A 72,089-nucleotide genomic window follows, 5' to 3' on the forward strand; every position below is an offset into this window, starting at 1 on the left:
CATGAAGCCATTGTCTAGTTTGTTTTGTTCCTGTTCCATGCGTATAAATCTACGAGTTTTAAAAGCTAATTAAGTTAGGAGTGTTATCAGTTTGTTTCGTTCCTTTCCATGCGTATATGAAGTCATTGTCTACTTTGTTTCTTTCCTGTTCCATGCATACATGAAGCCATTGTCTAGTCTGTTTTGTTCCTGTTCCATGCGTATAAATGTACGAGTTTTAAAAGCTAATTAAGTTACGAATGTTACAGTTTGTTTCGTTCCTTTCCATGCGCATATGAAGTCATTGTCTACTTTTTTTCGTTCCTATTCCATGCATAGATGAAGCTATTGACTGGTTTGTTTTGTTCCTGTTCCATGCATATAAATGTACGATTTTTAAAAGCTAATTAAGTTACGAGTGTTGTCAGTTTGTTTCGTTCCTGTTCCATTCTTATATGAAGCCTTTGTCTACTTTGTTTCGTTCCTGTTCCATGCATTGATGAAGCCATTGACTAGTTTGTTTTGTTCCTGTTGCATGCGTATAAATGTACGAGTTTTAAAAGCTAATTAAGTTACGAGTGTTATCAGTTTGTTTCGTTCCTGTTCCATTCATATATGAAGCCTTTGTCTACTTTGTTTCGTTCCTGTTCCATGCATAGATGAAGCCATTGACTAGTTTGTTTTGTTCCTGTTGCATGCGTATAAATGTACGAGTTTTAAAAGCTAATTAAGTTACGAGTGTTATCAGTTTGTTTCGTTCCTGTTCCATTCTTATATGAAGCCTTTGTCTACTTTGTTTCGTTCCTGTTCCATGCTTATATGAAGCCATTAACTAGTTTGTTTTGTTCTTGTTCCATGCATATATAAAGCCATTGACTAGTTTGTTTCGTTCCTGTTCCATGCATATATGAAGCCATTAACTAGTTTGTTTTGTTCTTGTTCCATGCATATATAAAGCCATTGACTAGTTTGTTTCGTTCCTGTTCCATGCATATATGAAGCCATTGACTAGTTTTTTTTTTCTTGTTCCATGCGTATAAATGTACGAGTTTTAAGAGCTAATAAGTTACAAGTGTTATCAGTGCTTGCGCAGTTTTCCATAATGCCTCGACACGATGACACATTACCGCAAAAGATTTTTATGTACGAGACATATATGACAACAAACTCTTGTAGGGAAGTTAGAAGGCGATTTGAAACACAATTTCCCGGTTTACCCATCCCACACAGAGAAACCGTGCGAAGACTTGTGAACAAATTCAGAGAAATGGAGTCGATTCGCGATAGAAAGCGAAGAGTAACACGATCCCCTGATTTAACTGTATGAGATTTTTATTTTTGGAGGAACTTGAAAAATAAAGTGTATACCCATACATTGGAAGAACTAAAAGAAAAGATCAGGTAAGAAATTGACTTAATTTCGGATATTGAACTCTCAAGTGTGAATGAAAATTTCCTGAGAAGATGTCAGAAATGTTTGTATGGAGAACAACATTTCCAACATTTCTTATGATAAGGTATGTGCTTATTATCATTATAATTGTATCTGTAACTATGAGATCGTGAAGCACTAGCGGGGATATTATAACTGTTTCGGCGGAAGTCCGAGCTGCTGTGGCCGGCGTGCGAGCCGCCGGGCGCTGGCCGCAGTGTGAAAGAAAAGCAATGTACATAATATGCAGTGAGTAAAAATTTAGGAAATTTAGATATTCTGATGAGGAAATGTTTAATGTGACAGCCAAATGCTTCAAAACCAATGACTTTCAATTAAAAACTACCAAGAGTAATCATAGGCCTATATTACTAACATTAAAGCATATTTTTAAGTATAGTTTTTACATTCTAAATTGTTTCGGATGATCATATTAATTTCCTTTGAGCCACCGCCATAGCTCTGTCGGTTAACCCTTTGATGCACGCATTTGGGAAGAAAATAAAAAATTGTGTTTGCAATGAAATTAAACTTTTATTTATCTAAGAGAAGTGCCTCAAATTTTAAAAATTATAAAAACTTCCATTTTTTACACAGAAAGTGGGTGGTTTCATGGTAAAACCACTATGCAATACTGCAGAATACAATGTCTTCAGACTTATTGCGAATGATACAAAAGGAAACAGTTTCTGGTTTCATTAAGGCGAAGTGCCACTTCACATGTGTTGCGTGGTAATTAGGGTAGAAAGGAAAAGAATGGACCTTCTATCCTTCCACTTGAGCCAGGGCACTCCAGCATATGACGTACGGCTATCACTCTCACCACGTTTCATATCGCGGTCTCTTCTTTCGTCGTGTGGTAAACCAATACGCCCATGTCTAACTGTACCACATGCATAGATATTTTGCTCCCTTAGAGATCATCAGATTCAAACTTGTGAAAAAGTTGTCAAAAACACTTTGTGATTGTCACCAACCATCTCTTCCTTGTAGCCATGATGAATAAGCTGACACAAAAATGGAACATTTTGTTGGATATGGTAAGCATAACTACCCTATTTGCATGGTGATTACGTTTTGAAACCACCACATTATTTCTATATTGACGCCACATGTGTCGAAGAAATTACAATCTTGTTACTGAATATGTTCTAAAAGACCGAAAGACAAATAATACTAAATAGAAACTTACGCAACTGTGATATTTTTAACATACAACTGAAATAAAAACATGTAGCGAGTCTTCCACACCCCAACTAAACACAACAACATCCGCCTTCTTAGTGGAGCAACACAAATATAGGGAAAATAAAATTCTTCTACAGTTACTAGGGATCAGTGAACGCAGCGCAGTAGTTTTGAAATAAAAACCACTCTGTAAGTAGGCAGGAAACTCAAATTTAAAAGGTGGTTATGTATTGTAACCACTGCGCTTCAAACGGTTAAGGCGATTGCCTGCGGATTCGTAGTTGCGCTCAGGCGCTGATTCGATTCCTGCTTGGGCTGATTATTTGATTGGGTGTTTTACGAAATTTTCTCCAACCATACGACGAATGTAAACTATGGTAAAACCTCGTCCTCACCTCGCCAAATACCATTTCGCTATCGACGCTAAGTTGATAAATAACCAACTAAAAGAAATTCCTTTGTTTTAGATTTATATTTGCTAAGGAACTTAAAGAGTGAAGTGTACAAATTCATAAGCTTAATAAAATTAAACCAAAAGAAATTAAATCACTACCAAATAAATAACTTAAATTGCCTCAATAAAATAAGCCAGCTATAATAAATATAAATAAAAACATAAAAAATATTAATGAGATACATCAATTTATCACAACGAAAACGTGGTATTGTACCACGAACTCTAATATAAAAGAAATAAAAGAAAGTCTAAAATAGAAAAATACCTCCAAAATATTATCTTAAACAAGTTTATTATTCCTTTCCTCATAGCATTCTGTTGTATGATGTATTCATATGGACAATTGATATGGGCAATTGTTGTAGTGTAGCTATCAAAAATTGTATAGTACTTTTACGAAAGAAAGCTTACCTACACATTCTAACCAGTACTTACGATTCGCACTGCAAGCCTCTATTCATTAGGTAAATAATATTGTCATTAAAAATGTATAAATGTTAAGTTGCTTAATTATATTAAGAAGTGATTTGAATAGTCACCAATAGTAATTATCAAACAAGGCACATATTTACTCGTTACATTCAATATCAGGTTGCACAAATCTAACACTTGGTTTAATTTAAAAGCTGGGAGCATGTTTAACAAATTACCAGACGATGCCTGTATTGTTGATTACATTGTAATTAATATTGTGCTAAAAGTCTGGCTGAATGCAAAAACCTTTTGCTAATTTACTAGAAATGTTTAGTTGTGTAATTAATTTAGTATTTGAATAAGTTTTTTTCGTAAATTGTATTTGTGCATGTATTTAATTGACTTTGACCATAATAACTGTTCTATTCCATACTGATGACAAAAAATAAATAATTCAATTCAACAGCATCCCATGTTAAAGAATTAATTTTTCCGACTGTTATTTCTCGTCAAAATTCATATCATTATGAAGCTGGACTATGATTACGATAAGAATTAAAAAAAATCAGTGGTCTTTCTTGGATATTGTAGGTTTTCAGTTCTGTATATTTCTGGACCATATAGGATTGGAGTAATAGTTGTTAATAATTACATTGTTCTAGTACGATGTAGAGCTTTTACTGGTACTTTGTAATTTTTGTTCTCATAATATAATTACTTACTTACGGCTTGTAAGGATCCCGGAGGTTCATTGCCGCCCTCACATAAGTTCGCCATCGGTCCCTGTCCTGAGCAAGATTAATCCAGTCTCTATAATCATAGTCCACCTCCCTCAAATACATTTCAATATTATCCTCCCATCTACATCGCGGCCTCCCCCTAGGTCTTTTTCCCTCCGGCCTCCAACTAACACTCTATATGCATTTCTGGATTCACGTAGTTATTATTTAAATGGAGGATTTCATTCATGTTTATAGCATACAAATATCGGAATACAAAGTATATAATATGCTTTCACTTGTTAATTAACTAGGTTACCTTGTTGACTAGTTTCAGCCGGTGGGCTATCATCAGAATATTGCAACCTCATTCAGGAATTAAATTACCACATCACATACAGAACAAAAAACACTCTACAAAAGCATCTCAACACACAAACAACACAAATAAATACAACCACACTGGTGTATACAAACTCAAATGCAATACTTGCAACAACTTCTACATTGGACAGACAGGCAGATCATTTCAAACACGTTACAAAGAACACATCACAGCCATATCCAAATCATAAAACTTCCACATACGTAGAACACATAACAAATTCCAACAACGCCTACAATAGCATAAACACAGACTTGGGAATTCTACATCTCCAACCGAAAAACCAGGAGTCTAAATACTCTAGAACAATACGGAATATACAGGCACACAAAAACACAGTGGCATCAAATCCTCAACACACAATTGCATTTCAGAACACACTTTTTGGCTCCACATTACACTACACAAACACACCCCCACAGGAAACGCAATCAGAAGGCGCGAAGACCACCCAGTTCTGATGATAGTCCACCGGCTGAAATTATGTAGTCAACAAGGAAACCTAGTTAATTAACACGTGAAAGCATATACAGTATATACTTTATATTCCGAAGTGATATCACAGTCTAGTATATACAGTCACGAAGCTCAATACGTAGGGAATACAGTATGTATCCATGGATAGTTGCTAACCACTAGGATTGCTACTATCGCCTCATCACATACAATCTGAAACAGTACAGACACAGTCTATTGTATCTAGTACCCTCATCATCTCAAGCTTCGTGACTGTATATAGTAAATTGTGGTAATATAGTGTTAAAAGTTGTGTAATCAAGATGTATATAGGCCTACTACTGTATATACTACGAACATGTTCCCTCTTCTCCTTTCCTCTCCTCCCCCTCCTCTATAGCTCCCTCTCCTGCCCACTCCTACCTTCATGTCTTAAAAGCAGTTAACTACTCTTCGTAATGTGGATGTGGAAGAAAAAATGGAAACTTTCTTGCAACAGTACAGAAGTTGTTTACTATAATTAATAATACTTTCATCATTATTATCGCAGTCATAACTCTCTTCATGTAATCTACTCCTATTAGACGAAGTAGGATGTAACACAAAATAATAACATTATTATTATTATTATTATTATTATTATTATTATTATTATTATTATTACATATTTAGACTGCCTGACGAAATTCATCTACCTTGTAATCATTGATAGGTCTTAATGCGTACAAGTTACTGAAAGAGATAAATTAATTGGTTGATTTGTAATCTAAAGATATCACAGAAATAAAAACAGAGAATTTCCTAATTATTTCCGAATCTTACAAACGAATTCTGACATAAACAACGGTTCTAGTTCGTCATTAGTACGAAGATAAATCTGTGCATACGATTGACCAGCTTCCTCTGTTAAATGATAACTAGACTTCGAAGTTAAGGCACATTTACTCCGAAGTTAAGTACATATAGAATAATACAGTGTTTACAAAGCAGCTGACAAGGTAGACTCTCCCCTCACATACATATCATGTCAGTTAGATGGGACTTTTGCAATACAGCTGAGGAAGAAAAAAAAATAAACGTTCATCTCAAGGACAAACGTAAATATTACGTACGTCAGAATATATTGTATTACTGTCTCTGGGGTGTGCTATTTCTTTTTTGGCCTATAAACAGTTATATAGGGAAATACTATTTTCTGAAAGGTACTTTGTAACAATTTCATGAATACTAATACAAATAATGATAATAATAATAATAATAATAATAATAATAATAATACTTCATTATTAAAATGTCAGAACACACATCATTTGTAATAAATGAATATTAATACATGGGAAGTGATAGGACTTCTTTTTGGCGCTACGTGAACTTCATATATGTTGACCAAAACCATTCTCCTTTCTCTTAAATTTTCTAATGAGGACATTAACAAAATTTGTCTAATGGTATTGGGAGATTCATTATCCATTTTACACAATCACTTGTATAGCACTACGTAATATATATATATATATATATATATATATATATATATTTCACTTCATTTCATTATTCTTCATTGTACTTTCATCTCATGTTTTCCAAAATCATATTGTACTTTATTTTTAAATTTATCATTGTTCTGTATTCTCTCCGCAAATCATATTATATTTTATTTTTAATTTAACCTCTGCTTTGTATTCTGGACCCTAATGGTCAGCCGTAGATGTCGGCCAGATGTCCCAAATTGTGGAATTAGTAGTACATAAAGTACAATATAAGAAACGAAGCGAAATAATTACAGTAATAATTTCTGTAATTATTATAAAATAATTATTATAAAATAATTATTATAAAATAAGATCACAGGAATAGACTTCTCTGAGAATAAACTTACTGTAGAAGAAACAACATTTACATAAAACATTTAGAAATTAATATGTTCTGTTTAATATAAATCTAACCCCATTACGAGTAAAATTCGTGTTCGGGGAGACAACTGAGCATAGAGTATGAACAAACGAAGATAATATTATACTTAATGAAAATAACTCAAATACCATATTGTATTTAGTAAGAAGTTAGAATGGAAGTTTTGTAGGTTAACTTGATAACAAAATAGAGTTGGCCTAAACTGAGAATCAAATGAATTAAAATGAAGTACCGGTATCACAAATTCACAAGGTATGTTAAATATAATATATTAATGTTAATTTAAATTACGTATTCTAATTAATCATATTTCTAATTTGGATTTATGTCATAATTTTTAATGCAGATGCCGGTACTTCACAATAATTTGATTACTGTATAAATGCTTAGTCCATAATTCTGTATCTTTTCGCCAGCAGTTGTGATGTATTTTGCCTTATAATAAAATATAGCATACTTGTTTCTACTTGTGAGGTTTTTTTTCCTTGTAGAAGGTATTTAATAATTTATATTTTTTAATTTGTTCCAATTGAATTGCTGTAGACATCGCAATGGCTTCGCGTTTTCCAAGCAAAGTAACGTTACTATTATAATATAATAGTAACTTTATAGTTATATATTGCAATTGTAATCCGCGCAAGTACTGGTGTCACAAATTTTATCTCTAGAACTGAAAGGTTAATAATAAAATAACAATCACATATTCGTTGTATCATATTTGATCTCTGAAATATGTAAGCCAACTACAGGGATATTTGTTCGAACTTTCACCGTAGGATTTTAGTGAACATATTTCCTGGGGAGATACTATCATTATACAGCCATTTCTACTTTCTTCGTCTGCAGGTGATTGTCAATTTATGAACACAATATGGAGTTGTATGGAAAATGGAGTAATTCTAGAAAAAAATATTCTACACAGGTTTCTGGAAATTGAACTCATTCTCATTTCTTCGGTGTGGAAAGCCATTGCTAATCTAATTTAGTTATTTAATAACTAATATTTAGCGTCGATGGGATTGTTGATAGCGAGATGATGCCGAGGATTCGCCATAGATTACCTGAAATTTGCCTTACGTTGGGGAAAACCTCGAAAAATCCCAACCAGGTAATCAGCCCAAACGGGAATCGAACCCGCGCTGGAGCGCAATCCAGATCGACAGGTAAGCGCCCTAACCGACCGAGCTACGCCTGTGGCTGAAAACCATTGCTCTATCCCTATATATTGCGTTGGATACTTCAAATATTCTATGTTAACTCAAGAAATAAGCACATTTTATTAATTAATAGTATAATTTATTTCATTGTAGAAGGTACATCCATATAGAAGTCATGTAGGTAGACGTTGTCTTGTGTAATACCTAATATCAGACATCGACACATTCATAGTTTTTTATCTTCACAGCTTTAGCATCGCTAGAAGTTCATTAATACTGTATGTTTTAAGTATCCTTAAATCAAATAAATAGAATAAAATTTAATTAACGAAATACATACAGTATATTTTCTTGTACAAATTTACATTGAAAAAGCGAATATTGCAATTTTATTTCACTTTGTAAGCTTTACTCCGTTATACATTATGTAAATACCCAAGTTTCGTCTTCAACAAACGTTTAATGCTATTATATGTAAACGAAAAAATATTTAGTCTACGATATTGCAGTAATATTAAAAGAACACAGAAAAATGATCATAAAACAGTTTATATCTGTATTGTGCTGAAAATAAGTTTAGTTTTTATAACAACTGAATTTATAGTTTATTGAGATAATAGTCTAATCCCTTTTATTTCTGTCCATATTAATTTATTTGAGTGTACCGAACATGGCAAAAAATTGAGAGGGGATAACTCCAAAGAAATACTGCAACGATATGATTGGCTATTATCGCTCACACAACTCCCTTCACTCACACGCGGATACCTCTCTCCAGCTTATACGATGCAACGATTACTGCGCTGTTTGTAACAGACATTGACGGTAATAAGTTAGTAACTAAATATCAGAATATAATATGAAGAAAATAATGAGCGAAATGTGAAATTAAAATTGTGAAATATAAGTTATGTTATTTTATAAATATCATTTAATTTTTTCAATAAAAGACCTCAATTATGGTATACACATCGTGGCACTTGGCAACAAGGCACACACACAGAACTGAAATACCGAAAGCAAGGAGACTGTACACAACTGCGACGCGGTTCTCATAGCTGGTATAGTCGTCGAATCGTTCGTATAGCAATGTGGTATGCTGAACTTTGTTTAATATTCTGGCGGATTTGCATTTGATCTTCAACTTTGAAAGCTTAGGATGGAATAATATACGGTACGTATATAATATTAGTATAATTTATTAATAATGGTATCTCTTAAAAATAATTTATCTTGCTATACAAGAGTATACACAGTTTTACATGAAGTTTGAATATCATTAGTCTCTGATATAGTTGTTTTTTAAGTCATTAAGAAAACGTTAACTGCAATATTTGTTTCAGAAAATCTAAACACAAAATCATTCTTCACTCAAATTCATTGCCAAGAGTACTATTTTAATATTACACGAGAGAATTTGTATTGCAATATAACATTTTTATAGAAATGTGATTGTACTTAAATTGAAATGTGTAATTCACATACTTTATTATTACTATGTTGAAACGTTAATTTCATTTCAATTAGAATACAGAATTAGTGTATAGACATTTTTAAATGTAACCGGAAAAAGAAAATATGTTAGAGAAATCGCTTTCTGTAAGAAGAAAAGTATTCTATTAATGAAATTTTAGTTAATATGTTTAGTGTTAAAAATATTTCTAATATAGAAACTTCATGAAACCTATGATATGAATATTACTGATTTTTTTCTTGAATTCGGGAAAGTTGAGAAAGTACGCTCAATACAATTAAAATTACATTCAAATGTAATAAAAGTAAAGTAATTTGTACGGATTATTTAGTAACTTGTAATTTTAGCAGATTTTATTTGCTTTGAAAAGTTTTCACATGGACGAAATTGTATTATTTTAGAAGTATGATTACTGAAAGTATTATAAAGTTCGTCCGCATTTTTGAGTATGTCTTAGAAAAATTTAAGTGTTTGGTGGGAGTAATTGCTATTCACCTTTCTTTTTATAACTATTGTAAAGGTTTAACAATCATAGGTATTAATATTGTTAACTTTTGTTTGCATATTAACACTGTGTATCTTAATACAGTAGCCTACCATTTAGATCATTATATTTAGAAATTGATGTATGCATATTTGTAATGTTGTATGCATGTGTAACTACGCATGGTGTTCATATAATTTAAAATTTTGGGGCAATGTTTCCTAGCTCATACGAAAGAGTATTACCGTTTTATCGATAGCACAAGAATCTTCAGAAGGTAAAAACATACGTACTGGTTCCCATTAAAGTAATATCAGCGTTCTTAGCTATAGATTTCCCTGTGTGCTATATTAACCCTCCGACAAGAAAACTTGTCATGTTAATTATATTTAGGTCGATCTGTACAATATTCACAAAGAATCTTGAAACTAATTTGAATATGGGTTTGAACTGTCTTAAAATGGTATCCTATATCAGCAATGACGCGTCAATTTCCAGGTTATTCAGAAAATCCTTGTGTTGACATTCCATAGTCTACATTTGACGGTAGATGTCTGTTCACTCAAATTACGTGTATATTTTAGTCCACATCTTTAGAATAGTGGTCAGCGTACCTTATTATGAATCTATCGGACCCGGGTTCGAATCATGGTTAAGACAACGTAATCTAGAATTAAATTTGTTGCATAAATGACATTTCTAATATTACAAACACAAAACTTGCATAAATTAGACTGTACCAACCTCGCATATGAAACTGGAAACATGCATCCAGAATCAGCATAATAGGAATGTCAAGTCCGTTCATAACGTTATCGGATTTTCTGTCGCGATCACAGCTCATAGCCGAAGGCGAAATGGAAATTAGAAGCGGAATCAATAACCGCGTATCCGATAACGATTTTTTTCGTGAAATATTTAAATAACATTGTACTTAGAAGACTACATACTATGTAGTTTAATTACTGATTAATGCCGCACTTTAACACTATAAGGACCTGGATTTTCTAACTACTTAATACGGCCAGCACCGGGTCGTTTTGATCCGTCAATTTTTATCCGTCAATTTTTCTCTTGTTAGAAACTTATATATGAAATAATCTTACCACAGACTTAGTGACTGTAATGAAATAGTTGAGAGTTAATTTCAGAACATAATTCGAGACTGGTATACAATTTTTGTAAGAAAAATTGTTATGCTTAGGTGAAAAAATTTGTTTTAACTGTGTATAACTACTAACATATTACATACATACTGCTCATGGGCAGGTCTTTCACTACAAACCCAGCATTCTCCAGTGTTCCCTATTTTCTGGTTTCCTCTTTGTCTCTTCATATGATCTACAAATCTTAATGTCGTTTATCATCTGATATATTCTTCTGCCCCGAACTTTTCTCACGTTCACCATTGCTTCCAGTGCAGCCTTCAGTAGGCAGTTTCTTCTCAGCAAGTGACCCAACCAATTCCTCTTTCTCTTTCTGATCAGTTTCAGTATCATTCTTTCTTCACACACTCTTTCCAACACAACTTCATTTCTTATTCTGTCTGTCCACTTCACACGTGCCTTTCTTCTCCATATCCACATTTCAAATACTTCTATTCGTTTCTCTTCATCTCGTAATATCCATGTTTCTGAACTAACATTAATTCTGCCATTGTTCAGATGCAATTATCATATGCAAGGAATGTTAACTCAATTTTATATTACTGTATATGTATATATTGGTTATTACAATCACATCTTGCTCGTACATACATTATTCTTTCTGAACATTGACCACACAAAAATTTGTTACTTTGCGCAGACATGTTTTATTTCTGCTATGACAACCTTCAATATGAAGGTCTTCCTCTCAGGTTTCCTGGACACTGATGGAATATAAAATCTTGCGAGATATAATTAGGGTCACCAGTGTTGTTCTCATCTTAGTCACAAAAGCTAACTGGATATTCTCACCGAATATATTTCTGACAATGTTTCTAAATAATGCAGAATTCATCTCTCATAATCTTTCGTGCCAGACGTTTATCTTTCGAATTACTGTATCTCGTGCCAGGTTTGCAAAAGAACTAGAGATGGGGATGATACATCGGTTATTACGAAATACCAATATTTTTGTTTCGAAATAGCGATATATCGGTATAGAAAATTTTGATTCAATATATCGTATAATATATCGGTTTTCTAAGAAATGTATAGTTTTTTTAGGAATTGTCATTATCAGCATCAACAAAATACACACTAGACAACTCGATAATTCTCAGAGATGGCGCTAATGAAGGTGGACAGTTGAATAAATTGTGCAACATTGAAATATCCGATCCAATCAATACGAGCTCTGATTGGCTGAAATTCGAATTCAGACTGATTAATATGCAGTACCAAATTCAAAATGCAACATGTGCAAACACTGCGAACGTGGAAGTGAGACAGAAGATTTATCTACTACTGTTTTAGTGTCAATGTTCTCCAAGGCAGGAGCAACTGCCGCTCTGAAAAGGAACCTCTGACCTTAAAACGGCTATCAAAACATTTATTTTTGTGTTGTGAAATGGAAAGAGAAACAAGGATTTAATACCGGTATGATATTTGTTTACGGCTAGTATTTGTGCCCAATGGCAGTTCTTTCACTGCAAACCCAACATTCTCCAATGTTTACTATTTTCTGCCTTCCTCTTAATCTCCGCATATGATATGTCAATTTCAAAGCTAATAATTAATATTAAAATTTAAGCAAGTTTAATATAATAAATGTACACTTGAAAATGTAATTGCATTAGTATTAATTTGCTTATGGGATAGCGATATATCGATATTTTTTGCAATATATATATATCGATTATCGAAATTAGGTTTGCGATATATTGCAATATCAATATATCGATATTTAAATTATTTCCTCCATCCCTAAAAAGAACTACAGTAAATGGCGAATAGGAATCTTGAAATAGAATAATGAAATACTTCACACGGTTGTCAAAAGAAATGCCGCTGTCGTTCAAAATATATAGACTATTTTAATGTCGCAGAAAAGCAGTTATAAATTCCCTATTGTCGTTCGTATATTTTGAGTATCAGCCATTGTACGTAATGGGAATATTTTCGGTAATATTAAAGACTTGCTGTATACATTCTATAAACTTGCCACATGGCGACCATGTATTGAGTTCATTTTTAGGCAACGTAAGACTATCATAAAACATCAATGTATGTAGTTTGCTGCTGCATGAGATAGAGGGAACAGACCGGTCAAAATGATCTGTGTTGCTCCTTCTAGGTAGCTGTACTTGTTAAGCCCATAAATAACGTTCGAGACTTGAAATTTTCAGGGGACATAAAGAGAGTATATTTAATAAAAAATCCCGAAAAACGAACTTGATGAGCCAATACGCAGAGGAGATACAAATAAATATCAAAATGGGTCAATATGACCGATTGGTCCTTCTAGTGTTAAGAGTTCAACTTTAAAAAGCGGTATATTAAAGCCACCTACACGTTCTCAGAATATAAAAATTTGCTCTTCTGTTACTGGAGTAGAACAGTGCAGGTAAATGCTACACGCAAGAGCGTTTCACTTGCATGGGTTTGTAAAAAAAGAAAAAAAAAAGTTCGTACACTTGGCGTCTCCTCAACGCGCTGAAGAGGGGTGACAAAGACGGTAGGTTTCCTGCTGAACAAGGTTGGGCCACGTACTTCAACGGATGTCGCTATAACCACGCATAATCCTGTAATGTTGATTCATATTCGCCTTCTCGTTCTCTTCACTATCCGTTCACTTTTTTCAAATGTGGCCTGCAGTAAATTTAAATGTGTGTTGTTATTTTGGATGAGGAATAACATTCGAAACGAAGCTTAGAAATTTTTGTTGCTGTATTTAAAATTTTCGTAGTCGTATTTAATAAATTTATTCAAGTTAAACGAACTTTTCGTCGTTCAGTCCCCGAATTTGAACCAAATAAAATAAAACTTGCAACTGTTAAAGTTAAATATATTTCAAAGATAAATATAAACATACGTAGAACTCGAATAGGAGGAAAATCTGAGAACAGAATGAAAGAGGTTCGCTTGTGCATACTTTCATAATAAAATTTGCCCATGCACATTCCGCACGAATTCATAAAAATTGCTCAGGCAGCGTAAAGAACAGAATGGTTGTGTAACTGAACGTATGTAGAAAATAAATTTTGTATGTGCAGGATGAATCGTAACTATTATTTTCAGGGGGCTATTCTTTGAGATATTTCAAACAAAGTTGCATACAGTTTTGCTAGTTTTTGCTTTCTTTTCGAGGTAAAAATTGATTTATAGGAAATATTGCATACGGTAGCTTATTTTGGAAAAGGCATTGATTTAATTTCCAATATGCTCAGTTAATTTGAGAACTCTATTTTAGTAATAGATTATTGAAAAATTGCAATTTGCTACGAACAAATGTAACGTTTTAAAATTCCTTTTGAGAATGGAGTTAAATGTGTTCCGATCAAATTTATGCACTTGTAAAGGCCGAAACTAAAATTATTATTATTACTACCATATAATTATCTCATCGTTGATTCTGTTCATTATTCGTTTGCTTACACACAAAACTGGTTAGATGTATACGGTGGCCGGTAGGTGGAAACGATGCAACATTTCCAACAGCGAATCCATGTGACCTCTCTGTTATACCGTAAGTGAAATCCAAATTAAAAAATTGCTTAGACTTCGTTTTGTTTCATTGCACTTCAGTTCGTTTCCAGAGTTATTTTGCAGCACCTACTGTTCGAAAACTGCGTGCATATGTATAGGCCTATACGTTTCTACGTACATTAAAATACTGCAGTGTGTATGCATATGTGTAGGCTTATACAGGGTGTAAGGAGTATGTCATTATTTATAATCGTTGAGAAACTGCTACAAAATTTCGCCGATTAGGTAACCTACTTTGCTGAAAACGTAGACTGTACATCCTTCTTGCCGCATTTGAATTACGAAGACTTTCTCCATAAACTAATAACATTATCATGATATTCCTGAATGACATAGCAAGCTGTTTATCAAATACCTGTACTGAACTGCCATCAGCTTGGCAGGCGACCTGGGAGCTTGAACTCAGCTGAGCTGTACTTCTGTGCAGAGTAGTCAACTGCATGAGTCCTGCCGAACTTCTTGCCACGTCTCGGAGTATTGACAAATTTAAGCATGCATTATAATTTAATTTCACGAAAACTTAATAGAACACAAATATTTATTTAAACTAATATTAACTCTTTGCTAGATATACCCACTGATGCAATTATTGTTTTCGTATTTTTACTGACGATATAAGTAGTATAACGCAAATAAAATAAGGAAAGAAATATTTTTTCTGGGAAAACTATTATGTTTTGACTATGTTGTATGATCATTTTTTGATCCTGAGGCCGTCCCCGAAGACTGTGAGAAGAGCGGCACTTATACTCCTTACAGCTTGTATATTGTGTATGCTGAATATTTTATGGTAATTTATTAAAATTACTGTTTTATGAAGGAAAATAAGTTTCGAAATTTCCATAAAACTTGTTATGAAAGTACTCTGCCATAATAGACAAATTATGTTTATGCAGTAAGTAAAGGCATGGTTCTTGGGGTATTAGCACATGATTAGAAGAAATGGTTGTTCGCAGAGTTCATGAACTCATTTTTGGATCCAGACGAAATGATGCTGACGCTCTTATTCTCAGTAGACTACAGTGGTACAGGGCAGGCATTATAAGCGTGATACCTTGCGACTGTTCTGAAGTTTTTATATATAAACAGGACGAATATATAACCTAAAAAGATAGCTGCAAGAATTTATAATAGTTAGAAGTATTGTAACGTATATAGAAGTAAGAGATGAACAAATATTGTCAAATGACGCCGAAAGAAGAGTTCGATATCCATAGAGTATTGTAATATGATTTTTAATGGGTTATTTTAGGACTCTTTATCAACTGCTGTGATTATCTAGCGCCTGAATTATATGAAAGGTAGTAATGCCGGCGAAATAAGTCCAGGGTTCACCGCCGAAAGTTACCCAGTATTTCTTCTTAAGGGGAAAACCCCGGAACAATCACAACCAGTAACTCGTCCCAACGAGGAATTGAACCCGGAATCGCTCGTTTCACGGCCATTCAGACTAAACAGCTACAGTTGATAAAGCGTCGTAAAATAATCCACTTACGATAATTCATGCTGTTACCGGAACTGAACTATTCGCTATGCGCTCCGTTGAAATCTGCTGGGTGTCTGAATCCTTCTGGGTCATAATGGTACAGATTGTAGTGGAGTTTAAACTGACAAGCAAAAATTTTAATGGGGGGGGGGGTGACCGAAATTACGAGGCCGTCCAGAGAGTGATTTTCCCTGAGGGCGTTTACAGAGAGAAAGCACAATTTAATGCAAAGATTTATTGAAACAGATACAGAAATCGCTATTTTTCAACATGTTCCCCACTGGAATTGAGATTGAGACATTTGTCAACTTTTATATTCTTATGTCGTAGGAGTCTGCCGCTTGGGATCGGAACCAGTGTATGACAGCCGTCTGCACCTCTGTAGATCCCACAAATGTCTCAATTCTACTGGGGAATATGTTGAAAAATAGCGCAACAATTGCTGTGTCTGTTCCAATAAATCTTTACATGAAATTGTTTTCGTTCTATAAATGGTCCCAGGGAAAATTATTTTCTGGACGGCCTCATAATTGCGGTCGAGTGGCCAAAATTTGTATAAGCACTTCTTTTGACATTATTAACATGATGAAAGAAAAACATCAAGTTTTTAACTACCTCCATGAGAATGTTTGCTTGTGACTTTTTTGAGATAGGGAACCAATGGTCAGAAATGTCCATTTTAGGCGCCACGAGATCTTGAACAAGGAACAAGTTTGAGGAACTTTTTAACCTGCTTTGGTTTTCAGTACAACTGTCTACTGCATCGACATTTGGTGGCGTTAGCTTGCAAAACACAATCCCCTCGGGTAACGTAAACCATTCAAACGGGGTGGCAGGAGATAAGGTCCTATTAAGTGAACCTGTACAATTCTAGTCCACACATTGATGGGGAATAGTTGCTAGTCACCAGACATGAGGGTGGTAAATGTATTTATTCCTTCATGTAATGTGGACTTTATATCGCCAATAAAAATCTTGTAAACACATTCATTGCGCAAGTAGTTAGGTAATGATACTTCTATTACGTGATTAGTTAGGTAATGGTACTGGTATTACCTAAATGGTTGCGTAATGTTAATCGCACAATAAATTAAAAAAAATGAAATTGATTTTTTAATGTAAACATTAACAACATGTTCGACAAACTTTTTACATTTTCTTCGAAACACCAATCTTCATATTCTTTGTATTCCACTTCATATCTTCGCGGGATTTCGATGGTACTATACCTTCAGTTGCATAATTTGCAATACTGAATCGTAGTTTGAACTCATTTTAACAATTGTTTATTTCTCCTAGTACTACTATTTGTTATAATCAAAAGTGTGTTCAAAACTAATAAAACTGAGATAAACGAATCGCCTCTCGCAGAAAGAAACTAGTAATAAAACAATCGCCTCTTCACAAAAGACATGTTTAAGAATAATATAGGTAATATAGTAACTTGTATTAAAAATTTAATTTATTATAGAGGATAAAACGTTTTACGATATACTTGTAACTTCATGTTAGAATACTCCACTGGTTATGTAACTCGTATTGTAATATGAAATGTTACGATACTTATAGTACCGTAAATAACTATTTAGTTACTTCAGACATGACTATTGCGGTGTTTTAAAACACAATAATGGGTAAAATGGGCCTAATATTTGAACAGTAAAAACTGTAGGGAGTTCGGTATAGTAACACAGTGCTGAATAAACCATCAGCTTTGTGTGTGAAATCATTTGGCCCCATTGATTGCACCCGAAGTGTGTTCTGCCCAAGGGCTGTATTTCACTGCAGACTCAGCATTCTCCAGTCTTTCCCATTTTCTGCCTTTCTCTTTGTCTCCTTGTATGATCCTTCTATCTTAATGTAGTCTAGGTATCACCTGATATCTTTTTCTGCCCGAACTCTTCTCCCATTCACCATTCTTTCCAGTGCATTGTTCAGAAGGCGTTTTCTTCTCAACCAGTAACTCAGCGAATTCCTTTTCCTCTTTCTGATCAGTTTCAGCATCATTCTTTCTTCATCCACTCTTTCAAGCACAGTTTTGTTTCTTATTCTGTCTCTCCACTTCACACGCTCTATCCTTCTCCATATCCACATTTCAAATGCTTCTAGTCTCTTCTCTTCACTTCGTCGTAATGTCCATGCTACACTCCACACAACGCACTTCACCAGTATCTTCCTAAATTCTTTCTCCAGAGGTCCGTAGAATATGCTTCTTTTTCTATTAAAAAGTTCCTTTGCTATTGATTGCTATTTTCCTTTTGACTTCCTGACAGCAGCTCATGTTACTCCTTATAGTACACCCCAAGTATTTTAAGTCGTCCACTTGCTCTACTGCTTCATTTAGAATTCACAAACTTAACTTTACTTTTTTTTACTGTTACCATGGTCTTAGTCTGGTTGACATTTTTCTGTATTCCATACTGCTTACAGCTGTCATTTAGCTCCAGTAGCAGAATTCCTTAGTACAGGGATACAGAACTGGGGAAGAGGTGTGGAAGTATGGGAAAAGAGTTTGTTCCCCGTCCACAATCCTTGACATTCAATGACGCATCTGTGACGTTTCGTAAACATACTGAATACATCTCTCTTCTGCCCCTACCATGTCCAATGACGCGAGGGTTGAAAGGAAGGGGTGAGGTACATGTTCCGGCTTGTGACGTTGTCGCAATTAAAGCACAGTTTTGCGTCCCTGCTTAGTATCATCTCCTCTTCTGCTAACAACGCCATATCTTATATACTTTATTCTTCTTGCTCCTACTATCACTCAAAGTTTGCAGTTTTTCTTGGGAAAGGGAAATGCGGCAGCTTCCCGTTGCTTTCCGCACACCACACTCTCTTTCGCATCTTAAAAGATCGCAGTGGGCCCTAGCGTGGAGGTGAATAATGTGGATTTGACTAATTAGGCCCTCTGGACTCCACCGAAATTCACCGCAAGGGTTAAATATAAGTTATTTCAGGGTTTTTGACTCTATCAGAAACCGGGACATCTCAATTAGCCTTTGATTAGGACTATATGAGATTATGTAATTTCGGAACATGGAATACACTAAAAAGGGGAAACCTAATTAAAGGAGTTCGATCCGCTGCTGAGTAGAGCAGTGGTAGAGCATTCAGTACATAGAACTGAAGGTCGAAGCGAGTTTTTCTCAGTTAATAATAAATGACCATAACAGAGAATTCTGTAGGCTTAAATAATTATGACATTAGAACTTGTATATAAGCTGAAGGTTGTATAAATTTCAAATCATTGTGTAATACAATTTTCTTCTACAGCCCATTGCTATTAGTATAGTAATGTAGTCCACGATAATTCGATAGGGCTAATAGTTGACTTCGGGTGCAGGCCTACAGATTTTTAGAACGTTAATGTTATTTTTAATAAATTTGCTCGTTGTAATGCAAACCAAAGCAACTGAAATTTGATTTTCATTTTATCTCGTAGTGCGTGGTAGAAATACACGTCAATGTTCGTTTTAATCAAGTAGTTGTTTTAATGCAAACCAAACAAAGGAAGATTTGCTTAATGTTTTCATTTTATTGTGTAATGTGTTGTAGAAATGTACTTGTTAAATTAGGACTGTAACTTGATTACTAATACCCTACACCGCAACTGCACGTTGCACAAAATAGATTTGTTTGGTTTATATTTCTTAATTATGAAATAAAATGTATATGGATTATGAGTCACTTCAATGTTTTAATCGTTCATAAGCTTTTTCAGTTAGAACAAAGTCATTAAAAACGAAATTTCAAACCTATGTCGTAAATGTATCGTCGATTTTCTGCAAACGGACTACCATATCGATGGCTAAGAAGTGATACCTCGTATCTACACAAACGGTAATTTAGTTTGACTGAATTATTATTTAGGTTACGTTATAATTTCGAGGGAAAAATTGTTCCGGGGCCGGGTATCGAACCCGGGACCTTTGGTTAATCGTACCAACGCTCTCCCACTGAGCTACCCAGGAACTCTATCCGACACCGAGCCAATTTTTCCCTATATATCCACAGACCTCAAAGTGGGCTGACAACCGTCAAGCAACCAACATTTGAGTGCACACTAACTCTGTGTGACTTTAAATTGTGGTTTTCTGTTATGTACAGTGATGTGTATTATGCAAATTAAGCTTTCAGGAATACCCGGCCCCGGAACAATTTTTCCCTCGAAATTATTCAAATTAACTTTACAGGGAGTTATTCCTGAAAGCTTAATTTGCGTAGATTACGTTATGTTCACAAAATTGGACAGTTACTGGTAGCTAATATTTTGTCCTCCAGTAGATCTTCCAAAGTAGAAACATATATAAAAAGTTCGTCTATTTTGACAAAGATTAATGTTTAACAGTCGCATACCAATGGGGGGGGGGGTGGGTCAGTTATTGACCCCAGAGAATATCTTTAGTGGTTTCTCTTTTATTATTGGGAAATTTATGCTATGCTTTTATGACATTTTTTGTTATGTTGTAGTCATTGTAGCAGAAAATTAACTTTTGGCGGCAATCCATTGTCGAGTTATAGTGATTGTTGTCGGTACATGCGCATTGGATTTCTTATTTCCATTTATGTTTCAGTAATTTTAACGGAGCTAAGTGGTTGTATTTATTTCTTTGACGATAAATATGGCTAAGAGGAAGCGTATGACAGAGGCAGAGATTGATGAGGCGATATTTGACAGTTCTTGTAGCGAAACTGAAGATGTTGTTCCGCAGCCTATAGGAGAAGATGTATCAAGAGAAAGTAGTGAGTCCGAGGAAGAAGAAGGTAGGCCTAACGTTTGCTTCACTCCTTTGTGTAATAACACAATTTTTTGTAAATAAACTACTGGTCAGAAACTAGGCATAATAGGTTTCTGGTTACGTACGTGATGCATGTAAGTACTTATTGTTTTAGAAGTTCAGCCCGTACGAAGGCGTCCACGTCCGGAAGCAAAAATCGACCAACCCCCTGGAAATATGACTGCTCCATCTGGTATGATATGGAAAAATGAACCCAGTACAAATCAGAGAAGGCGTCACTCCGCTAACATCATGAGAACCCAGGGAGGACCTAAGCCGGGAGTGAAGCCTGACACTCCAAGGAACGCATTCTGTATGTATTTCGATGATGAAGTTCTAAATATTATTTTGATCTACACGAACCAGAGATTGGAAATATTCAGACAATCGTGTACTGATGCATTTATTCGAAATTCGAAAGATTTTGTCCAAGAGGAAATTTTAGGTGTTATTGGAGTTCTTCTAAACTGTGGGGTGAATCGACAAAATAAAGACAATGTTCGTGAGCTATATAGTGAAGAAAATTTTCCACTATATAGAGCTACATTTTCAGAACACAGATTTAGATTGTTACTGAAATGCCTGCGTTTTAATAATTCAGTTACACGTGAAGATCGGAAGAAGAGAGATAAATTTGCTCCTATCAGAGATATTTGGAATATGGTGGTGAGAAAGTTTCCTATGTTTTACAACCCTAACGAGTCTGTCACTGTTGACGAAGAACTAATAACATTCCATGGGCGCTGTCCATTTAGGTTGTATATCCCAACCAAACCAGGTAAATATGGGATAGAAGTAAACCTGTTGTGTGATTCCAAGACAAACTACTGCCTCGCAGGAGACCCTTATGCAGGAAAGGTTGAATCTGAGCAAAGAAATCATAACAGTGGTCCTGAAGTTGTGAAAAGATTGGTTCATGTGTCTAACTTGGAACAATCAGGACGAAACATCACAATGGACAGGAAATTCACAACCATGTTGCTTGCAACGGAATTGTTGAAGGAGAAAGTAACTACAGTTGGCACTATACGAAGTGACAGAAGAGATTTACCGACAGAACTTCGCCCTGTTTCTTTGAAAAATGCCCAACCTGGAACAGTTAGATTCGCCTTCACTGAAGATACCACCTTGGTCAGCTATGTCCCAAAGTAAGGAAAAGTTGTGACAGTCCTTTCTACGCAACATTATGACATGAAGGTGACTGATGATAAGCCAGATATAATCCTGTTTTACAATTCTACTAAAGCAGGAGTGGATGCTCTTGACAAGTGCATAAGAACATACTCTTGTCGTCGAGGAACGCGGCGATGGCCAATGGCGGTTCTATTCAACCTCATTGACATTGCAGCATATAATGCATATATATTGTTTCGTGAAACTAATGATCAATGGGCTAAACAGTACTCAAAAAAGGATTCTGGAAGGAAATATTTTTTGAAAGAACTGAGTCGACAACTTTGCATCATAAATATGAAGAGGCGTGCTGAAAATTCAGTTGGCCTACACACAAAGTATATAGATGCTTTACGTATCTTTGGCTATAATTGCAATCAACACCAAGGTGCAGTGAGCAGAGGAAGTGTACGTTCAGAATTACAAAGGAAAGTAACACGTAATGCAGTGACAAATATTCCAAAGGCCGTTGTTATTTATGCCCAAGAAGTAAGGACCGCAAATACATGAAGACCTGTACTTCATGTAATAAGTACATATGTTCTGCTCATATGACGGAAGAAGAGTCCATTCCTATTAGAACCTGTTCGCAGTGTGATTCTGAACGACTGTTTCTGTTTGCATAAGTCTTGAATACAGCAAGTAAAATTGTATCAGAATTCCTGTATTTCTCAGAATGTTTATATATTTTGTATCTGTTCAAAAATGCCTTTTTGTAAAGTAAAATACATTCAATAAATTGATATAAGATTCCTTAAGCCATAAAGATTACAAAAATATAAAGTTTATATAGTTTAATTGCAAGAAAAAATGTAAACTCCGTGGGGTCAGTCACTGACCCCACCATTGGTATCAGTTGGTGTAATAATGGGCATTGGTATGTGACTGTTAAAACAGTTTCCTGATTCACCTGTAAATTCACTGATATGCCCACTTCTTATAATAATAATAATAATAATAATAATAATAATAATAATAATAATAATAATATAATACGTGGCGCTACAGCTATTTAAGAGTCCACATCGATTAGCCAGCTGCTGGCCATACGCCCACATGTCGAAGCAGAGGTGAAAGATCAAACCAGAATGGAGGTATCGTGTGATTAGCACGATGATGCCTCCAGCCGTTATAGCTGACTTTCTTACCCGTATTTCGCTACCTATCGTAGCTCTCAAACTGCATCACTATTCTGTATGGACACCGGTTCCATTCACTTGGTGAAATTTCATGAGAAAATTCTTTCTCCCCCCTCCTCCCCCCATGAGGACTCGAATCAGCGCACATTTCGTACCGCGAGTTCTAGGCAACGCCACGGAACGGGACACGAACACTTCTTAACCATCGATATGATGAATTAGCAACGTTGCCAAGTGAATGTGTTAATTAAAGATTATTATGGATACTCTGAATACAAAAGCAAACCATTTAAAGCAGAACGAATGAGTTTTCTAATACCTCATTTAGGATTCGCTCGTTTAGGTGAAAAACGGAACTAGTCTATTCGAAATACTTCTAAAAGCCAAACATAAAATTGAGTAGATAAAAATACAAACAATGGCTGCAACACTTGGAGAGGATGGTCAAATCTTCCAAAACTCCGATCGCTAAGGGACATCGGAAATTAAGATGGATATAATAGGTTCACTTACTTGCATTGTTGAGTTTCTCAGAACAGAACATAGATGCTTCTTAACCCATTGTATTCATTATGGGTAGGGAGCGAATTCACGTGCCATAAAAATGGCAAAATATGCATACACATATGATCTTAAAAACTAGGATAAATGCACTAAAAATAACAAAATATATGCAAAATATGCAATGTTAAAATAAAAATAAAATTATTATTATTATTGTTATTATTATTATTATTCATTTTTTTATCTGTACATAAGAATATTGAGACGCTAAAGTTGCGTGTCCGTTAACCCACTGCTTAAGCAGTACACTTCTAACAAATTTTTCGTTAGGCATCGTTGATAAAACTAATTCAAAATTAATAATTTTCTTGCAGCTAAGTTGTTCTAAATACAATGCACTACACACACTGTCGAAGCTTCTGACTTGTCTCCACAATAAAATGAAATATTCTGATTTTACTTGTCCGCAAGTAGAGAACAGAAAACTGCATTATCGTGCTTATTATTTTTGACAGAAGGCGAAATTCGAGTTTAGCGAGTACAAAGAAGTCTATCAACACTTCCCCCAAGTTCAACGCCGATCATATTGCGACGTTCTCGTGACAACTGTCAACATATTACGAACGTGCGAATGAAGTAATCGATAAGGCGGCTTCTTGTTTTTATTAATTACCTATTCTTCCAAGCTCAACTTTCATCCATCATAACGTCCCAATATTATACATTTGCAGTCATTGTCCACCATGATTAGCCGACAACAGTGCACTGTATGTTGTCAGATTGCAATAAATAAAATATAAATACTAAATTGTTTCACTGTCTGAGTTTCTTCTGTTTCCATCTTTTCGATTTTCCGTATACTTAATCTCGATTAATACCAGCACGCTAGAAAGTAACAAAATGTGCTTTCATATGCGCTGAAAGCTGAAATATGCATTAACCACTTAAATATGCAAATATATGCACTATAAAATCTTGATTTTTGGTTGCAAGTAATTTGAAATAAGTTAACATTCACATAATTGTAGCATATGATTTGAAACTAAGGAATAAAACATACAAATATGCTATACTCCGTCCCTAATTGAGTTAGTTCTTCTAAGCTAAGCGATAAATTTCTTTTGTTTCATAACTTATAAATAAAATAAAAATGCGTTTCGCTGTAATATTTTTATCACTATGAGACTCAAACATTACGATTAACCTGGGAACTACTTTCTTGAATGCATATTAATTAGACTTACGAAAATCGTTCTATCTTTAACAGTGAAGAGTTGTAAAGTGACGCCAAAAATTTTTCCTTGCATTTTTAACTATGTCCTGATTGTACCTATGCAGTGTAAAATATTACCATGGCAACTAAAACTTACCATTAAGCAAAGCCTTATGGTATAGTCAAAAAAGCAACGTACAATGAAAATGCAAGGAAAAAGTTTGTCACTGTACAAGGTAACAGCCACTCCTATTTAACACCAAGAACAAGATTGGCTGGAAGATAGGAAACCCTATAGTGAAGGTACCGTTACTACAGCCTTCCATCATCATCATCATTATCATCATCACAATCCACGTGCCAGTCTTGGCCTTCTGAAGTTTTCCTCATTCTTCCCTATTCAGTGCCGAGCTTCTCCAGTTCTTAATACAAATTATCTTTACATCCTCTCGCTCATTCTTACCATCTTAACTTAGGTCTCCCGACTTTCCTGCCTTCTGACACTGCATTAACCGTTAAATTGGCAATGTATCCTGTAGGATACAACAGGTTAACAGGCTATATGCTATAATTTTACTACTAAGATTTATTTAAAATCTTCCGTCCTCAAGTGAGGTCGACCACTGGGATCCGGAATTAACAAACATAAAAAGATAAAGGGAAATGAAACTAGTAAAATAATTATTCGATTTGTACATTAAAACAACACTTTGTGTTGACATATAAATAATAGTGTAGAATTTGAAAAGAGGCCTTCAGAATTTCCATCACAATCTTGTGAACCTCATGAAAGGGAATGTTAAAGGATTTAAGGATATTACCTGTAAATTTTAGTAAACAACCCTTCGCTCCAAATAGTAAGCCTGTAACATCCCAGTTGTAAAGCAAAATGCCATATTTTTCACTGAGGTATGGAAGACAAGTCACATATTTAGCTCGCTTGTCATCATTTATCTGCTGTGCCTGATTCGTGTCTCGTTCAAAGCAAATCGTAGGGTCTAAGACCACCGCTTTCTGGAGTATTCTATTGATGGCAACAAAGAGTTTGTAATACTTACTAGAGACACAGACCCGTGAGTGGCAGGCAAGAAAAATGTCACAAATTGAATCGGCTAGCATCTGCTATTAAAGGGAGTGTTTGCGGCGCGAAATTCGAAAACAGTACCACAATATTTGATGTAGCCTGGTGATACACTGTTTTAAACATTTTTTTAACAAGGATGGATAGTGATGAAATAAACATGAATGGCAGAGGAGCGCTATATTTATTAAAGTATTACAATGATTCATCTTTGGCGATATTCTAAAAAATAAATTAAATCACCCATATACACTCGAGATAAGTATGTGAAATATTGAATAATGGCAATGTCAACATTAATTTTCAGTATTACTAGTATTGTTTTAAGGACATAATAATGGCTATTTACTGTAATGTTTAAAATGATCTATATTTCAGTCCTTTCATGCAAAGGAAGAGGAAGGTATATGGTGCTTAGAAAATATTTAGTGGTGAAATATGAGATCATAAAAATTCTGGAAACTGATTTAAAACACGAAAATAAATTTTATCATACAACAATCTATTCATTGTGTAGTTGATACCACCAAGTTAGAGGTCAGACTTTTTAATAGAATTAGTAGCGGTAATAATAGGCCTAGTAGTAGTGGTAATAATAGGCCTAGTAGTAGTAATAATAGGCCTAGTAGTAGTAATAATAGGCCTAGTAGTAGTAATAATAGGCCTAGTAGTAGTAATAATAGGCCTAGTATAGTGGTAATAGGCGTAGTAGTGTTGGTAATAGGCCTAGTAGTAGTGGTAATAATAGACCTAGTAGTATAAGTAATAGACCTAGTAGTACAGGTAATAATAGGGCTAGTAGTAGTGCTAATAATAGGCCTAGTAGACCTATTAGTAGTGGTAATAGTAGGCGTAGTAGTAGTGGTCATAGTAAACCTAGTAGTAGTGGTAATAATAGGCCTAGCTAGGCCATTAGCCATATTTTCACTAATTTCTTTGCATTTAATACAACCAAAAACTAGAAGCGCATACTGTACAATACGGAAATTACATGATTAATTCATTTATTGTGAAACAAAACAGTTTTAGACAGATATAGTCTGAGGATTTTTCTTATGCACTCTATTATAATCCACTGTAATGTGATGGCACATAACCCTTACATACATTGTTGAAATCAACCTTATAAACCTGATTAATGTGTTTCCGGAAAAACTTTATCCAAGAAATATTCCGACATTCTGTAAACACATTCAAAGGAGGAACTGCATTTGGAACATTCTTCCAAATATTAAGATATGCATGCTTTCCTGAGCATCCTACAATAGTAGTTATGTTGTAACAATTATTTGAGGCACAGTATTTCACTATTTGCTTATTATTTCCCTTCAAGTGTACCTATATTTTATTCGTACTCCTCAATAAGCATGAACTGCTCGCACTCCCGGCGAAGCATAAACTCCCCTTAATGGCTGCAGAACAGCGATTCAATTTTGTACGCGAAACTAGCGCCGTTGGTGTCTCTAGTTATATATTACAAACTCTTTGGATGGCAATTATATCCACCCTTCTATGAGAACCATTTTCAGACACAATGAATTTCCTCATGTACTTCTCATCCTCTGTTTCTTAGCAGGTTGGCAATTTCTGCACGGGCACGATGGTGTCTATTGTTACGCAGTAGCTCTCCCTTCTTACAGAATCCCAGTACGTGGCCAAGTGTTTGTCTCGCTGCAGCCGGGATGGCGACAACGGGAAGTACTGAAGGTTCTGCCAGGGACAGATCTCACTTCGGTGACGTTGCAAGACATCTTGATCCCGAGGACGAAAGACACTTTTTAGAGGAGATTCAGGAGTCTGCTTTGGGGCATTCTTCATATGTACAAACCTTTGCCTTTATGTGGGAGCTGGCACCATGACTGGAATGATTGTTTTCTGAGAACTTCTGAGATGTTTTCCTTTAGTTTGAGGAGTGACACTGTTTGGAGCAATCTTCAGGCGCTTGAGAGATATTTTCTTCCCCTCTTCTAGAAAAATAGGGGAAAAAATCTGTAGGAAAATTACAATTTTACAATACTATATTATTGCTCAACATATAAAATATGGACATTGCGATAGTTGTTTTCTTTACAGTCCGACACGGTTTAATAAACTAGTCTGAGAAATGAAATTTTGCCAGTTTAGAGGTTAAATATCGACTTTATCTTCCTGTAATTGGCACGAAGTCTTTCAAATTGTCACATAATTGTTTTTAATCATTGTTCATTGTGAATTGATTAGTAGGCCGATCTACCGAACCCTTATTTAGGGCGGCTTTTGTTGATACAAATATATCTCCTACCCACTCCAGCCTTCTGATCTCTATACATCTAACAATGACTGGTTCATTATATAAGTTATATAATTAATGATAACATCTCCTTCTCCATGCCCCATTTTCTGCCACGGGTCCAAAAATATGGCTCAGGATCCTTCGATCAGATTTCGATAATGTCGAAGTCTGAGCTCCAAATGTTAATATAGTCTTCCTTCACAGAAGCATTTTTGTGGTTATGTTATAGTTAACTTCTTCACTGTACTGCCCAGAATTTTTAAATATATTTTACAGCAGAAGTGATTGTTTTATTCGTCATAAACGTTAAGACTCGAGGATCCTCTACCCAAAGCCCCTTCTCGTCCGAAGAGAGCCATGGTAATAATTTCTCATTGTTTTTTAAAGTGGATAGTCTATGATCTGCACTTGTACTTTCAGGAGGAGGAACGGAGGACGTTACAACGAGAACGCAGCTCAATCACTTCAGCGTGGCGCCGTTGAACAACGGTCCATCCACAGTTCAACAGGCGCCAGCCCCCACGGAGAGCGTGGCGCTTCTTAAGACTGCAGGCAGCCAAGAGTCCGACAACTTCAAGGAGACAGGCGAGGTGACTGTTCTTTAGCAGACGGAAGAATGATCTCGACCGCGGAGGAGACATTCACACTCCCACTGACTTGACCGTGTGCTGAGTAAGTTCGCCTAAAACTGTATTCAATTAAATAAAGGAAAAAACAAACCTCTTCTGTCACTTTCCTAATGTGATCTAGTTTTGTTTTCAGTAGTATTGACCTAATTATGAAAATACGAAATGATATTCACGAAAAAAATCACTTTAGCATATTAGCATCGAATCAATTAAAAATTAAGAGAAAATTAAAAATGTGAACCTTCAAAAAGAAAAAAAAAATAATAATAATGTAGAAATTTTAAGGAAACGGGCAGCATAAGCAAAGCTTGTATAGAATTTTGAGTTCGGCAGCATGAAACTGCAAGGAAAATTATAAAATATTTTTGACAAATATTTCATAAGACTTCGCTTTTTAAATAGTATAATGATGGAATTACGGAGTAGTTATTACTGAAATAGTAATGTGAAGTAAATAGTTCATAAGTTCATAGGTAGAGGACATTGTTATTGGTTGTTTTCTTGGCGTGGCAATTCCGTAATTCATGATATAATTCTCACAAATGTAAATTCCAAGTAAATAGATTATTCATAAACAGATTATTGATAAACAGATGGTTTCGAGTGCGGGCTTTCCATTGTCATTCACAATTTTAACATATGTTCACGACGAGAAATTTTCCGATGTTGTCAATCAGCATTGCAACAATATCTGGCACATAGTATGATTTTCGTATGTTGTCAGCAACATTAGCTGAAAACTGTTTTGAAGGAAAATGTGTAACCCTACACAACTTCTCCGAATTAAATGCTTCAAAAGGCCATGACTAAAGCAACTATATGGCACATAAATGTCTAAATCCTGACCGTAAGAAATGTTATCTGGATGAATATCTGCTTCCGGAATGGATGAAAATCATTTGATATACAGTTTAAATTAAAACTACTTTTCTTATTTTGAATACCGTTAAAATTTTTCATCACTTTGTGAAGCAAGTCATGTTTATTTCACAAGAGAAATCTATTTTCTTTAATCTGTGATATACTTTGTAAAGTGACAGTAGTGTTTTGTTTCATTCGAAATGAACTTAAAATATTCATAATTCACACCTTGTCTTGTGTACATAAAGAGGTACAGAAACTATCGTACTTTTGAAACTTCATAGTGTTACTTCATCTTGCGATGAACTTTCATAATCTTAAGGAGCGTGACGAATTTTATTTATAATTTTAGCTATTGAAATTTGAAGATGTCTTCTGCAAAATATGTCGCCTTTTAACTGAACTACTGAATTTGAAATTGAATGGAGGTATTTAATGTATTTAATGCACATATAAGTAGTGTAATATTATGCATGTAAAAATTATTTTCCAGGTTTTCCCATTTGGCACTTTACGTTCAGTCGTTTACCAATGACAACAGTCGGGAAGTTTTCACATATCTTCTATCTTCCCAAAATGCTGATGAAGCTCTTGTAGCTGAGACTCTGATTCTATTGAAAGTGAAGTACTATGTCTGTGCTTAGGTAAAATTGTTTTATCCAAAAAATGCCGAATTTTTTGTTTTCTAGGCAATTCAATATGTTGTGAATTGTTAGAAATAAGAAAAAATATAAGGTAGAATTCAACAGCAAACTGTAGAAGTGAGGTGTGAATGACGAGAATTTTAAATGACTCAAAGTACGTTAAATTTTACTTGAAATGTAATTGAATTAAGACGAGCAGCTCGTTTCCAAATGATAATACTTTTTTGTATATAGAAAACGTATGGTGCAGCTAATCTAAATTAACTTCTTTTGTCACAGAAGTAGAATTTGAATTAATATAATTATTAGTAATGTTTTGCTGCTAACTGTGGATGATAATGCTGTAACATTCCGAAAATCGAGATGGTATATGAAATAAAATCATTAAGTAGTTCATAAAATTTCTGAAGTTTTCAACACTCGTGCAAAGATGGACGCGTTGCTTCAGAATGTTTTATTTGGAAATTACTTTCATTGGTGATACCATGGGATGATTAGAGAAGTAAAGAAGCTTGAATGGAGGAAAAGGTTGTGTTGTGGTCTCTTTTAATCCTTCATTTTTTATGATATAATATAAGATTATTATTCATTTAAGTCGTGGGAGATCACAAAGTTACTACTTTCATAGGAGTAAGTTTATAGAAACATAAATTTTGTTCATACACGAATGAGGTTTATGTGTCAGGACGCATTTGACGACCACTTTTGTTATATAGTCGTCGTCGTCTTCCTAACAAGTATTAGGCCAAGTGGCCTGTTACGGTCTCAAACTAGAATTTTCAGTCCATCTCTTCTTTGGACGGCCTAGAGATCTTTTGCCATACGGATGGTAATGAAATAGTGCTTTTGTAATTCTGATCGATTCATTCGTTCGAGATGACATATGTTCACGACGAGAAATTGGTATTTGCTGATGAACTGCATAATTACTTATTGTTTTATTTTGCACATAAAAATATTGGTTCTGCTTCGTTCGCTAGAGCAAGAATAGTGAATCAATTGAAACAAAAGTTTCTGTGGAAATAAACCCTCGGTCACGTGTTCTTCTTTTTATCTTGTATTGTACATCCTAGTGTACTTCTCATAAATTTCATTTCTGCTATCTGGACTTTTGATTTATCTTTTTCTGTCATTATTCTGGCTTCACGTCCATAAGTTAGCATGTGTACTGCGATTGTAACATCTTTTATTTATAAATTTAATTTTAAGGTTATACTTCTATAATTTGTTATATAGTAACTTATAAAAAAATAGTTATTCTTCATAAAATAATGGGCTTTATTGAAGGGTCGGGTTAGATTTGAAAGTTATCTTTATTGAGAAGCAAGTTTATAGAGAAATATTCGTTTTGTACACAAAAATGAGATTTATTCAGGTGTCGATTAATTTCAAAGCTGAGCTGTCATATTTACGGAATTCGATTTAACACAAAGTTTTTTTTATTTGAAAAGTAACTGGTGTCTTCAAATTTCTTTAAAAACTTTCACAATGACGACAAATTGCAGGGTCCAATCATCAATCCATTTAGAGTTCTGAAGCTTCTCGAGCGTTGGAACAGTCATACATTCGTAGTAATACCACAGTCTAGTATACAGTCACGAAGCTGGAGTTTGAGGGTACTAGGAACAATAGACTGTGCAGGTACTATTTCGCATTGACTGTAATGAGGCGATAGTTGCGATCCTAATAGCAACTATCTGTGGATGCATATTTACTACGTATTGAGCTTCGTGACTATATATATACTGTGGTAATACTGAATAAGAGAAATTTGGATTTGTAAAAGCAGAACCAATATTTCTATGTGCAAAATAAAACAATAAGTCTGTTTTGAGTAGCTTGAATTGCAGCTATTTCGTTCGCTAGAGCAAGAATAGTGAATCAATTGAAACAAAAGTTTCTGTGGAAATAAACTCTCGGTCACGTGTTGAGCTTCAGTAGAAAAAGGAGAGTTATTGCGTAACAGGAATAGAGTTTGTGGAGGTGTAGTCTGTCTTCTTCGGAACAAAGGTTGGGAAGTTCATGAAGAGGTCCACTGCATTTATGAAAATGACTCTCACAGAAGAGCGGATATAATAGCATTAAACAGGCAACAACAAAATGCTATTATCATAGATCCAACTATAAGCATGGAGAGAGATCTCAACCAAGATCATGAAGAGGGCCATTTTTATGAGCCTTGTATTCCCTATCTTAGTGTAAAGTATAACATTTCGTTTTTCACTTAGCAATAGGTTTACTTTTTGGTGCTCGTGGTACTTTACCAAAATTTACATAACATTTTTAAAACAATTATTATAAATACCATCTTTTGAAATTAAAAAAAAAAAAAAATCACCCAAATTCTTAGATTCCCTGCAGATTCTACAATTTCATTTATAGTTCTCAGAAGATGTTAAGGACATGCCATATGCTAATTTTAATTAAGATCTTTTCTTCTTCTTCTTCTTCTTCTTCTTCTTCTTCTTCTTCTTCTTCTTCTTCTTCTTCTTCTTCTTCACTTCAAGGATTAGGTTCATGTTCAACCTGTTCCGGCGCCCATTTCGCTTTTGGTCTTCCTACATCTCGTTTTCCTTTTGGTTTATATCCCATTGCTAAAGCTGGCAGTCTGTAATTCGGCATCCTTTGTAGATGTTCACACCACCTTCTGTTATTTCTCTTTAATTTCTCCAGCAATGGTTCCACCTCTAATTTCTTCCGTATATCTGTTTTTTTTATCTTGTATTGTACATCCTAGTGTACTTCTCATAAATTTCATTTCTGCTACCTGGACTTTTGATTTATCTTTTTCTGTCATTATTCTGGCTTCACTTCCATAAGTTAGCATAGGTTCTGCGATTGTAAGATCTTTTATTTATAAATTTAATTTTAAGGTTATCTTTTGAAGTTTTTATTATAATTTGTATTAAGTGTTTAATTATGACAATTTATTTTTACAACAATATTAATATATTATTATATTACTAGCCGTACCCGTGAGCTCCGCTGCACCTGTTAGAAATAAATATAAAGTAATTACATAATTAAAATAGGACGTTTGATCCAGGGAATATTTGTGTTTGATAGAAGGATAAATCGTTTAATGTGTTATTGAATTTAAATTATATTTAAATAATTAAAATGGAATCATTTTGGTCCAGAGAGCACTCATTTGGTGCAATGACAATTCCTTTAACATGTTTCTTAATTTTTATTACATGCATCCATAGTTCAATGAACATCGACATCATTTACATTTAATGTGTATACTTTATTTTACTTATGTTTCCATTGAATTATGGTAATAACTTAATTTTAACTCTTGTTTTCTACGGATTCAGTAAATGGCGCTTGGCCCACTATGGTTCTGAACCCTTCAAATAACTTAAATAACTTGAATTATATTATATTATATTATATTATATTATATTATATTATATTATATTATATTATATTATATTATATTATATTATATTATATTATATTATATTATATAAAAAGTGTGTTGATAACGGATGTACCCCGATAAGTAAGTTTTCAATTTGTTATGGGGGCTCTTGAATCTCAGGAGGGACAAATTTTATTTTACAACAGGGCAACATAATCTGCTTGGCTCATTACCGAAATTTTTTGCGTTGCATTTAATGCATATGTATTTTATGTATTTTAACTCGATTCAATTGAGCATAGTTAAAATTTGGATTATAAAATAATGAAATGCTAAGCTAACATATTACTGCATACTAAATCAATACACTCTCGTTGTTCGTTAATTCTCTGAGATAAACATTTTAAGAAATACAGGAAACGAATACACAGAATAGCCTATCAAGTTTTCTGTGCATAAGAAGCTATTTTAATCTCACCTGTCCTCAATTCACTCAGAAGTTACTGTAATAACATTATAGCATTATGTCCATACAGATAAACTACACTTTCCAATGGTGAAATAATAATTAATTATACAAATCTGTTAATTTAGCTTCCGATATTGCTTCATACAAACACAGAAACATTCTCTGTAGGCTATGATTCATAACTTTCGATTGTTGTTGACAAAGGCCCCTTATAGACGAAGTCATTTGTTTTTTAATTCATTGCACGGCCTTAAATGGCAGTTATTTTAATTTTAAAACTCATTTATCTCATTAAATATCAGTCCTATCAAAATTTTTGAAAGAATAAAACTTGTCGGAAATGATTTTTAAAGAAATGTTTGCTATGTAACATTTTTCATAAAAATCAATAAAAAGCGAGATATTTCGATTTATTTAATTCAGGCCCCCTTATAACCCCCCTTTTAAATAATATATTTTGAATGCCATATAGCCTATAATCTAAGTTACAACGAACTTAATTTATATTCCAATTTTCATCGAAATCCGTTCAGCCATTATCGCGTGAAAAGGTAACAGACAGACAGAAATTTCAAAAAAGGGATTTTCGGTTTCAGGGTGGTTAATTATATATGTTAGGACCAATTATTTTTGGAAAATCGAAAATTACCAGACAAATTTCGGCTACAGATCTATTATTAGTATAGATTACTATTAGTTTTCTGACTCTCGTTGTCAACCTTAATTAAGATCAGACAATTTATTTTTCTTTAAATATCTCTGTAATAAACAAAACTATATTATTTACTTCTAAACTTCCTAAAGAAGGAACTTTCAAATCTTTCCTTACTTTTCAATAACCCTTAAATATCTGGGGTTCAAAATTATCAATCAATGACGTGCTTTTGAAGCGATGGAACGTTTGACTAAAGAACTGGATAAGAAAAGGAAACTCCGGACACAATTGCCGTTAGTTGGAAAGCATTACAAATCTTCAGAAATGGAAAGTTGTCGGATGTACGACTGAATTTTAGAGAATTGAAAATAAACTGTTTACATAAAAGTTGGATTTAATTAGACGTATCTCAGCGGTTTGTTTCCAAACGGATAATGTTATTGTTGCCTTCTGGCGCCGGAAATTGATTTAAATTTTTAACTATCACGCTTCGTTATTTTTCTTAAATTGTTCTGCATTAATTGCAAGGTATGTGTAACATTCTACAAACACCTATCTCATAATTTCCAGCGTAATGTAATTGATACGTGAGAGGTAAAGTAATTGAATGATAGCACTCTCTTTAATTAAATATGTTCTATGATCTTATGAACTCTCGACTTAACTGTTCATTTCTAGAAATAAAACTTTGAAGCTGAAATGCGTAGTAATGGCCTAGGTTTCAAAGAGCAAACTCAGAAAATCATTCTATAACGAATGATATATTCTACTTGCGTTTTAAGAGAAGTTCACGTAAGATGTAAATGAATTAATTCTAAAATTCCAAGTGTTAATTGTGGGATATATTGAAATATGAATGTTCACTTTCTGAGATACGAGTATATCTTGGCCCATAGCCTAATCAAAAATAATGACAATGAAATGTATACAACTAAAGAAACATGGTTGTGCTTATACAGTGTGTCTCAGAAGCAATGTAAAATATTTCAGGATAATGTAGTTTGGATTAATATACATCAATTGAACCTTATATACCTATGTCCGAAATGTAACGGTTGGGGAGGAATTAAGGAGAGAAATATTGGGACATCTTGCGGTTCCGTGTAGTATAATCGACGTAGATGTTTTGCACACGGTAGCACCTTAACAACTCAACACCAGCGGAAGACGCACAACTGAATACACGTTCATTTTATATTTAATTTGTGTATTCGCATAGTGAATATGCAGAAATGCTTTTTGTTCATGAATTTTGTGATGGAAATACATTAGCTGCTGTTGAATACAGATGTTTTCCCAGTCGAAGGATTCAATCTAGCTGTAGGTTTTTCCCTGCTCATCGGATGATATCTGAAACTGTTAAGATGCCAAGTGTTCCATTGAGGTCTGAAAGAGGACTAGTACCTTATATGAATTTACAATTCATGGAATCGATAAGAGGAGCACCATTAGTAATTTGTCTTGTGTAATTATTTTATTTTCTTACCGAGTTTGAACTTAATTATGAAATAAACTTATTGGAACAACAATAGGTGCAACATTTTCAATAATGTATTATATCACAATTTTCTCAAACATAGAAATACATCTATAATACTCCTTTCCGTGTAAAAGTTCGCCCATCAATAACTTCGAAACATTACAATTCGGAAAGGAGTATATCAGTTTAAATTCATGTAGGCCTAGATTAACCCAAACTACATTTCCTGAAGTATTTTACATTCCTCCTTAGGCATTCTGTATTTGTTGTATGCATCATTCCACTCTTAACTTATTTTCTTAATATACTGTTGTATAATAATATTATCATAGAGGAATTTATGACGTCCATTTTTAGACGGTGATTATTAAAAGTATATCTTTTAACGCTTGACAAGTGTGTTAAAAATTGATAACACGGCGGCATGCGAAAAGTTTTTAAACACTAGAAGGAAAATATTTTAAATAGAGGTGGGGGGGGGGGGAACGTAAGTTATTTTGAAATTGTCCCTTGCTTGGAACTGTTCCAAAAAGTAACAGAACTTTGGAATACTACGTTCGGAAATAAATGTTCTGAGCTAGTACGAAATACTTGCTGTTACAAAATACTAGTTTCACAAAACGGAACACGTTTGGCACTATTGGAAGCAGTTTTGCCAACTTTTGGAAAACACTGGATGGGTTCGAACATTTGAGATAAAAGTTAAATAAATCTCATAAGTAATGACAACCTGACAAATTATAGTAAAGATACGAAGAGCTTCTTTTAAAAAATGTACAAATTATCTCGAAACTCTTGTTCCTGAGTATAGGATTCTATCAAACAATTAACATAATGCCTGTATTATAGTAACTGCATTGTGAATTTTATCAAGAGAGATGAAAATATATAAGTTACGTCTTGATTACAAATATTTAACATTTTTAGTTTCTTTACCAATTCTTGAACTTAATCTAAATTCTGTTGAAACATGATATAGTCGAAGTTATTTATTTACAAAAATACAACGGTAAATTTTCATATTTCATTACAATGAGATTATTACTCTTCATGCCTATTAATCTGAATTTTAGCACGGCCGAAATGATTATAGCTTTTATTTACTAATTTTTGGAGAAAATGAACACCATTGTGAACTTGATCTGAGCAGAAAAGAGAGAATGCGTTAGGTTTTATTTACCATTGGGATCCACTTCGATTTCGTGACCAATTTACAAATAATTTAAAATTACATTAAATTTCATGCTTCGAACAAACAATTCAGTTTGGTATTAGAAAACATTTCTTTTCCACGAATTCACCTTTCGGCTCATGACATCATACTGCATCACACGGCATACAGAGAAGTATGTGGTAATTTAGCGTCCTAAATACCACTGTTACATTACATACTAGTAGTACGTACCTGTCCCAAAATACTATTGTTCCTTCAGATACCAGTTATATGTGCATGTTCCAAGATACCACTGTGCACCTGTGTAGTTACATATGGTATTATTTCGGAACTGTTATTTGGAACCTAGTATTCTGAAAGAATTGGAACAGTTGAAATTGTTGCGAGAAAATAACTTTTCTCATCTCTAATTTTAACACTCACTTCAAACTGTTGCGCAGATTGTCAGATATTACACGGCGCAATAGAAATCGATCGATAAAGCGGTTGAAACAATGGCAGGTCAACTTTTAATAATTGTTTTTGGTTAAGGAACGTACAAAAAATTAAAGTGCTTCAGCTAATTCATTGATAGATTTATGAAACAAATAAGAATTAGATCTAATTATAAAAATTAGAAGGAATCCGGATATTAACTTGGACATCTTCGAACTGCAGTCGAATGCTCTACCACTGAGCTATACCGTCTTTGTTTTAATGTGATAAAGTTTCAGCATTAAATTGAGAGGGAATAAAGCAGTGGAGAAGTAAGAAATTTTCTACCTTTAAAAACGGTGTACCACAAACCTGTTGACAATTCATTTTCGTTTGCAGGATTTCTCCACCCGACCTGCGGCCTCAATTCGCAAATAATCCCTACGCACAAAATAAAATTCAACTTTCAACACATGTATCGTAAATGACTATTTACACTTCGATGTTAGAATTGTATTTAGTCACATGTTTACAATTATTGATTACAAGGACTTACTATTGAATAACAAGCATAAATTATGGCGATACATTTACAGTTGTAACAAAGGTACTACCTAGTAAAGAATGATTCAGTTTTAAACGGTTAAACAACTCTGTTACATGAAAGCAGTTTTGGTGCGGCACTAGCAGGCAGAAAGGTCAGTGACGAATTGTATCAAGCGGGCATCATAGTTTTTAGAACTTTAGACTCTCGCTGATCGTCTAAAATCCACCATTGATGCACAGTCTTACTGTGTGTTTCTTTATAAGGCGGTGTAAGCAAAAGGAACCTGCGCGGGGTTTTTTGCTTCCCTTTTAATTACCAGGGATGCTATACAGTAAAAATTGAACGTTACAGCATTAAGAATGAGACGTCGATAATTGGCCTAGAAGTTTTGTAGGGATTTTGAGGTTAAAGCAACAGTTGACATAGAATTAAATGTTTATTAACCTCAAGTTACAAATTCATCCGCATTTCTGCGATATTCATTCTTTCATAACTTGGACGATTCAGCTACAAGAGTGAGACGAGATGGTAAAGGTGATTTATTAGATCTATTTATGGTAATATCCTACATAGTATTTTTATTAAGATAGGTTAACAGTTGATGAAATATCCTGTACCCAAAACCAATAAGCCAGTTCATTGTCTAACATAGAAACATATTTCATTCATTTCATTTAGTGTTCTGCCCAAGGGCAGGTCTTCCACTGCAACCCAGATTTCTCCAATATTTCTAGTTTCTGCCTTCTTCTATGTCTTCTTATATGATCCATATATCTTAATGTTGTGTATCATCTGATATCATCTTCTACCCCGAATTCTTCTCCCGTTCACCATTCTTCCCAGTGCATCCTGCATCCTTCAGTAGGCAGTTTCTTCTCAGCCAGTGAACCAACCAATTCCTTTGTCTCTTTCTGATCAGTTCCAGTATCATTCTTTCTTAACCCACTTTTTCCAACACAGCTTCATTTCTTATTCTGTCTGTCCACTTCACACTTTCCATTCTTCTTCAAATCTACATTTCAAATCCTTATATTCGCTTCTCTTCACTTCGTCGTAATGTCCACGTTTCTGCCCCAAACAATGCCACACTCGAATACAAAGCACTCCACTGTCTTTTCCTCAGTTCTTTTTCCATAGGTCCGCAGAAGATGCTCCTTTGTCTATTAAAAGCTTGCTTTGCCATTGCTATCCTCCTTTTGACTTTCTGGCAGCTCATGTTACTATTTATATTACACCCCAAGTATCTGAATCTGTCGACTTGCTCTATTGCCTCATTTTTTAATTCACAAGTTTACCCCCTTTATTTTCTTCCTACGACCATGGTCTTCGTCGTATTTACATTTATCTTCATCCCATAGTGCTCACAGCTGTCATTTAGCTCCTGTAGCATATCCCTTAGTACCATCTCCTCTTCTGCCAACAAAGCCATATCAGCAGCAAATCTTATGCATTTATTCTTCTGCCTCCTATCACTTCACCCATATTCTGAAAACAGTTCTTGTTGAACAGATGATGTGATAAGTGGCTTCCTTGATGTACCCCTCTCTCTATTACACTTCCTTCTAACATTTCTTCTCCTATCCTGACTTTGATTTCTTGTTTCATATAATTAATATTACAGAATAATCTTCTCTCTTTCCAATCCACACCTATTTTCTTTAGGATCCCAATATTAATGCCAATTTATTAACAAACTCTTCTTTTGTGACTCTAAAGATTGTCATTGCCAGTTCAGATTTTCACTAGTTCATCTTTTGAGTGGCCTTCTTTGGTCCCTTCTCGCTTGTCTTGCCTTGTATAACTGCTTCTTCAGGAAATTGGGAAAATATAATCATGTGTACATGCTGTTTCCATTTGTGTGTATGTAAATATGCATTCTAACTTCATACACTTTTGCAAATAGTGTTAATCCTAAGAATGGTCGAATAAATTTCTTTGAGCTACTTCTAACCTTGATTTTTCTCTTTCAGTGTCCTTGTTGCAATTCCGAATTTTAATATTTGTTATCCTCCTATATTCAGTTTTATTCAGATTTATTTTTTTGCTCTGCCATCCATATTTAAATTTGAAACAATTTTCCCGAGATAGTTTACTGATGAAACTTGTTCCATTATAGCTCACACTCGTAATTTTTTCACATTTTACAAGCAAATACGAGTGTGGAAATGGCCGCAGATATACCACAAGAACAACGTATAAACCGCAAAATAAATGCATTAAAAGTATAGCACTAGAAAATGTGTACAGCAAAATTAATAGAAAAACTTCACGAAGTTAATATCGTGTGCATCTAAGGAAATCAAAGCAGAATTACTTAATTTAAAAGTTTAAAATACAAATACGCTATAATTATCATAGTATTAAACATACAATATTAAAAATCATGTTTCTGAACCTACAGTCCTGTCTTCAGTAGCCATCTGTAAAGAGAATAAGTTCTTGGCGTACGCTAACCCAGCCGTCGGCAAATATGTACTCGCGATAACATCACTGGACGCAAGCCGCAATACGTAAGATGTAACATCAGTCGAGGAGTACAGAGCACTCCGTTCGGATCGCAGTGGCGGACTCTCAACCCAATCATCTGACGTAGACAACACAATATAGACTTATAGATGGACAGATTATATTTTATTTTTACTGTGCTATAACAATCTAGGAAAATATTTTCCTAGTTTTCGTTCAGAAAACAATTGTTCGGAAAAATATCGAATGTAGAGCCAAACATAGCAGCTATGTAAAGTAGTGGCAGGCGACCAATGAGAGGTCTACACATATTTTTCTATGAAGAACATTTTAAATAAATTAAATCAGTCTGGTGTGTTATGTAGGTACAGCTGTCAAAAAAAAAAAAAAAAAAAAAAAAAAAGTGGCCGCACTCGTGAACAGCGAATATTTTCAAAGTCCACTTCGGGTCGCGGCGATGTTACACGATGCATGTGCTTGTACAAGCAGTTCCGGAACTATGAAAGTGTTCCATCTACGTCTCGTGGACCAGCGGTAGAGTGCTTGTTTAATGATTCAAAGGTCGTGGGTTCGGGCCTTCTTCAAGTTTTCATTTTATTCTTTAATCTTTCTTTAGCGATGTAAATGATATTCAAATTATCATTTATATCCAGTTATCGTTCTTTATGGATATCACGTTATTTATATTTTGTTATCGTTCTTTAGAGATATGAACAAAATTCAGGTCATCATTTGTATTCTGTTATCGTATTATAACGATATGAATAACAATTTTTATTATTGTATTTCCAATGGGGGTTAGCCGTATTTTACATATGTATGTTAGGGCTATAGTTTTATAAACAAAAAAGATAAGCATAAAGAGAAATGGAAAAGAAAATTAAATTAGCTTACGCGATGTAAACAAAACATAAACAATCCGTAAATTAGGCATTGCGATTGCAAAACAAATATCAGGTATCAATTTGTAACATACAAAAACATTAACAACACACATACGTAACACCTCTATAACACAAATATGCAGCTTTCCGTACCATACATCATAAATTAATACACAATAGTCACACAAACACAATCAAACCATAATTACGACATTGCGACGACATCAAGCATCACATAACTGACTCACATACATAACAAATCAAGCATCCGTTAAAACACATACACTTCAACATAGTAACCACACTTTTAAAAGTTCCAATTTGGCTCCAAGAAGAATAAATAGGACACTGTTACTAATTACTATTCTTCTACAATTTCTTAAATACATCTGTAATAATAAATCTGTGAAATTCCGATATGAATAATATTCACGTTTTTTTATATTGTTATCGTTCTTTAGCGATTTAAATAATATTAAAGTTATCATTTATATTCTGTTTTCCTTCATTAGCATTATAAAACAATATTAAAGTTATTTATATTGCTATTGTTCTTTCGCAATATATTAATTAAACAAACCGATATTTATCATTTATATTCTGTTATCGTTCTTTAGTGAGACTGTATAAATAATATTCAAGTTATTTATATTGTAATCGTTCTTTAGCGATATAAATAACATAAATTTAATATTAGGTTTCGAAAAATCCAGTTGCATAATACTGGTATTAGTTTTTCTTTTTGTGTTATTACATACAATTGAACCACAATAAAATGAAAAGGAGTAACGAGGAATTGAACCTGATATGTTGACATCTAAATTCCGACGTTCGTCATCTGAGCTACGAGAGCAAAAGCGTGGAAACATTTTTGGAAAAATTGGCCCAATCTCACTCTAAGATCTTCTGATGATTCGTAGAAGCTAGTCCAGGATGCGGGGGGCAAAGGCTAATTGAGATTTCCCGGTCTCTGACCGGGTCATACATCCTGATAGAATTAATATTTAACCCTTCCCGTGACTTTCGGTGAAGTCCGGAGGCCCAATTAGTCAAATCCACTCTCCTCATCTCCACGCTTAGGCCCCTTGGAATTTAATAAAATGCGAAAGAGATTGTGGTGTGCGGAAAGCAACGGGATGTTACCGCATTTAGGCCTATCCTTCCTAAGAAAACTGCAAACATGAACAAATGAAGCTTTCAATAGAAGAAGAAGGATCTTCTGCGGACCTCTGGAAAAAGAACTAAGGAAGAGACTAGTGAAGTGCTTTGTGTGGAGTGTGGCATTGTATGGGGAAATAACATGGACATTACGACGAAATGAAGAGAAACGAATTGAAGCATTTGAAATGTGGATGTGGAGAAGAACGGTGCGTGTAAAGTGGACAGGCAGAATAAGAAATAAAATTGTGTTTGAAAAAGTGAGTGAAGAAAGAATGATGCTGAAACTGATTATAAAGAGAAAAAGGAATTGATTGGGCCTCTGGTTGAAAAGAATAATAGACGACATTAGGATATGTGGATCATATGCGGAGACTAAGAGGAAGGCAGAAAATAGGAAAGATTGGAGATTGCTGGGTTTGCAATGTAAGACCTGCCCATGGACAGAACATTTATGTGTGTATGTTCAGAATGCCTGGAATATCGTGTCTAAAAACAGTCGCTATTTGCAAAGACTAGTCAATTCCATGCCCACTCGACTGCAAGATGATCGAGATAAGAGGAAGATACACTAAATATTGAATTGTGGCCTCTTGTTTTGTTTTTTGAACGATTAATTGTTTGAATGTTTTAAGGCCGACGCCAGTAAATTTGTTTTGTTTATGCCACGAAAGGTATTTTATTGAGAATAAAATCTTTTTTCTTTCCATTTGCGGCCACAATATCATAATGATAATGATAAAGTCATGGCATAATATATTAATGAACCTGATGTTAATTACTAAAATAATCATAAAAGAAAAAGGAGCCATTATGTCTAGTTTGTCTCTCTCAAAAACGGAACAAAAAAGGACATGAAAAGCACGAGGTTGTAGTCGAACGCAGGACCTCATGAATAAGACGCCTGAACGCTACCATTATGCTAACGAATAACACACAGTATACTTCAATTATAACTGTAGATATCAGGCAACGTGGTCCAACAACATGTAACATCGCCTGTCTCCGAATTTTAGCGAAGATACCCGAAGGGAACTTTGATACAGGAGAGCGGCCACTTTTTCTTTTGACAGCTGTACCATGGCAACGTTTTGTCCTCACTTATTTTCAGCTCTCCTAATAAAATGTTAGTCCACCTAGTAGGCTTTTTTAACGTCGTATTTCTATTCTTGTATGTTACTACAGATAAAAGTTGCTTCATGTTCAGATTAATTTCTTCTAAATATTTTCTTCATGCTTGGAATAACTTCTCTCCCGTTGTATTTCCTTCGAGTGTTGACATTTAGCAAATATTATTATAAACAGAGATCCTTTTTAACTCCGCGGGTGATCATTACCAAAACAACACCGTGATGCCATCAGATTGCTCAGCGCTGAGATTCGGAATACGCTCTACAACAGGCCTACACAAGGTTTGCGCTCTCCGAGCCGGCTCACAGCTCATGAGCGGCATACAGATATTAGCTGCGCTCTGTATAAGGGTGGACTGGAAGAAGGGTGATCTCGTACAAAATATACACAAAAGGAAGTACTATTACGATTGTTTATGAAATAAATTCCCGTTCATTGTTTGCAAAACTATCTTGGACTATTATTAATTAATAAAGAAATATTTATTTTACAGAAATATTAGAAATTCTATAGCTACTTAAATGTACAATATCATTTTGTTATATTTTTATTTATCAGTACATCAGAACGAGGTTTTATGCTGTTGGCAGCAAAAAGGAATAGTAGCGTACTGATCATAATGAAACATCAGTTATAGATGTTCGATGTCTGCCTTTATTAAAGTTGATTAAAGAAAACAGTTGCTCACAAAAATAAATGTTGAACCAAACATAGCAATCATTTTCACAGCCAGCCTGTGTAGTCGTGGATATTATTGCTAATATTTAGTCTTGTAAAACTCAACCAGGCTAGTAGTATTATTCAAACAATCTTTAGCCCTTAGGTCACATTGAAGATCAATAAGTTCGAGCTGTAAATCGTTAAATGTTATGTTCCGTCTTTTAGATTCCTTCATACTGTACTGTAGCAGTAGGTAAGCAACGTGAAACAGTTACTGAGAATAGGCCTACACTGCACTCCCCTAGATAACTGAGTGGTCGTTTCCCTCTCCTTTACCTATAGCAAGTCTGTCATTCTGACGTATCTTTCTGTCCGTTTCGGCGAGCGGTAAACACAGCTCTCCCGCTCCGAAGGAGCGCGCGCGCTCGTCGAGCGCTGTTTGTGCACGTATGCTCTAGAATTTCGTGATAATCTTCTGACGTGATGTAATGTCGCTAGATGTCTGATTTATAAGTGCCTATTAGAATTTTAAAACACAAGAGGTATATACATTGTTACCATGTGCACAAATAATACTGTTCCTCTCTTCCGTAAACACGATTCCGAACAGACGTTGAAGACTTGGAGAAAGAAGCAATCTAAATGTAATCAGATAACTCACCACTAGTAGATGCCTGTGTACTGGAGTTGTAGGTAAGGGAGGGGGGTAAAGCAAAGACAGTTTATTGCGATGCCTTTGCGACGTCACTATTGCTAATAATCGCGATTACATTTTTTCCGATTTCTGCCCTAAAACACTGGTACTCATTACAGAGTGAATAATTACAACTAATCAGTTAGTGTTCGCTGAGATGTGACGCCGGTGTGAGTTGACTGAATGCGGCGTGTGAAGTTGACTTGGTTGCTTCTGTTAAGTCTACGCTGGTCACATTGAAAAGTGTTATGCAGATCAATGAGAATGTCACTATCAATCGGTGCTTTATCATTTAAATTGTTTTTATTTTTAATTTTATCTTTATACATTTCTATGGATACTAGATTATTTAAAGTTTGGCTATTACTTTGTACATGCAAGATAGTCATATCTGAATCTACGTTCGTAAAAACTGTTGTAAAAATGTGTTCGTTGAACGCTGAATGAACACTTACTGCGTGAAATTTATGGTGAGTGGTACTATTCTTTCTTAAGAATGGAAGGGCATGAGTCTCTGAAAATGACAAATTGAGACAGGGAGATCAAAAATCCACAAACTCCAATTCTTGACATAATTGAGTTATGGGCTGGATGGTGCTTTTTAGTTTGTCCCGTATGCGTGGAAGGCAAGAATACACTAATTTCGACATTCATCTGCATCCTGGGGGCTGTTTTAAAACTCGAAGTCAGAACGGCACTTACTCCATGGAATAAGAGAGTTTTTGCATTCCCTGCTTAATTTCTCTGTATGTGGCAACACTATCGCTCAACCAGCTGAGTAAATTAATACAATACGGTATTCAGAAAGTTACCCAGCATTTGCTCATATTGGGTTGAGAGAAAACCTCGGAACAAACCTCAACCAGGTATCTTGCCCCGACCGGGAATCGAACACGGGGCACCTGGTTTCCCGGCCAGACGCGCTAACCGTTACTCCATAGATGTGGACAATAATGGAATAAGACAGACTGTTACAGTAAACGGGGAGCGCTACTATAGCATGTTAGAGAACTTCGTCATCCCTAAACTGAAGAATCACGATATGAAAAACATAAACTTCATGCAAGATCTTTATCCCTGCAAAACAATTAATTACGCAGATGTTTGGCGATCGTGTCGTCAGTAGGCACTTTCCAACAATGTGGCCTCCGCGATCTCCAGATTTCAATCCGACCGACTTTTGGTTGTGGGGTTACCTTAAAGAAAGTGTTTCCCTGACACATCCAACAACCCTACTGGAACTGAAAGATGCCATTTCGCAAGAAATCGCCAATATTCCAAGACATTATCTGCAAAATGCTGTGCATGATGTCGCAGACAGAATGCTGTACGTTGAACAAGAGAACGGCGGACATCTTCCCAGTGTATTGTAAACCCCGTTGTTTGCCTAACACCGTGATGTTTTTGTTTTTTCCCGATTCAAATATTATAATATTTATAGCTGTTTAATATTTGAACTGATTTTTGAAATGCCCTATACTTATCTTTTTTCTTCACATGACTCATATTTATTCACTTTTCTTAATTCATACACTGTGGAAGTCAGAAAACCCCTAACTCCAGCAGTGTTTATTTCAAATTGTAGCTGAAGATAATATAAAAATTTAGGGTTTGAAGTATTTAATTGATAAAGAATGTAATTTTACGCAATATTGATAGGTAAATGTATAATATTTAAAGTTAGTATGACAGACGATAAGATTTTTTCTGTCTCCTGTAAAATTTGGTTTATTGGAATTAGGGAGTTTTTGATTTCCTTGTCTCAATTATTTAGTGATTCTAACAGTTTATTTCCCTGTGGACTTTGTTACTTCTCCTGAAAGATCTTTGATCACTTTCTCTACATAATTCAGAAATCTCCTTATATTCATTTGGCAGAAGCTACAACAGATAAAATCATTAGAGAAGGCTGGAGTTGCGCGAGAATCTAGTGGGAAATCGCTGAAATTCTCAACTGTACCTTTGACGAATTTATTCATCGTATGATGATTTTGATTATTATTTACTGTAATTTGTGGAATTTTTGTTGTCTATCGCGTGCTGATTTCACAAATTTCTGTACAATTTGCACTGATTATCTTGGCAGTAAGCGACCAATCTTTAACAGTTAAACGTTTAAGAAGAAGAATATCTTTAAGGTTGTCTACAAAAAATTACGTCTAAATTCCTACGTCTGAAATTTACTCCTCTCTCATTAAGGTTTATTTGTTTATTTGAATATACAATTTCTTTAACCATATTTTACCCGAAAGTACATGAGGGTTATATTTATAGACTGATAGTTTATATTATTACAAGGAGAATTCGTGTGACGTGGGTAACCCAGTCTTGCTACTTGAAATTAATACATATTTACTACATTAATTTGAATTAATTACAAATTCTTAAATACATTACATATAAAATTATAAAACTGTTTATAACAGCATGTTTTTCTAAACACATTGAATAATGGTTTGTCATATATTAAATTACAAAAATGTAAATGTCCGACCAAAATAAGTCTTCTATTTTTGAATACTGGACAATGAAACAAAAGGTGATCCACAGTTTGCTGTTCCTCACAGTCAAGCAGCCATTTTCCTTATGTAATTTAAATCATTCTAAATAAGACCCATATTTCCCATGATAAAAATTGCGTTAGTACAAAATCAGGTATAATTCTGTTGCTATTTAAGCGGGTGTCGACCCTAGGAAAAAAGATCTCTTGTAACTGAACCCTTTGTATTGCATGGTCACTGATTGTTCCACCTATTCATTATGTGCTCATTTATTTTCCTTTTCACATATGAATAAGGACACAGACTACAACTCCAATTGAAGTTAGAAACTGCAGCACTATTTGCCAGTTCATCAACTCTTTCATTTCCTGCTGTTCCACTGTGTCCTCGCACCCATGAGAAGCAAATGTGTGTGTCACAAGTTATTAAATTTCTTCTGATTTCCACAGCCAGAGGACTTAAGTTAAACTTATTATCTGTAGATTTGAGGGCTTTTTGGGAATCACTGTAGATACAGCAATTATGATTATGAATTTTAGTTCGTCAGTACTTCCTTAATAGCTAATAGCTCAGCTTCCACAATGAAGCATTTAGATGAAAGTTTGTTCTTTTGTGTGTACACTTCTTGGCCGTTGCAATATACAACAGGAGCGCATTTGACCTGATCAGTAGCATATTCTTTTGATATTGATCCATCTGTGAAGATCTGCACATTATGGTTGCTCATGCAACTGGTGTATTTGACGAAGTCTTAAAAATAAGCTGGATGTCCGGATTTAAAGAAATGGGCCGGTTTCTCATTAAGGTTAAACTAGTACGTCCGTAAATTCAATGTTCCATGGCTATTTTTGTATTTTGATGGAATTATAAGAATTTTGGCATCGTGTTCGTATTCCGGCATCTAGAAAGGAAAGCTAAACATAATAATTACCCTCTTTTCAAATAAGTTTATCAAATTTTTTAATACTGTTGTGCGTTATTTCCCCATGGAAGCTGTTTATAGGCGTTTTTTTTTACGGTGGATGAGATGAGAATTAGACTTCCGGTTTTGGCCGTCTAATGATGTAACCTGTGTGCAGATCCAAAATGTTGGAATTTCGAGAATGTTGTGAAAATCCCATGTCTAATTCTGATGAAGTTGTGATCTACCTTTCTGTAATTTTATTAGTGTATTTCGTTTTGAAGTGATCTAAACAAGTTCTTTTTCGTTTGTTGTTGTTTAGTGAACTATCCGATGACAGGTCTGAACCTCACAGTTGATACTAAGAAGGCACTAGTTAAAAGGAAAGTAGGTCAGGAGATAATGGGGTAGGGTGGCAAGTTCCTTTCCCCCCTCCATTGCATACATCGTCGACTAGCTACATGTTATACTAGTCAGACTTCAGTTGCAGACAAACAATTGTTCTTCATCTGACACATATCGTCAAGCGAGATGTGCTGCCTGATAATAGATGTACATATCAGCCAGAATCTCGGAGGATGTTTTTTCGTTTCTTATTCCTATATTTCTATTTGTCATTTCTTTTTATTGTATTCATTTTTGTCACTCACTATATCTTTTATGCTGTAGTGAGTAAAGAAATCCACATCGAATATATTACCATTTATCTTCAATTTATCTTTTATCATGACCGCTCTTAGTCCTTTTTTCCTTACTTCTATTAGCATAGATACTAATTTCTTTGTCCCTAATTTCCTTCGTGTAGTCATTGTCGATGTTTATATTTGATCTCCTTAGTAGATGAGCATTACTAATAATGTGCTCCTTTATAAAGTAACTGTTGAATTTTACAACAATCGGGCGCTTCCTACTTCGCCCGACTCTGTAGGCATTATTAACAACACTTTCATGTAATATTATAGATTTATTAATTTGTCTTACAGAATTTTTCTCCTCAAATATTAACTTTCATATAAGTTAAGACCAAAATATTTTGTAAGAAACTCAAGCACCTTGTAACATGTATCGATAGATCTTTCATAGTTGTTTTCTTCCATTCCATAAATGACAATGTTATTTATTTTACTTTCACTTTCCCATCTTCTAACTGAAGACATTAATATGAATTGATTTTTAATGACATTTTTTAATTTGTTTTCAACTTCAATGTATTTATTAATCAGTGTGTCTACATCATTTACTACTTTTCTTAGAAGTACACTTACATTTAGAAGGTCATCTCTCATTTCTTTCATGTAGTCCCTCAATTCCTTCTTGAAATCCTCTCGCCACAGTGCCTTGCTTCCACATCTCTCGGTCCCGGATTAAGTTCAACGTTTCCGATTATTAGTATACAAGCTAACACGCCGCCGCTATAACTTTGCTGAACCATACTGCCCTCACCGCATTGACACTGTTTGTCGACCTGCTTAGCCGTCTAGCATTGAAGCAACCAATGCTTGATCTGTAGGCATTCAGGTAATCTCCCATTATTGCTTCGATTGTAACCTTCTTACGAGCGCATTTACCAACACGTCTGTCCTCTACGCTTGCCGTCTGTGAACTGTGTATTCCTATATTTCGATGGAGTAGTTGAGTTAAGGCAGCGTTTCTCAAAGTGTGGGTCGCGACCCCCTGGAGGGTCGTGTAAAGAGCTGAGGTCACGAGATGATTTACACAAATAAAAAAAAATGCCTTATTACACATGGTGTATTCAGAAAAATAAACAAGACTGAATACAAAAATAAAATAAAAATTTTCAGTAGTTACAGCTAAAGTAAAAATGCTATAAATGATCTGTTTTTGAGAAATTAGCTTCTCAGATCTTCGCTCTATATTAAGTATGTACAAAATCGTACAGAGTGATTTATATAGAACTGACACATTTCTTTCATTAATTGTTTCAAAACGAATTGTGCTAGCGACAACTTATTATACCAAAAATGTAGAGGAATTTTGGGAGATTATTTACCTCTATAGCAAATGTTGAAAATGTCCTCTATCCTGCATAAAGCACAACTCAACACGTCGTTCCATGTTACTGGCCACTCCACAGTGGGCCAGAATTCAAATCTAGCGGGAAAAAATTAAACAAGTATGGAATATAATTTTAAATGATTCTGTTTTACTAAATAATGATTTCTAAGAGCTTATGGAATAATAATAAGCCAGTATGGAATTGTTATCCGTAGTAATGAGCTATGAGTGCGAGTTTGAATAACTATTTTCATGGAGCCTACTAGGTACTTAATTATATCACTTGTTCTTTTCGTGAACTTATAGTTTCCAATATTCTCTAATAGGAGGAGTCATCGTCTGCATCATCGTCTGCATCATCGTCCTCCTTATCTTCCTTCCTCTTTCTCTTCCTCCTCCCCCTCCTCCTCCTCTTCCAGCTGTAGCTGCTCTTCATCCGCTTCATCATCATTCCCTCTTGTCACACGCACGTCTTCACTTGTTCTGTAAGTATGGAGTTCCTTCAACATTTGTCGCACTTCAGCGGGAAAGGAATTCTTCTTATTTTCTTAAAACGGATAAATACTTGATATGATAATATCAGGAGTTACAAGAAGATGATTTAAGATATCCTACATTGTTTGAATTCGTGAAAATTTTCTTGAATAATCTTCACATTACTTTCTAATGCTCTAATTTCTAGCTTCTTGGGCTTCTTAGGAAAACCTATAGGTAACACTGCACATTGTATTTACGTTTGGTGACGTTATCTATGGTCTTGGTAAAGTTGGAGATTTATTATAGGCTATCGTATACTTTGACGCTCTTTTTGGAGTAATTTGTGGTGATTTGTTGTAGAACGTATGTTGCATCTCTTTTCCCTGAACCCCGCAAAGGCAATTGAGTAGCTAGAACTAATTCACTTTAAGGACGCTGATCTTTCAGAGACTGTACCCTACATGTTTAATTCTTGTTTTCATGCCTCTTTCTTCAATTTTTGAGGTCTACCTACTCCTGAAACGGATGGAATTAAATCCTTGGACATTTGCCGTGTTTTTATTTATTGTAGAATTCTTTGGGGAAATTTGATGTCCTTTTTTAAATTGGGGATACATAAATTAAAGTGAAATTTTAATGGCAAGCAGAGTAATTGTTTCATGCCTCCATGTTAAATTTTGTACCAGTGCACTTTATTTGAACCAGGTACCCAGCTTTGAAACCGTTATCCCTGTGAATTTACAGTGTATTTAATTCCCCTTTTAAAAATTTCAGGTTTTACTAAATTATTGACAATAATTTATTAATGGAGAGAAGAAAGAGTCTGGAGTAATCGGCCAGGCATGTGGGAAAAGTAGAGGGAAGGGAGGAGAATGTCCGTGGTCCATTGATTTCACTAACCATTCCGAATCTTTACGCAAAAACCTGTCCTTTTTCCTGGAGCACTATTTCAAGCGTTTTTCTAAATTACTTCTATATGTGCGCACACCTTTTTCGACACACCGTATAATATCCTTGAACAATGTTGTATTTCTAATTTTGTCACTACGAAATCAGAGTTTGAGCAGACCCTATTTTAGTAGTCAACACCTCATTTAAGTCCATCCGAGTCACAGTGGACTGGATATGGGGATCTACCTCTGAAATAAAAACGCAAATATAAGAAAAAAGCAAGCAAACGCAAGCAAATCTTAACTTTTGTAATAAACTGTAAGGATTGCTTTATAATCTGATGTAGATTTTAAGGTGACACCTGGTGCAACTTTTTTATATCTCTAATTTAAAATGAAGTAAAGACATAATTCCGCAATATTTTAAAGCTATGTATAACGCATCCCTGGTAATATTTCACGTATACAATTAAAGTATGAATAATGGAAATAGGAAGTACGAACCTTCTGTTAAAACTTCCATCACACAAAGACACTTTTCTCCACATCAACAACACACAGATCACCCTCACATCATTACCGCCATAAACCGTCTGGCGCTCGGCGCTCCTGTTTTAACACTTAGCGACTTTTAGCAGCCAGCCCTGTTGGCATTTCGCTCGGTATAAATTGATGGCATACAGATTTGTGAAGATCAGTTTTAGTACTTCGAGACTATATAGCGAGAAAACGTTATTTAAAACATTCAAAAATTCAATATTTTCCTGCTAGATTTGAATTCTGGCCCACTGTGGCACTCGTTGGAGGACTCAGTTGTCAATAGCTTGAATCTCCTGTGTGATGTTGTGCTTCAGATCGTTCAATGTCTGGGGACGTGTGGCGTAAACCCTGTCTTTTAAGTAACCCCATAGAAAGAAGTTCGGCGTTGCCAAATCCGGAGATCTCGGTGGCCACAGGTTCCTGGAAATTATTCGGTCGTCAAAGAAACTTGCTCTTACGTCAACAACCGTGGGAAGCCTAGATGAACGATGCTTGCCCTTTTCACTCACCAGAGATCCAGTTGTTTCCAATTTGTTTACCAGTCCCAGTATTGTGTTTCTTTTGGGAGGACTGCGAACACCAAATTCTCTCTGGTATGCCCTTTGAGTAGCTGTAATTGAATTCGTAATCCAGTATTGCTTCACAAGGAAGAGTCGTTGATTTAAAGTGTACTGCATTTTCACGTTGACACAAAATGTCGAAAACGGCTGCCAACAATAGGAATAAAACATAAACATCTGCGCATCTAGTGACAAAGAATCGAAACTCTAGAACGTTCTGCTTAATTTGGTGCTAAAGTTGGGTCATTGAATGAATTTCCAACGGAATAATTAAAGAAAGAAATTTGTCAGTTCTATATAAATCACTCTGTATAATTTCCAATTTCAAGATTTCTTGCTTTGATTTTGATGGAAATCATAGACTGGAAACTTATTTTGCATAAATACGAGTTTGCAAATGCTACCAAAACTGTAACAGTTTCTTGTGCAAGCTCGAGGTATTCTTACATTCTTTTGATGTAAAATTAATTTGGTCTGTGAAAAAAATTATACCTTAAACCTTCCACCAGTAAGCAAATAATTTAAGAAGTCTTTTCCTTAATTTCTTTTCTTTCTTTCTTTCTTTCTTTCTTTTTTTTTTTTATTTTAGCCAATTGAATACAACTGTTAGAAACGGATTCAGTATCTATCTGTCACTGTCATGATTGTTTTGAGTTTATTCCGGAAGATATTAAAAATATGTTGTTTAAATTTGAGAAAAGTTAATTGTAAGTCCTCAAAAACAAACTAAGAATTTGTCGTGTCATACGATACGTAGATAAATTTTCCGTGAGTTCTTTAATGCACTGGAATTGATCAATTTTCTTTTGTCCAATAATTTCTACCAGAAAACAAGTTTTCTCATAAATCCGTCGATTTTATCTCTGGCTGTTATGTTAACATCTTGGCTTCGCAACTACTATTTCAAATATTCTAAATGTTTGAAAAAATATATAAGAAAGAATGGTCAGTCTAAGAAACCAAGAAGAATTGAAATACTGTAGTATATTCCGATGCAAGGTTGGGAAGTACTTTTTACAAAATCGAGCAAAAGTTTAAAAAAATGAGCAGAGCGAATTTTTAAATTTCCAAGATTTTGTAATGCACTTCACAAACTTGTATTGTACAACATTTTTTGCACGTTCACATTTTTAAAATTGCAAATACAATATATTTTGCATTGAAAATTTAGAGCAATATTACCCCAAAGCCTTTGCAAATCTGCACTGTAATGGTAACTAAGTAACAATAAGTGCACTGTTATGGATCTATTTCAGTATAGTATTATGTTATGAAAGAAGGTTTTCCTTAGCAAAAAGTTTCTGTGAGAATTCTAATTTTGAACGCCTAACAACAATAGCTGTAAATGCAACATATTGCAGTTTCTCGTCTTGCAGGTATCGACACATTAGAAGTTGGGTGGAATGTAGGCCTACTGGTTTAGAGTAAAATTATCGTTGTTCACGATCTTACAAGTATTTGTATTTTTTGAATGGAGTTACTTATTGGCATGGTAATGGGGGGGGGGGGTGTTCGCAAACAAATGTCTCACTCAAAAGTGGGTCGCACCTTCAAAAAGTTTGGGAACCACTGAGTAGGTATTATATTGCTTCGTGGCCTTCATTTGGTTGTCCGTAGAAGTCTTCTATTTCTGACACACGTTTATACGAAATGTGTTTTGAGTTTCTCGTATTAGATTTATTCGTCTCTTCGCAGTGATCATGATGTAGCCTATTTGTGAACGTGATGTAACCAGATGTTATTTAATACAAAAATTGTTTTCAGCCAATGACTTTACTTTGTGTGTGTAAGGTACAAGTCCTTATATTACATAATGTAATACTGTATTAACGTTTTCGTCGGTCATGCCGAAATCATCAGATACAATTTTTATGCTGCAATATCATACCTTAAATAAATACATGTGCCCTTGTTATCAAAATACAATATACATTGATAAGCTTAAAACATATTAAAATCAACATGGTTTGGGAGCATCAATATTTCTTTTCACATGTAAATGTGCCCTTATTATCAATTAGTTAAAAACACAAATGTATGATTATAATACATATAAAGAAAATTTGCAAGTCTTCACAATGTAAAAATCTAAAACTGGAGGAATTCGTGTAAAATATGTGAAGAGATGATAACGATCATTAATCTATGTTTATCTAATTTGCTTATATCCATATTCTTGTTATCCAGTTATTTATACTATCGAAGGCTTGTTTGAAATCAATAAATAGGATATGAAGAGGGGTGATAAATTCCTGACACTTTTCCATTATTTGACGCATTACAAATATTTGCTCTGTTGTATTTCTTTCCTGTCCAATCCGCATTGAGAATCTTCTAATATATTCTCTGCATATTTGTTTACTTTATTTAATATAATGCTGGAGAGAACTTTCTGTATTACATCAAGTAACATAATACTTCTATAATTTTTACATTCGGTTATATCGCCCTTTTTAAATATTGGGCATATGATACTAGAATTCCAAACTTCAGGCATTCTTTCATTTTCCCAAATAAATGTAATTAACGCATGAATTTCTTTTGTTAGACATCTTCCTCCATGCTTGAAAAGGAATTGTAATTTTCTAGCTGCTCATAATTGATTTTCTAACGGTGGTTATTAATTTCAACAAATTCAGTAACAGTGTGCATTATAGATCATCTGATCGACTCCTCTAACGTCGATTACTTTTATAAAATGTTAAATGAATAAGAAGAAATAATTTGATATCAAACTTGCAGGTTTACACATAACTGTCACTGTCATGTTTATGAAATGCTGTTGGCAATTCACAAATTGTATTTGTTAAAGCAGGTAAGATATGTCCGAAAAGATACGCTAGAATATTCTGACATATTCCTAGAATTGACACGATTGTACGACATATTAGTAAACTGCTGACCTCAAGTCCACATGTATCAGCAAAGGTGAATGTTCCTCCAACCAGGAAGATAGCACGATGATCCCCACTCCCAGCAGTCATAGCTTGCATTCTTAACTGGATTTCGCAATCTGTCGTAGCTCTGCTAATGTATTACGATGCTGAATGGACACCGGTCCAATACACTGGCCGAAATTTCGCTAGAAGAAGACTCGTGTTACTACTAATAACTGTATTTGTAATGTTTTTTTATTTAGAATGTCCCGCTGATTGCCTTACAATCCATCTGTTTTGAAAGTTTTTATTTTAAACTTCGATTTCGTTTCCATTTTTTTATTGTTAAGACCGTCAGCCATCAGTTCACAAATGTGGTAAATACAAAGATGCTGTTTTTTACTAATAGATGAACGTTTTCGGTTCCACTGATAGACCTACAGAGTACTTATATTATAAACAGTAAAGACATAGGATGTGAACTATACCTGAATACATAATGAAAAACAAGGGTAGTACATATGAGATCACAAGTTGAATGTGTTAAAATAGATTAAATATTAACAATAAAATCTATACATGAAGGAATAAAAATTTGTTAAAAAATCATTCTAATCTATATAAAAAAAGTAACTGAATAAAGCAAAGATAGCATGTAGCAGCGTCTTGGAACATATAGTCTTAAAAAAACAAATTCAATGTGATTGCAAAATTACATAAGAAAAGTGACATGAAGACTGAATTTACAAAACATCAGTTCGGTGTGCTGGTAAAAAATTGACAGTGTACCGAACGGAAGTGGATTATATAGCTTCATGCGTAGAAAAGAGGACTTAACATACGAAGTCTTGCAGTCTGAAATAAATACGTGAAAAAATTATTAGGTTAGGGAAGATTGTTGGAAAACTACTTATGATAATTTGGAAAAGCCAAGTAAAGCGAAAATAGGGATGTAAAGGGGAACCACGAAGATAAAACATCATTCTTACGGAACTGATGCGGAAGATGAATATATCAGATTGTAGAAGGACCAGCAACGTTAGAGAACGTTACGTTTACAGAGTAAGTGACAACAAATTGAAAAGTAGGGGCAGTGGGAAGCGTATTGGTGTGCTGGTGATCACGTGTGTGGTGAGATTTTAGATTATAAATTGGACTAAGTGCATTGGGAAGTTGCTCGTTCAAGAGAGAGATATGCCATTATTTAACGCCTGAATTATATAAAATTCTTGGGCGATATGTATGCATGGATTGTTATTCATAGGGTGAATGACCTGTATGGCGTCGTTTGTTAATTCATGAGTGTTCTATTAAATGTGTTGCAAATTTTGATTTTCGCCTATTACATTTAGTCAGCAACATGTTCATTGTACCGGGTTCTGTAGTTTCTACGGGTTTGATCAATGTATCTGTTGGGACAATTTTTGTATTGTAACATATAACGCCTCCATTCTGAAATTTATCTCTATTATGAAGTTTATTAGGACCCAACATGATTTTCAAATTGCATGCAAGAGTAATTCTCACAATTGAATGGTATACTACTCTTGCACTTTTCCCTGTAGTTATATTTCTATCCCACAAAATAACATTCAGCATCTATATTTATGCTGTTCTTAGAATAATTTTCGTGTATCTTCTTTATCCATTCGAACTAGAAAATACTAAAGAATCTACACGTCTCGTAATAGCCTACATCCTATGTAATCTTTCAATTACTTATAACTGTGCAGTAACTTCTATTCCACATCCCATATGAAATGTTTCATCTATGTAAATTTATTTTGAAACTAGAATAAGTTTTGCATTCTTCAAACGTTCTCCTCAACATAGTTTTCATCTTCATATTCTTGCGCAATTATCACCTTGTGTACAAATAAATACAGATGTTAAAAAAAATTCCATATTTCAAGAGAAACCAGTATGCACCAAAATAAGAAAAAATTATAAGAAACATGGGTCCTAAAACTCGTATCATAAGAGCTCTTGTTCACCATCGCTTTAGGTGGTGCTCAATGTGATGTCCATTCATAGTAATGCACCTTTCTGCCTTACGTCTTGGGGAATCGCGCATCTTTGGAACACTCCTGGTTGATCTCGAATGTTCTGACTTGCATTGACGTACTCCTGTAGTGCTTGTACATCACTACTAGGGATTACTTACATCAAGGCCTTCAAATGTACCAACAACCAATAATTCAAAGGATTAAGATAAGGGGAACGAGCAGGCCAATGTATTGGACTCTCCGTCCAGTCCATCGCACAGTTGACTGTGTGTTAGGTCTTCTCGGACATTTCGGTGAAAATAAGCCGGTGCTCCATCATGCATGAACCACATTTTTAGCCTTGAAATGTATGATACTTCCTTCAGCAATGCAGGAAATTTGTTTATGAAATGATACCTCGGACCATTCGTACGCCCGATATGGAGGAGCAAGTATTGCTACGTAGGCCTCCATTTCAGATAGTACATTAGTTAACGTTTTCACCTTTCGGCATCTTCAGAGTATAAACAAATGATATCTACATCATAGTTTTAAAATATCACAGTATTCCACGTACATAATAGATTTAAGTAACAGTGTCTTTAATCCGTGTTCAGCTTTACAATTCTATATGATATAGTCGTTTGTTATGAATGAGTAGTAAATTTACGTAGGCTACATCACATACAAAAAAATGTTTAATCTGTATATAATCTTCCAGCTTTATCTAATATACAATTATGTGATCAGAAAAAAAACGTTGTAATTGTGTGAAATTATTACTAGTATGTCAATATAAAAATCAATCATATTTATTTCATATATAAATTTAAACTGCATTCCCTATTTTGTATTAAAATATAAAGAACTTGAGTAATATCGCAAACCTAAAAAATCGCAATTTTGCTATGTTAAAATTTTGATTGTTGAACTTTCCGCTGATTGTAATGTATTTCTGCTATTCTTTTCTGACATTAACCTCTGTATGTTTGGTGATAGGTTATCTGTAGCAGCAAGTCTAAGCATAGCCTGCAAGTTATTGTCCGACATATGCTACGTTAACATCATTATAGAGAAAAATAAATGTGTTCTCATGAAGATTGACATTCAGCTATCAAGGTATAGAACTAATATTAGAGGAGGAAAAATTCGCTCGGGCGCCGGGGATCGAACCCGGATCCTTGGTTCTACATACCAAGCGCTGTCACCATTGAGCTACGCCGAAGTCCAATCCACAGCACCGAATCGAACTCCCCTTCTCCAGTGTTTTTCACTTTGTGGCCTGACTCCAAGTTGGGCATATTTCTGTACAGATTACTCTGCACATTACTGTGGAATCCCGGCCACAAAGTCACTCAACTGAGTGCGGTCCTTGTATAATGGCAGTTGACTTCATAAAATATCAACATACATGCCCACTTGGAATCAGGCCACAAAGGGGAAAAATACTGGCGGAGGGGAGTTCGATCCGGTGCTGTGGATTGGACTTCGGCGTAGCTAAATGGTGGGAGCGCTTGGTACGTAGAACCAAGGACCCGGGTTCGATCACCGGCGCCGGAGCGAATTTTTTTCTTCTAATATTGTTACCAAAACAGATATATTCTGTAGGACCAAAAAAATAATAATCTTTAGTAAAAGATATTTAGAGAACAAAATCTAACCTTCCAAACAATAAACAAATAAAACTTTTGCAGTCATCCTCCCCAGAACACTCTTCGTGGTACCAAATTTCACATTTAGTGGATACGATCGATTTCCCCTCCCCCTTTTTAAAGAAAACTTACCGTTGCAATGTGGAAATTCTGCGTCATTTTCGCTATCTTCATTACCGGTATCAGTGGAGATGTATACTGGCTCATCCAACTCGTCTTATGAAGCTTAAGATACCTGGCTTTGTTTTTTTCTGTCTCTTCCTCTGAGTAGATACTTTATCAGCCTGCTTCTTTTGAACGCTTTTTCGTTCATATATCTTCTTATCTGTGAGTAATAAATCAGCCAATTGGTTATTACATGGTGAACTTGTTAGTAGAACGGCAGAACCACTTTTACGTCCTCTACCAGTTGGATTTTTTATTGTATTGTAGGAACTGACGTAACAAAAGATGTAGTTTGCCTCTCGATGGTTTTGATGGAGTATTTGGCTCGTTGGGCCTGTCGAGGTTGAGAAGTGTTGGCATCGTCTATCTATGTGGTAGGGTTACCATGAGAAGAAATTCTATAGGAGGAATGGAATCTAAAATAAGAGGACATTGCTGAAAAAAGGACTTTTTAAAAATTGGTATGAAGAAAATTAAGTAAAGATAAAAACAATGGCTCGCCTTAGTTAATTTTCTCACTAGTTGCTGGACCAATATTACATCTGTACCCTACTCATCGATGGAGCCCACTTTGTGTACAAGAGCCTGAAGAGACAAACTTCTATCTTGTAACAAATAAGTATGGAACTGTTCACAGGTATGTCCTTGAAATTATATTTCACTATGATGATACCTCGGACTGTCTCCGTTAGCATATGATTTCGTTCTTTTGTCCATTAAGCAGATATTAGGGAAAATACTCTCTCAGCACTTCCTTTGTGACTTTGAATAAATAAATAAATAGAATTGATATATTTTTAAGAATTCTGAGAAAGTTCCAGTGTTCGCAGAACTATTGGAATTGAAGACTTTTCACCATTGCTTATCTAAATCTAAATATTTGTCCAAATTAACTTGATTGGCATATCTTTGTACATTGCAGAATAAAATTAATAAAATAGCTTAGAATCATGAATAGTGACGTTTTTAGAGTGTAAGAATTCAATATATGTCAATAGATCATATTTTGCTTTTTTACATGCTCCAGCTGCAACCATCGAAAGCAGTTAAATTCTTTCATAGGTTTTCACCATTTGTTTAGATATTCTATGCATAATATCGCACATTATTCAATATTCATATTCATTCTAGTTGGAATGCGAAATGCCGGACATTTCGAATTTTTTTTAAAATGCCTGCCGGACAGGATAAAATGATTAAAAAAGAGGACATGTGCTCCTTTTGCCAGACGGATGATAACCATACTATTTGGTAAAGTTTCAGATCAATGATCACTTGCTTCATGGGTAAGGGGAAGCTTTTTCAAATTCAAAATCGTTGAAGATATGGCGGTTGCAAGGATGCAGACTAGTTTTGTATATCTCAACTGTTAGAATTATTTATGCTTTTAAATTGGATTAATTTTTTGCTATGTATAATAATTTTATAGCTCAACTGATGACTAATTGTTTAGGTTGTAAATTGAATCATCTGCTTGCTATTTACTGTGTCTCTGTAGAGCCACCAACGTATATATTATACATACAATGTAAATTACTTCAATTTACAGGCACAAACAATCCATCAGTTGACATATGAAAGAATGATACTACATATAATGGAATTACTTCAATTTGCACTCACAAACAATCCATCAGTTCAGATACAAAAAAAAAAAAACTGATAATACATATAATGGAATTACTTCAATTTACAAGCATAAATAATTCATCAGTTGACCTATACAGATTACTATTCAGTTTACAGGTTATAGGCCTACCTATTCATCAGCCAAGCTATACAAAATAAGACAATGCATACGATCATATTTTAATACAGATGTTATACAAAATTGTACACTCCATATTACTTACAAATGGCTTTTAAGGAATCCTGAGGTTCATTGCCGCCCCCACATAAGCCCGCCATCGGTCCCTAGCCTGTGCAAGATTAATCCAGTCTCTATCGTCATATCCCACCTCCCTCATATTCATTTTAAAATTATCCTCTCATCTACGTCTCTGCCTCCCAAAAGATCTCTTTCCCTCCGGTCTCCCAACTAACACTCTATATCCTATATACCCTGCCCATCTCAAAAGTCTGGATTTAATGTTCCTAATTATGTCAGGTAAAGAATACAATGCATGCAGTTCTGCGTTGTGTAACTTTCTCCATTCTCCTGTAACTTCATCCCTCTTAGCCACAAATACTTTTCTAAGAACCTTATTCTCAAACACCCTTAATCTCTGTTTCTCTCTCAAAGTGATAATATAACTGTTTTATAAATTCTAACTTTCAGATTTTTTGACAGCAGACTAGATGACAAAAGATTCTCAACCGAATAGTAAGTCATTTCCCATATTTATTCTGCGTTTAATTTTCTCCCCAGTGTCGTTTATATTTTGTTACTGTTGCTCCAAGATATTTGAATTTTTTCCACCTCTTCGAAGGATAAATCTCCAATTTTTATGTTTCCATTTCGTACATTACTCTGGTTACGAGATATAATCGTATACTTTGTATTTTCGGGACTTACTTCCAAACTTATGGCTTTACTTGCTTCAAGGAAAATTTCCTTGTTTTCCCTAATCGTTTGTTGATTTTCTCCTAACATATTCACGTCATCCGCATAGACAAGAAGCTGATGTAACCTGTTCAATTCTAAATTCTGTCTGTTATCCTGAACTTTCCCAATGGCATATTCTAGAGCAAAGTTAAAAAGTGAAGGTGATAGTTCATCTCCTTGCTTTAGCCCGCATTGAATTGGAAAAGCGTCAGATAGAAACTGGCCTATACGGACTCTGCTGTAAATTTCACTGAGCCATATTTTAATTAATCGAACTAGTTTCATGGGAATAAAAAATTCAATAAGAATATAATATAAAACTTTTCTCTTAACCAAGTCGTATGTCTTTTAGAAATCTATTCATTCATTCATTCATTCATTCATTCATTCATTCATTTATTTTATTCCATAGATCTTACATGAGCAATGAAGCTTTAAGATGTGGAACATGTCAACATTTTACAATATTACAATCACAATTTTTACAAAGTTTTATAGTTTTACAATTTAGTAATTTTCTAAAATTTTTACAATGTTGTACATTTTTTTTTTTTTTTTTTTTTTTTTTTTTCTCCTCCTACATTTTGGCGAGATGTAGTGACATGAAATGAGGTCCGAGGATTCGCCAAAATATTACCCGGCATTTTCGGTGGGGGAAACCTCGGAAAAACCCAACCAGGTAATCAAATCAAAGGGGGTAATCAATCAAAGGTGTTGATGCCAAGGACTCGCCATAGACCATCCGGCTTCAGTCCCACGGCTGTGGAAAACCTCGGAAGAAACCAAAGTCCAAAGGGGGATCCAACCCAAGCCCGAACGCAGCTCCGGAACAGCAGCCCAGCGAGTCTGCCGACTGAGCTACATCGATGGCTCTACTAAAAGTATACAATACATAGCCAATCAGATTATTAAATTTACAAACGCAAACGATCATTCATAAGTTGAGCTATATTATAATACAAAACAATTTAATTAAATTTAAGGTATAAACAATTCAACCAGTTGTGATATACAGAAATTGATAATACATATCATGCAAACTACTTCAAATTACAAACACAAACAATTTATCAGTAGAGCTATATAGATTACTATTCAATTTAAAGCATATACAATTCATCGGCCAAAACTATACAAATATATACAATACAAAGTAGCATACTTTCATTAAGCTATACAAATTTGTGCAATTAATATCAAGTAGATTAATTCAATTTATAATCATAAACAATTCATCAGTTGAGCTATACATATTACCATTCAATTTACAGTAGGTCTATATACAATTCATCAGTAGAGCTACACAGACTAGTAATCATTTTAAGAACATATACAATTCATCAGCCAAACTATACAAACATATACAATCAAATTAGTTCAATTTACAAACTTATTTTCGTTAAGCTATACAATTCAAATGAAGTAGATTAATTCAATTTATAAGCTTAAACAATTCATCAGTTGACGTATACAGTACATACAATTCATCAGTTATGCTAAACAAAAAATACAATACATAGTAAACAGATTAAGTCAATATAAAAACATATTTTAGTTGAGCTATATAAAATTGTACATGTCATTTAAGTAGAATAATTCAATTCACAAGCTTAAACAATTCATCAATTGTGTAGAAGGTATGAGTATGTAGAAATTTGGTTAATTCTTTTCTGAACCTTTTCTCGTTGTTCTTCAAATCTTTAAGATTATTAGGCAGTGCATTGAAGACTGTTATACATGAATAGCGAACTCCTTTTTTAAAACAGCTTAGACTAACAGAGGGTAGATGAAGATCTGATTTATGTCTTGTATTAAAATGATGAATGTCTTGATTAGTACTGAATTTATCTTGGTTCTTAATATACAGCATCATTAGGGAAAGAATGTATTCACAAGGTAAAGTCAAGATTTCTAAGTTTCGGAAAATATTTTTACATGAGGTCCTTTTATGCACACCGGCCATTATTCTTATAGCTTTCTTTTGTAAAACAAAAACGTGTTTAGCTTCAGACGAGTTACCCCAGAATATTAATCCATATTTCATTACAGAGTGAAAATATGCAAAGTATGACATTTTAAGTAAGTTTATATCACCAATAGTAGATAAGGATCTTAATGCATAACAGGCAGAGCTCAATTTACGAGTAATACATTCTATATGCGTTTTCCAGTTCAAGTGATTATCCAATTCTAAACCAAGAAACTTTGTGCTTATAGATTCTTTGAGATGAGTTCCATTTAATCGAATACTGTAGGAAACCTGAGCACTATTGTGTGTACTAAATTTGACTGCACTGGTTTTATCAACATTAAGTGCTAGTTTATTTGCATGGAACCATTCATTCATTAGATTCAGCACTGTATTAGAAGTGTTTATAAAATGATCGTATTGTTTGCTTGAAATAATTACACTTGTATCATCTGCAAATAAAATTACTTTAGATAAATTGTTTATGGTCAAGGCTAAATCATTAATATAAACTAGAAACAACAATGGACCTAAAATTGACCCCTGCGGAACACCATGTTTAATATTTCTAAATTCTGAATAAGTAACTTTATGACTATTTGGTACATTTATTTCTACTTTTTGTTTTCTATTTGAGAAGTACGATGTAAACCAACCCAACATCTCATCTTTAATACCATAAAACTTCAATTTTTTTACTAATATACTATGGTCTACACAATCAAATGCTTTAGCCAAGTCACAAAAAATCCCACCTACATGTAGTTTCGAATTTAATGAATTTAGTATTTCATCCACCAAACTAAAAGCAGCATTCTCTGTCGATTTTTGTTTTCTAAATCCAAACTGTTCTAAAACTAATATATTGTTGGACTCCAGGTAATGATATAATCTATTATACATAACTTTCTCAAACACTTTTGAAAATGTTGTTAATAAATATGAACAGCTGATGTACCGTATCCTTATACTTCCATATTTTTTCTCCTATATCTGTCGAATACAAAAAATCAAATCAATAATCGATGTATTACGCCTAAAACCGCACTGGTGATCCCCATTAATTTCCTCTACGTACGGAGTTAGTCTTCCCAAAAGAATATTGGACAAAATTTTGTACGACGTCAACAGAAGGTGATAACTTAGTCCTCGAAAGTTACCACAGTTAGTCTTGTCCCCCTTTTTAAAAATAGATACTTCTTCCATTGTTCTGGTACAGTTTCTTTTTCCCTAATAGCAATTACAAGTTTATAAATTTCACTAGATAATGCGCTTCCACCCTCTTATATTAATTCTGCTGGAATTTGATCGATACCTGGAGACATGTAATGTTTCATATTTTCTATCGCAATTTCGACTTCTGAAAGTGTGGGTTCGAGTATAAATAGCTCAGCAGTTTGTGCTTGAATTTCCTCCCGATCATTTCTATTTGACCTATGTACATTTAGTAGATGCCCAAAATATTTTTTTCCATCTGTTTGGGATTGGATTAAGTAGATTAATTCAATTTATAAGCATAAACAATTGTGTAGAAGTTATGAGTAAGTATAATTTTGATTAATTCTGTTCCAAAACTTTTCTCATGGTCCTTCAAAACTTTCAAATTTCGAGCTCTATTTCAGGTTTAACATTATTTAGACACAATTTCATTTACCAGATTTTGGGATGTATGAAATATGAATAAATTACGTTCACTTAACTTGATCTGGCAGGTGTGTAGTAATTCCTTTTGAAAGCTGGCTTTCTCAGATAAGAAGCTTGAAGATAATTAGAAAGTGCATTGAAGACTGTAATACTTGAATAATGAACTCCTTTTTTTTTTCTTGTATAACAGCTTAGACTAACCGAGGGTAGATGGAGATCTGATTTATGTCTTGTATTAAAGTTATGAATGTCTTGATTGGTGTATAGATACGAGTATATAGTTTTTTTTTATATTAAACATCATTAAGGAAATAATGTACTCGTGTGTTGCAGTTCAAGCTTTGGTATTCTCATAATTTACTTTTCCTTTCTCCCTTCGGAGCGAAAAACACGAGATTGTCATTTTTTTTCGGCATTAATCGACCGTTGTATATCTCGGTCGCCAGTTTGTCCCAAGCATCGTTCGTTAAAATTTTGTTAAAATGCCTTGGGTGTTTTATATTCCACAAAAGTCTTTACCTCTGCATAATTCTATAAAATGCAAAGCGTTCTTTTCGGTCCACTCCATGTTCACTGCCCACACAGACAGATGAATGGGTGTTGATTCATTCATTGATTGATGTGAATCCAACGCTAACAGGCGGGCTATCTTTCTTAGGTCTCATTTACTCAGGATCCCGAATAGAACCCGGAGCCCCAAGCCCTTGGAACCTAGATCAGTATCGGAAATCCGTACTATGCCATAGGTATAGGGGTTATTATTTTTCAACGCAAATTTTTTGCGTAAATATTGCGAGTTAAAAGGTTACAATGGTTAGATGAGGAGATAGCTGTGACATAAGGCAGAGGAATGGGAGAAGGTTAGAGTGGGTTAGATGAGGTAATAGATGCGACAAGACGTATTGCGTACGAACTAAAACCTCGTTCGCTTTTTCTTTTGTATCAAAACTGTCTAATGTTCTTTGTCATTTAATGTTTGATTTCAGAGAAGTTGAATTGAATATTAATTTCATTTAGTGTTCTGCCCAAGGGCAGGTCTTTCACTGCAAACCCAGCTTTCTCCAATCTTTCTTATTTTCTGCCATTTCATTTCCTCGTATGATCCATATATCTTAATGTCGTCTATGATTTGATATCTTCTTCTACCCCGAACTCTTCTCCCGTTCACCAGTAGGCAGTTTCTTCTCAGCCAGTGAACCAACCAATTTCTTTTTCTCTTTCTGATCAGTTCCAGTATCATTCTTTCTTCACCCACTTTTTCCAACACAGCTTCATTTTTTATTCTGTCTGTACACTTCACACGTTCCATTCTTCTCCATATCCACATTTCAAAAGCTTCTATTCGCTTCTCTTCACTTCGTCGTAATGTTCATGTTTCTGCCTCCATACAATGCCACACTCCATAGAAAACACCTTACTTTTGACCTAATTGAATATTTATTTATTTATTTATTTATTTATTTATTTATTTATTTATTTATTTATTTATTTATTTATTTATTTATTTATTTATTTATTCTAATCACAGGTACATAGATAACTTATCTTTGACCTAAAGACAACCTCAAGATTGAAACAATTAACTTGATAAAACTTATAATTAAATATAATAAAGAAACTAAACAAAAACCTTAAAGAACTGAAAACTAAGAACTAAACAGAGGCATGAGGCTTCTCACTTCCCAGTATCTGGCACATTGTCAGTGATTTTAGAGCTGGGCAGCGTTGGAGATGATCCCTATTCATCGCTTCTTGAAGGTCACAAAAGGTACAGGTTGGATGTTGATAAATACCGAAAAGGTGGAGATGCTGCGCCAAGCAGTCATGACCAGTTGCAAGGCGGAAATGGGCGACTGCCAATCTTCTTGGTCTGTTAGGTATGGGAGTTGATGTTGTGGGCAACTTTTTTTATGTATAATTTTGTCTGGAAGGGTGTTGGTTTAGGAGATGTTTGTAAAATTTAGCACCTTTTTTTGCCAAGGCATCGGCCTGCTCATTGCCAAATAAGTTAGTGTCCGGGGACCCACTGTAGTACCACGATTTTGTTTTTTGCTTGTAATAGTTGTATGTCATTTTGACAGTCTTGGATTGATGAAGACTCGGGGTCTGAGGAACCTACAGATTCTATGGCTGCTTTGCAGTCGCACAGGATGACGACATTCTTGAATTTAGTTTGATGACATATCAGTTGAGTTAAGGCTAGCCTGATAGCTACAATTTCACCGTCATAAGCTGACCTATGGGTGCCTACCGCTGTATAGAAAGCAAAGATATCACTGTATACACCGACACCAACATTAATATCATTCTCAGTTTACCTAATTGAATATTGAAGTATTTATTTGTTACGTAATTTTCAGTCTACAACGTACCGAACTTTATATAAAATGAATTAATATTTTGTCATGTCATGTTAAAATATTAATATTACCACGAATATTGTCGACTTACAGTAAGTCATCTTCAGATATCTTTATCACATATAGCATAAAATTAAACACAAGTGACAAACAATGCGGAAATGTATATACACTTGTACATATTGTTATATTGAGAAATGTGTGATATCATTGTTTGATATTAAGTTGTATTAACTAGTGTTGTTCCATTTTTAAAAAGACTTATAATAAAAACTCTTAAAATGTGTCGTTGAATGATATCAAACCAAAAATTAGCTACATTGTACACATGTTTTTAAGGGTTCAAAACATTATTTAAATTTAAAATATGGCCATGATTGCCAACTCGTTATTTCAAGTTCAATTGTGAGGTAATTTGAGGAACTAAAACTTACATGCGTTAACGTTCGATGTCTATCGAGTTTTCCAATCACTCGCAGCGATGAAATATGTTGGGACATCTGAAATTAATTAAATGATGTTTCAAACTAAAGATTTGGAAATAAAATTAAAACAGAGCTGTTTATTGACACTTAAAATATTTGATGATAATAGTAGAGCCAGACATCTGAAAAACTTCATAGTTACGTTACATAGAAGTGTAAAAAAAAAAAAAAAAATGAATTGAGGTGGAAGGAGAAGTTTCCGATTGGATGACCAGGCATTATTAGTCGATGAGTGGTTATATAAGCATATGGTATAAGGAGTTTTGAGAATTCGGGACCTGTTCATTTCTTAATTGAATGTTCTGATTATAATTTTTCGCAATAAAATATTCTTCTGCGGTATTAATTAAATGGGAGTCGTTAAAAATTTTTAACACTTGTAATGTATTTGGGATGTTATTGATTTCGTGGCATGTGTTGATCAGATGAGTAGCGAATTTTGATTTATTTCTGCTATTGACAAAGTCTGATTTATGCTCTTCATACCTAGTTTGGAAATTCCTTTTTGTCTAACTTATGTATTTCATGTCACAATTTGTTTATAGTTTAATTTATAAATGACGCTCTGCAAGACTTCATTACTTTTTCTAACTTTAATTATCGGTCTAATATGCTTATCGATTCGCTAGTGATGTTTCTAGTTGCCCATGGCCCTTATGATTTTTTTTTCGTAAAATTAATGGATAATGTTATCAAAGCAGTAAATAATTTTATGGCCGCTGAGTTTTTTTCGTAAAAAAACCCGCAATTTTCTCTGAACCAAAAACACAACCCAACGTCGTAATAATTACGTAGTTCAAGCCTTTGTTTTTCTGAATCGACGCATGCGATGTGCGAGATGCGAGACCCGCCTCACACTAATCCGGACTGCACGAGAGATAGTGAGTGGTTTCTGTAACTGCTAGGTGCGCAGACCTCTCTTCACTTCCTCATAATGACCATATTTCTGTCCCATACAATGCTACACTCCACACAAAGCACTTCACTAGTCTCTTCCTTAGTTCTTTCTCCAGAGGTCCTTTTTCTGTTAAAAGCTTCCTTTGGAATTGCTGTTCTCCTTTTGACTTCTTGACAGCATCTCATGTTACTTTTTATGGTACACCCCAAGTATTTGAATAATAATAATAATAATAATAATAATAATAATAATAATAATAATAATAATAATTGGGGTAAGAAGTGCTTATAATACAGACTTAAGATTATGTGCAGCACACGTTTTCCGTTATTAAATGTTACGGAGCGCTTATAATACGAAATTAAGATGATGTGCAGCACACGTTTTAAGTTATTAAAATGTTAATTTCTTATAATACAAATTCAGAATTATGTACAGCACACTTTTTCCGTTATTAACTTCACACTATAATCGAACAAGGACCTAAGATACATACCTAATGCCTTTGTTGTTTTGCTGACAGTTAAATTTTGTGTACTTCTTGAAATAAGCGTATTTTAGGTGTGAAATTTTAGCCTTAACTGTACCACCCCTACTTGTCTGTTAAGTTTTTCATCGGAAATCTTCGGCAAGAGAGCGGAAGACTATTCCATCAATTTAGCTGTTACCCCGTTATTCGTAAATTAAATATATGGTAATTGTAGGGGTGTAACATATTTTAGCACATGAAATCGATCTAGTTCTCAATGAAATTATGTTCTATGAATTAAATTAAACTTATTAATTCCCAGTTCTTAAGTAAAATACTTGTAAATAATTGATGGAACAGCCTCCATATGTTCAATGCTATTTGCTTGAAGTGGAAACCTCTATAGTGCCTATTCTTCAATATAATTCATAATGGATCTAATTTTATTCCTAAATTGGAATTTCATTGTTGGATTTTAAAACCTTTTAGAGCTGACTATACAGAAAGAAAAAGTGTGTAGTCAGTCTTTTTTCAAGATCTCTCAACGGTTGAAACGAATTACTCAATTTTTTTGAGATGGTCTTCTATTTCCGACACTAAATTTTTATTCTTCTTAAATCTGCTGCAAACAGTTGGGGTTGGAGTTGCAGTGCCATCAGCAGGGGTAGGAAGGGTATCTGTACTTGTCGTAATTGGAACAAGAGAAGGTAGGGGTGCAACTGAAAATTGTTAGACCGGATATTATTAATCCGTTGCGTCTCTGTATTATCATTATTCCGTTGTACCTCTGTATTTTCTTCCTCCATCACCATATCGTCAAGTTAGACATTGTTCTACAGGGTCTCCCATATAAACTAACACCGAACGCACGGTATTTGTACTTTTCGCTACGGCAGTTGCCTCAGCCGAACTTACATCGCGCGCGGCCGCCCTGCTTTAAGCGTGTATACAGTCATATATGAAATCTTATCTTATAAAAGATGCTGAAAGTGTCATCCTTCCTGGGTTATACAGGCATTGTATCTGGTAACCACATTCTGGCTGACGCGAGTGATTTCTGCCACTGTAATGTTTCTGATTTCATCGTAATGTTTTTATACCCATTTTTTTGTTCAGATAAATTTAGTTAATTTAACAATGTTTTCTAAAGTCCGTCATAAACTTAATCTTACATAATAGTGCAGAGGTCTCCAAAAAGCGTATCGTCATTCGTGCTCTCGATGCTGCCCGCCGAAGAGTGTGCTGTAAGGCTAGAGAAGGGAGAGACACTCGTACCTCAACAGAAGGGAGCGATCGGTGGGGGATCACGGCAACGGTCTGCTTATGTTTACAAATAATATCAAAATAATAAGAAATATCATACGTTTGTATATTTTGACATACTATGAAGCTGGAACCCCGTCGTTGTTATTGACATAACCATTGCAAATTCAACCTCTTCTGTTCTATGGTGCCTTTCAGTGCCTGGAAAAGATCTTCTACAGATGTATTTTGTAATTACATCTAGAAGACATTCAGACACAGTAA

The 72,089-nt window shown here is 34.5% G+C and overlaps 1 long non-coding RNA gene and 1 other non-coding gene across 2 annotated transcripts; one reads left to right on the forward strand and one right to left on the reverse strand.

Moving 5' to 3' along the window:
* The first annotated feature begins 8,874 nt into the window (after positions 1–8,874).
* On the forward strand, positions 8,875–32,315 carry LOC138697370 (uncharacterized). The gene is made up of 3 exons (XR_011331572.1): positions 8,875–9,275; positions 28,817–29,068; positions 30,380–32,315. It is a non-coding gene; the product is annotated as an uncharacterized lncRNA (long non-coding RNA).
* Positions 20,136–20,207, reverse strand: TRNAI-GAU (transfer RNA isoleucine (anticodon GAU)). The gene has a single exon. It is a non-coding gene; the product is annotated as a tRNA-Ile (tRNA).
* Positions 32,316–72,089: the final 39,774 nt, after the last annotated feature.

Source organism: Periplaneta americana, chromosome 1, assembly GCF_040183065.1.
Source record: "Periplaneta americana isolate PAMFEO1 chromosome 1, P.americana_PAMFEO1_priV1, whole genome shotgun sequence".
Taxonomy (NCBI): Eukaryota; Metazoa; Arthropoda; class Insecta; order Blattodea; family Blattidae; genus Periplaneta; species Periplaneta americana.